Consider the following 72,089-nt stretch of genomic DNA (forward strand, 5'->3'; position numbering starts at 1 on the left):
AGCAGCTAGAGGGTAAAGTGGGTTAGAGAGTTTCTTTTTTTATAAAACATTTTGTGCTGAAAACAGCTGCTGGTAACAGGGGTTAATGAGAGCAGTGAGAGTGAGCACTTCAGTACATTTACAGACTGTGAGTGGAGTTTTAAAGCCTACACATACAGCTAAATGGCTCTCAGTTTGACTGACATAATGTTTAATGCTGCCTAATACCTGTTTTAATGGTGCGTTCTCATCACTTCTCACCACTAAAATTGTATTGTACATTCAAAACAACCACCGAGTGACAAAACTGAATGTCACCAATCTGAAATAAGACCATTATGTTTCAGCAGAGCTCAGTCCAGATTCGCCTGCTTAGCTTAGCTTAGCTTTAGTGTCCTCTGGCATTCCAACGCTCCTCTCTTTATTGTCGATGACTAGGGTTTTAATGATTACATCTGGCGGTGCCACAAATTAATTCCTGCCTCTCTGGCAAAAAGCTGTTCCCCACCTGATTATGCAAAGCAGCCCTACATTTTCTCCCTTTGAAGTGGAGGAAAAGCTGCTGAGAGATTCTCCCCTTGAGGAAACACTTCAATATGGGGAACATCAACAAACCAGGGTTCACACAGAGGTCAGCAACATGGCTAACCTCAATGAATCCTTACTTCATCTCCACATCTCACTTCTGATATGTTGTGGTGGTGTAATGACACTCATGTGTACTTTCATCTGAAGCTACTTTTCAGGCAAAAATAGACATATGAATGCATCCAGTAATGTTTGTGTGTATGGCCACCCAGATTAGTTGGCAGCATGGTTCGTGTAGCTCTCCTATTTCAGCAATCACAGCCTCGACAGCGCCCATAGACTCTTTCAGAACCACCAGTGGGATGTATTTGGGTGGGAAAAAAATTAAATTGTTTACACATAAATGGGGCGAAGCCTGCGAGCTAGTTCAGGCAGTCAACTCGAGCACTTATGCTGCATTCATACATAACGCCCCCTTGCCACTCTACAACCAACCAAACAGAGTCTCCTTAATATGCCGCTCTATTTAACCTGCCAGATCTCTCTCCACGCATTGCTTGCTGCTGCTATTGCTGCAGCTACCTCTACGTCGCTGCTGCTTGCCTGCCCCACCACCACCCCAGCTTCCACCTGTAGGCTCGGGGGGTTAGTTATTTAATCATCACTCATCGTGCTATGTATATCTGTTGAGTGATGATGCCCGAGCCTAGTCGCCAAACTCCACTATGCTGCTTCTAATAAACATGTTAAAGAAACACGTGAGTTGTCTGACTGAACTACCTCTGCAACTGCACATTTTGTCTGTATGTACAAAGAGGTACAAATATGTATATTGTTGTTCATTATTGTCTATAGCAGGGGTGGCCAACCAATCAGAGGTAAAGAGCCAATCATTTTACTGTGTTACTGCAAAGAGCCACATCATACACACATGCTGGGTGTATGTCCCCGACCTCTCTCTCTCCTTCTCTCTTTTGCACTCAGCCTTTCTGTGTGCCCCGACCTCTCTCTCACACATACAAAATGAAAATCTAAAAATGAACAATAATTGACACACACACACACACACACACACACACACACACTCAAAGACACACCCTCCCATAGAGACACACACCCTCTCACATACAGAAACATATACCTCTGCTCAGCCAGATTTCCTATAAATGTCACAGTGCATGGTATTGACAACACATCCTCACTCCCAGATCGGCCTATGTTGACGTTATGTCAAGTCCCCTGTCGGCTTTTTCCAACGCAAGGGGGGGGCCTTAGCGTCCATTTTCAACGCAAGGGGGGGCCCTTAGCGTCCATTTTCAGCTTTCCGGGATGTCCATATGCTTCTATGGACGCTCATGGAAGCACGGCATTCGTTTGTGTCGGCTGCCCTTAAGGCAATGTGAGCGTCCATTCTCATTGGATAACGGAGAATTGTACACCCGGAAGTAAGTATTCCCCTTACTGTCGATTGATTTTACAGTGATATCTGCACTACTCATCGACTAAAAAACACCAGATTATCCTTGTTAATTACACAACATTGATTGGTTTAAATTGTGTGCAATGCTTTTGTATTTTTCCCCTTCGATTCGGAGAAACAAATGTTTTTTCGGAGTAAAGGATGGCAGAAGACACTACACTACCCAGAATCCCCACCTATCGTTTGGACTACACCATGTGCTCTGTTTGACAAACCCCGTGATAGTCCTCAAGCTCTGTGATTGGAGAGTGTGCTCCGAGGGTTACGCCGATTCTCGAACAGCACTCGAAATGGGATGGAATCACGGCAGACTGTCCAAAACTGGATTTGAACGGGTCCACCGCGTCCCCCCCTCCCCCACCCTGTCCCCAGAACTACAAATGCTGGCTATTCTGTTTCGCAACATGTTCTGTATCTATGGCACGTCTCTACTGGGAGTTGTAGTTTTAAAAGACGTTTTCGTATTTCCCATAATAAGAAGTTGCCAGTATTAAACTGTGTACATCCCTGGAGGTTTAGGGGATAGGAAACACTCACATTTAAAACATATAATTAATAAATGGGTGAAAATTGCTTGTGCCCATAATGGGCAGCATTAATATATAAACACACATGCCAGCTAAGGTCAGAAGAGCTTTATTTAACAGCTGGTCTTATGTTTGTGACCCCTGTTGTTAATTGATAACATTACATTACATTAATTGATAAGCCTGAAACATGCACTTGTTAAGGTTCAGAGGCACATTTTGCAAATATGGCAGTCGCCATCGATCAGCTTAAGATAAGATATACTTTATTGATCTCAAGTTGGAACATTTGCGTTACATCAGCATGTGTAACAGTTAAAATGCAGTGGTGTTTATTTGTAAATCATTTAGTATAATCACACAAATTCTGTGTTTTATATTCAACAATTCTGTGTTCTTTATTTATTGATTGTTCAATACCTGACAAGGTCGGAGATGAAATATCTACATACATCTTATAAGAGTATAATACATTATGTATAATATCAGTTAAAATAATTGCTTCAACATAGTTAACATTGCTGGAGGTATGCACAAATATTGATAGATGTCTTGTAATGCACTATTGAGAAACCTGCGACCCAAGTTTTTCATTAAATGTATAACTACACCATAGTTGTGTAGGCCTATATGATATGTCAATAAACCTTAGAAAATCTTGAAATCTTGAAAGGGATGTGCAAAATAGTCATTATATACAGTCTTTAATGAACTATTAGTAGAGAATAACGAGTAATTAATATACTTTATAGGGATCCTATTAATATCTAATAATAAAAATAATGAAATTCAATAACATGCTTTAACCACTAGGTGTCCCTTTATATCAGCTGTGCACCTTTATGGTGTAAATACAGCCTATCTACCAATTGGATCAAATATAAAAGTCAGCCGAATTAGTGTTGATACTGCAAGGAGACGTATTGTGTGAAAAGAAATGTAAGATGTTGTTTAATGGCTGATATATTTAAGATCCACGTCACGTTTTCAGTTCGTCATGTTTGTCTAGAAGTCTTCTCATCAGGGCTCTATAAATACAGAACTACGGCAGATATGTAATATTTAATGCAGCCGAACCGTGTATTACAATGCCGTTATGTGATGACTTCCAAAGAGAAAAGCAAGCACACTCGGAATAAAGTATTATTGTATTTTTTTTTAAATGTTTTCGGTCTGTTTCCGTTATTTGTTAATGACGATGTGCTGTGAGATGTGAGACTGGAATTGCACAGGGGAAAATAACGTAGGCTATCTTTAGATGCGGATTTTGTTAAACTAATATGTTTGCGCTGTGGACCAACACTATACATTGACGGGGAAGGGGGTAGCAATAAAGATAACACCATTAAACAGTTACACAACATAACAGAAATAATATCGATAGCAGCGTCCCTAGCAACCACCTTGGTAACAATGAAAACGTTATGGACGCAATTTCCTGAAGTAATCTTCGTAATAACTAGCGAACTAAAGATCATGTACATCCACTGCACACATAATCTGAAATAACAACTCATATTTCTCGCATCAAATGACATCAAAACGCATTTTAATGGCCAAACTAACTTTAAAATAGGCATTTTCCATCGAGAATAAAACGAAGTTCGGCCATGTTTTTTTTTTCTGCAGGGAGAAATTTGAAGATCACGTGACGTCAAACAGAGCAGATGGTGTAGTCCAAACGATAGCTGGGGATTCTGGGTAGTGTAGTGTCTTCTCCCATCCTTTACTCCGAAAACACATTTGTTTCTCCGAATCGAAGGGGAAAAATACAAAAGCATTGCACACAATTTAAACCAATCAATGTTGTGTAATTAACAAGGATCATCTGGTGTTATTTAGTCGATGAGTAGTGCAGATATCACTGTAAAATCAATCGACAGTAAGGGGAATACTTACTTCCGGGTGTACAATTCTCCGTTATCCAATGAGAATGGACGCTCACATTGCCTTTAAGGGCAGCCGACACAAACGAATGCCGTGCTTCCATGAGCGTCCATAGAAGCATATGGACATCCCGGAAAGCTGAAAATGGACGCTAAGGGCCCCCCCCTTGCGTTGAAAATGGACGCTAAGGCCCCCCCCCCCTTGCGTTGGAAAAAGCCGACAGGGGACTTGACATACCGTCAACATAGGCCGACCTGGGAGTGAGGATGTGTTGGTATTGACAGAAATTGACTTAAACCTCTCCTACCAGTATTAAGACCAGAGGCCAGTTATTGTCAATCATTAATATTGTGTCTCACACACAAACTCTCCGTTAAAAACATTTGAAAAAAGTAGTTATCTTACTATGCATGTTGCTTCTTTGAAACGTGCAGAGGATGTGGAAGGGGCTCAAATGCATGAAAGAGCATCATTTAATAAAAATATGCCTGGCCTTTATTCTGCCTGTATCTCACACGCACATTCATGACCGTCATTTAAAAATAAATGTAAATAAATGACGTGTATTTTAGTTAATTCTCCTCACATGACATCTCAACTTTTACCTAACCCTCTGACTGACAGAAGCTCTGCTGACAGAGATGCACTTTCTCTCTTTTTTATTTTTTTACCGCGAATCACCAAATTCGTGAGTCCTTCTGTGTCAGTTGCCAGCTTTCCGGGAGCAGGCCTTCTCACATACACATATACCACTGCAAATTGTTACCATTTTGATTTGACAACATTATATTGAGTTATTACGGTTTTATCAGAGTTATATTTCTGCCGATCAGAAGCAGATCTCTCCCTTCACTGTCACATCGCGAGTGCAGTAAAGCCCGCCTCCAGTACTTGTGTGTTGTTAACCCTTTGTGAACTGGGATACATATGCGTAAAAAAAAAAACACAATTACAATTCGATATGAATTGAGGAGCCGCATGAGACTGGGCAAAGAGCCGCATGCGGCTCGAGAGCCGCGGGTTGGCCACTCCTGGTCTATAGCTACTTTCAAAACATGTTTTGGCTTCTTGTCTGAGTAATCACACCCTGATGAAAAGCCCAAACTCTGCAATAAAATAGTCTATTTTCAATGAAGCGTGACATGAGAACAGTCCACGCAGGTAATGAGCCGATGTAAGAGATGAAACTGCAGACTCAATCACACTAAAGGGAGGTTTGGTGACAGATGGAAAATTACTTGAAGTGTGTGTTAATTCAGAGTAGGACAATGCAAAGTTAGTAAGACAAACTGAGTAATTTCAGTCTTCCTTATTATTAAACTAATCGCTCAGACAGGAAATGTTTTGCTTCCTGTTGAGTGTCTAATGTCCATGTGTTGACATTTGCAATAGCGTTATGGAATTTAGTATTCAAAAACAAACATAGTCCAATAAACAGATGAGTCACAAGTGTTCAGATAGAAACATTAAAAAGATTCAGTGATGAGTCAATACTAGAGTTCATCAAAATGTAACGACTGCAGCCAGATTCGATGACTTAAAGGTAGGGTAGGTAATTCACTTCAGAAATAATTTTTGTTATATTCCATGGAATGCTCTTAACATCCCGATAGCAATGAATAAATTAAATGCTTTGACAATAAATATATACAAATATTTAATCTGTGGAAGCCGTGGCGCTGTAAAAAGCACGACCAATTATCTGAGCCGGCCCGGCTAAAATAACTGGATGGCCTACCTGCCTGTCAGCCTTCCATCTGTGCACAAACTTATCTCGTGCCCTCATTGGTCATGTGCGCGTTCGTTGGAGGAGGGTCTCTGTAAGGAAGTGGCAGATTTTTTCCAAAATTACCTACCCCACCTTTAAGGCTGGAAACTCTGAATGTGAGTTTCTGTGGTGATCTTTCTCTAACTGCAGTCAAATAGTACTAAGAAAACACAAAAGACACCATAAGCACTTACTCCAAAAATGCACTGAGAATTCATTTTTAATACAATCTTACATTGTAAATGATTGCAGTCTTACAGTATTATAGATTTCATTGTATAATGTGGACGCAGTTATTGATGTAAAGCAATTAACAATATGTTCAGACAATATAATTTAATCGTACATGTGCCAGTGTCAGTGGTTCCCATAAACAATAAATCATAAATAAAAAGGTGTGGGTAGCCAAAAAGAACAAATAGTTTGGCTTTAAGGGGAAGAAGTTGAAAACCAAACGTTGATATATGAAATGTGAAAGGGTACCGTTTGTCAGCGTGTGTGACCTAGTGGAGGGTTTCATGAGGTACTTTGCATTTAAAAACCTAGAGTTAACAAAAGCCAATGTGTATGTTTGGCCATTCGTTCCACTCCTCTTTTTTTGCACAGGGAAACAACCTACTTTATTTCCTTCTTCTAATCCGAGATAAAAACATGGGTCCCCAGGTCCTGCCGGGCTGAGGAACCACTAAAATGCCGAGCCTGCGGGGATTAGAAGAAGAGGAGCCATTCAGTGGCCGCAGGGACGGCTTCTGAGGTGTGTCAAGATCAGGGTGAGCATGACTAAATGTAAAGTATTTTGATAAAGGAACAGCGATCTCCTCCCACAGGTCTTCAGGTTCAGCCTCAGGACAGTCATTCAGCACTGAGTCGACCACAGCATAGTTCTCAGAGCTGGACAGAGTGCAGGTGGAATAGACCACAACTCCCCCCGGACGCACCGCTGTCAGCGCAGACCTGCACAGAGTAGACAAACATTGCACTTCATGAGAAGGGGCTTCAAAAGAGGAACTCTACCGATTTCGCACATCAAAGTCGGTTTGCAGGTCTTAGGGAGTACCACTGCATATGTGAACAAAGTTGTCTAAAGCCTTTTGTGGCTCGAGAGGGAGCTGTGAGAAGTCTGCCTCAAGTGATGAGTGTGAGGACGGCAAGGTGGAAAATGAAAGAAAAAAATGGTTGTGTGGAGTTAGTAAGAATTGAGACGCCTGTAGCTGCTCAGCTCAGCTCAGCTAAAGGCTTGCTGCACGAGGCTACATTAACCACAACTTGCATAACATACAGATTTATGAATAAACTGTTGAATTGCATTGTGGGTAAGGTGGACAACAGGTATTTCAAAGGAATAAGGATGTGTGGAACACAAACATTACCTCCAGTTCTGTACCATTTTATGCTTGGTTATAATTTCACACAATTATACAAAGCTGCAATCAAATTGTCAGAGCCAATAGATTGATAGAAAAATGTAAACTATATTATATTAGTCCTTTATGGGCTCAGAACAGTCTCATAATACACACAAAAGGATTCACACTTGTATTTCCGGATCCACACTTGTGTTTTTCAATGCACACACAAATGTGTTCCGTTTCATATACATGTAAATAAAATCCAAATACAGAAACAAATTTTACATATGTAATTTTGATCCTCACATATTTGTTTTCCGTTTAAAACCGCTGCACCTGCAAACACAAACCGCTTTCTGTGCATGGATCGCTGTGCATTCGTGTGTGGGTTTTTTGAGACTCCCCTGACGCTCACCCGATTCGTACTTGTAATTTTTTATATCTATAGCCAATCAGATGTCTCCTTCATTCTAAGCCAATCACATGAGCGCGCCCCCACGAGGGTAGATTTCTTGCGTTCATGACACTATACGCATTTTGCGCAGTCCGGTCAGCTCGCTAAACAGAGGGCGGAGCATCAGGTGATTATGCAGAGCTGCGTGTCTCCGTCAGACTCAGCAGCTGATCTGATCTGTCTCTCTTGCGTCCGGTTATACTTCACTCGCGTTTATGTCCATATCGATCAGATCCAGATCTCCTGATCGACCTTTATAGAGAGCACCGATCAAACTATTAAGAGTGAATATCGGCCGATAATGACCGGCGGGGCTCCCCCCGTTGACAGTTCACTGTCTAGCACTGGCTTCGTAGTGCACTGATCGATTAGGCTAAGCTAACCTGTAGCTGCTCCCTCCACACTCACAACAACTTCATACAGACATAAATAAAGCAGCTGTATTCGCCATACAGGAAACACACATTTAAAACGGTTTTGCCTGCCGTTCTTGTGTACACAAGCATTCATCAATGGTTCGGAAAGTAGCGCTGTACCTTGATAATATAAAAGATTGTATTTGCGTGCATTTCCTGTTCGGAAAGTGACAATTCTTTCACACACAGTGACGTCACGAGCTACCCACAATGCAATACGCGCCATATATATATATATATATAAATACGCCATTTTCCTGGAGGTGCAAATATCCTGGAAGTGCTAATATAAACAGCTAGCTAGCTAACAGGCAGAGCGCACTAGTTTTTTTTTCTGAATTAACGATCTAAGAAATCGCTGCATGTCTTCGGATTACATCTATGGACTTGAGAGGTGTGCTCTAGGTCGTTACCAGCGTAAACTAGAGCTGTGTGGGTTGTCGGATTGCCCTTACAGACTGCCTGCAGATGTATGGAAAAACGACCCTCGAAAGTGGCCTTCGTCGATTTTGGCTGCATCTACGTCTAATTTCTGGAAACACCAGGTGAATACCCCACTTGTCACAATAATATTATCATGCCATTGCATATATGTGGTATTTTAGAGTTGACTAGATATTGATTAAGGCAATAGACTATGATATTCAGTACAGGAAGCTTAGCAACACCTAGATGGTGTACGGCTAAACCCGCTAAACCCTCGGCCTGCTTGCACCTCGCGTAAAACGGCGGATACCGGAAGTACGGTGTCGCCCTCGGCCCAATACCCGTATGTGTGTGTGAAAAAATGTACTGAGACTGGAGGTGTCCTGACATTAGCGCCTGCAGGCAGACTCCATGGACCTGTCAGCTCCGGACTGCGCAAAATGCGTACATGAAGCGCTACGTCATGAACGCAAGAAATCTACCCTCGTGGGGGCGCGCTCATGTGATTGGCTTAGAATTGAGGAGACATCTGATTGGCTATAGATAGAACAAATTACAAGTACGAATCGGCTGAGCGTCAGGGGAGTCTCAAAAAACCCACACACGAATGCACAGTGATCCGTGCACAGAAAGCGGTTTGTGTTTGCAGGTGCAGCGGTTTTAAACGGAAAACAAATATGTGAGGATCAAAAATACATATGTAAAACTTTTTTCTATATTTGGATTTTATTTACATGTATATGAAACGGAACACATTTGTGTGTGCATTGAAAAACACAAGTGTGGATCCGGAAATACAAGTTTGAATCCTTTTGCGGATCATGAAATACAAGTATGAATCCTTCTGTGTGCATGTGTGTATTATGAGACTGTTCTGAGCCCATAGTCCTTTTGGGTAATCATACGGTGCCACACAGCCATCATTATATAAACAGATAACTGAAATACCCTACTAACAACAGCAACACCACATATTACTAAAGTGCTTTTATCATTTTCATTTTCAGACAAACGGTTAAATCACATGAGTAATGACATGTATGAAGTTAGGAGAGAACAACGAGGTTAACACATTTCAGACATCTCTTATCTTCGGTATTGGACTCACCTCAGCAGTTGAGCCTGGAGAGCAGGCAGCCTGGCTCTGTCCTTCAGTCTCTGTTCCCCCTGCTGGCTGCTGCTGGAATACAACCAGCTCCTGTCATTAGAACATGGAGCATCCACTAAAACCTGCAACACAGAGAGCACGAAATGTGAGTAGTTCGGAGTCTGAGAGTTCAAGAGTTTAAGTGCAGCATGAGACGAAAGGATCAAAGAAGAAAAGTGAAAGGGAAGGAATAAGAACATGTAAATAGTTAGTAAGGGTAAAAGTAGACATAAATACTAGGGGTGTAACGGTTCACAAACATTTCGGTTCGGTGCGTACCTCGGTTTTTAGGTCACGATTCGGTACGTTTTCGGTACAGCAGAAAAAATTATCACAAAAACATAAAATATTTTTTGGGGTTTTTTAATTATTATTAAACTGTGAATAATGTATTCACTCAAATAAATAAATACAAAATATAATAAAATAAACATTAAGGTGCAGCATTTCGATGAACTGAAATAATCTGTATTTGAACTGTACTGTACTAGTACCTAAACAACCAGCTTGACATTAGGACTTGCTTGCTTGTCATTGTATTTTCATGTTTGTTTTAAAGAAAGATGTACTTGTCCACGTTGCTTGCCGAAAGGGCAGATATTCTGGCACTACGGCCCGTCCACACGGCGGCGTGCGTTGAAGCTTCAACGCTTTTGCCCATTCACTTTGTATGGGGTGACGTCACGCTTTGCCAAACTGCATTATGGGAGCATTGCTTCACTTTGCTCGCTTCAAAAGTTGAGCAATGTTCAACTTTTGAAGCTTCAACGCTTCCGCCGTGTGGATGCTGCAACAATGTCTCCTGCTGTGGAGAACACCCTCTCGCTAGGGACAGAGGTAGCAGATACAGCCAGGTAGCGCTTTGCTAACATGGCAACATAAGGATATTTGGCATTTGTTAGCTTTGGCTCGGTCTGAACTTTTTGCGAGTGGTGGAGGCTTAAATGCTAGTGGGAGTTGGGTTTGCACTTCAGTCATTTTTCTTTTGGTACCGGTGATATTCACGTACAGACGTGTACCGAACCGAAGGACCCATACCGAATATTTTCGGTACGAATACGTATACCGTTACACCCCTAATGAATACAAATGCTGGAGGACTGTAAAATAACTCTGCTCTTTTTTCACCAAACACAAACTCTAAACCTAAAACTTGAGAATCTCCCCACAGATCTGTCCTCTCACAAACAGCCTGAATCTGTACAGCCTGTTTGTACTCTAAATCCTTTCAGCCTTTGTTCACACCGTTTCCTACACTACCTTTGAGTCTGTGCTTTTCTGTTTTCAATATTTTGGCCCATTATCAGTCACAATGAGTGCTTTGAAAGCAACCATTTTGTCTGCCTTTTCTTGGCTCCTCTTTTGAATAAATGGTTTTCGTCTCTTCCGCTGGGCTTATTACCTTCAGTTCAAAGGCTTGCTGTTTTCATTCATTTCTAACCATGGCCTTGAAAAAACTCTATTTGATGAACACCGAAGCCAAACGTAGTCACAAGCTGAAATAACCATGACTCCCCCTCACCTTGTCATACTCTCCTGTTTCACTTTGCCCAAAAGAGCATCCGTCCTGTGAGGACACAGTCACTCTGCTGGTTAGTGACGGAGGCAGGAACGACTCGAGGGTTTTGGAAAGCCAGTCCCGTCTGTGGGGGTCCGGTTCATTACAGCAGAGCAGTGCTGGAACACAAAACAGGGCCGCATTAACTGTTACTAGTGTTCAATGCAGTAAATGCTGAAACTGCAGAGACTACATGCAAAGTACATTATAACTTTATATTTAAGAATAAAACTAAACTGATTTCAACATGTTTTTTGTGAAAACACCTCGATGTTATATATATGTCAATAACACAGTAACTCATGATTTATTGTCATTTCAATCGAATTAAAGGTGGGTAGGTAATTTTGGAGAAATCTACGGTGGCCCTGAAGTGCAAGACACCACAGCATTTCAGAAAACACTACAGCATTTCAGAAAACACTACAGCATTTCAGAAAACGCCACAGTATTTCACATTGGACGGAAAGGGTATTCCTTTAGGGAGAACACTTATTGTTTGTGATTGGACAGAGCCAGCCAGAGAAGCACTGCTGTGATTGGTTGTTTTTGCTGCCAGTCAAGAAATGACGCTTCGTGATTGCCAACCATAGACTGTATATATATAACACATCAGCCGTTAGCACACACTCAGAGCTCACAGCTCCTCATATCTGTTCAGAAACTGGACAAAAGTTAAACATGTACAAACCACAGACTGTCTGTGTCATGGTGAATACAGTCGCTGCTTTATTTCTGTCTGTATGACGTTGTTGTGAGTGTGGACGGAGCAGCTACAGGTTAGTTTAGCCTGATGGATCCGATTCCATTCAGAAAACACGCATTTTAAAAGCTTTTCGCCTGCCGTCTTGTCTGCAGACTTGTCAAAGCGTTAATTCATGGTTTTTACTAACCGTTATCGGGATGTTAAGAGCATTCCATGGAATATAATAAAAAGTGTATCTCGAGCCGGTTTCTCAAACTTACCTACCCCACCTTTAAGTATAATTAATCATATTCATTAACTGATAGTACATGAATAAAAGCAATATAGATACCAATATTTAATAAAACAGTTATAACTATGCATAAAATTCAGCAGTGTTTAAATTATATAAGCTTTATTTGTCTTCTACTGCCTTGTGGGTTAAAGTGAACAAAATCAACTATGTTGTACTACTTGCATGTCTGAAAAAGTACTTGTTTTACCTGGGGTGGCACACTGCATTATGGCTAAGGCTTTACCCCCCGGTGCCGAGCAGAGATCCAACACCTTCTCCCCATCTGTGACGTTCAGAGCCAGCACTGGCAGCAGGGAGGCAGCATTCAGGAGGTAGTACTGCTTCAGCTGGCCAGGCCTGTGAGCCTGAGAGGGGAAGCGCAGTGGGTACGGGTGGATGTAACACTGTAATGTAGAACGGGGTAAACTCAGTGAAGGCTCTGATTTAAGATCTTGAGGGAGCACATGAGAGCTGCTGTCAGGTTGGAGAGGAAAGTCATTAGGAGGGAACTTTGAAATGTAGTCCGGTCGAAACAGAGAGTATTTTCCTGCTTGGTGTTTAGAATTGGAGATTGTTGAGAAGTCCTCACAAAGGAGCGGGGAGACACTGTTCTGAGGCAGCAATGTATAAAAGCCCTGAGACTGGAGGATCTGTGTGATGCCCGTCACAGCGCTGAAGCGGTTCAGCATGACGCAATACTGCCAAGAGTGAGGGTCCAGGAGCACTGCTCTGTAGGAAACAAGCAATCAAGATTAAGGAAGGGTACTAGTGTGGTCCATGTACATGCTGTAATATATTTTAGGAGAACATTTACCTTGCAGGTGGCCACAGGTCTCCGAGTTCCTGACTGTACTGCTGGTCAAAGTTGTCCAGGACTGGCTGACATGAAGGTCTCTCTTTTCTGCGCCTTTTTGTAACCTGTTACAAACACACTGTGGTGAATAAATTAATCCCACAGAGGCATGAAATAAGAAAGCATCTAAGCACTGAGCGCTTAGGTTAGTTTCATCTGGACACTATCTCAGTGAAATGTCCTATATAAATGGGAAAAATAACAGCCGTTGTTTTACACTAGCTACCCCTGGTGGATATTAAAGGGTAAAAGCTGTGAAGCATAAACACTGTACAGTGTTGGGGTGTCAAGTGTAATGTGTGGCAATAGCAAATGATCTACAGAGGTCACGGGTCAGGTCAGGGAGGTGGGGCCCTTAGCATAAGTTTGTTTAGGGCCAAAAGGAGGCCGGCTATAAGATTGCAAATAGACACATTTAAGAAAATAATAACAATAAGCTGCAAATCCTTACAAACACAAGTAATTACAGGACAGAAATCAATACTGTGCTTGATTAACCAGTCCCTATGTTATCTAAATTCTTTAATAATTCAGTGAATTACTTCTCGTACCACTCCATCTAATGGGCAAACAAATAAATTGCCTCCCCCCTTATGAAACACATTTGACCACCAAACTCTCATGAACTACAGGGGTTTTATTAAGGTACAATTCATACCAAAACTTTAGCTGACAGAGTAAAAATGGAGCATGTGTAAAGTAGCCAAGATGTCAAATGTGTTATTTAAACACAGTGGGCTGTGACAGGTGGCGGAAAATCTAAGACACTCAAGAAGACAATATATTTTTCGAGTAATGTTGCCCGAGCTATCCATCCAAAAACATAGCATATTTTCGTGTTTGTTCACCTGGTTTTTGTTTGCTCCTCTTCGCTCTCTGAGCTGTGGATCAGCGTCAGGACCATGGTCAGGACCTGTGTAACAGCTCACAGAGCACACAGCTTTCGGCGCTATCCTCCGAGGTTTCAGGCATATTGTCAGTAAAAAACAATGTCTTGAGAGCATATAATTATACATTCGGTTAATTATTTTAATCTCTAACTGACATGTCGAAATATATTCATTATTTCTTGACTTTCTTTCATAAACTCAAACATCGTGCGTTGCTCAAATCTGTCCTCCCTCAACTCTGACTCTGTCTTTAGTTCCGCTGTGCAGACTACTGATTTTTCTCTTCTCGCTACTTTTGAGAGACTTGTACTTTAATGAGGATTTTTTTGCTACATTGTACTTCTACCACACTACAATTCAGAGCTAAAACGTGTACTTTTACTCCACTACATTTATTTAATATCTTTAGTTACTTTGCACATGTTGATTTATTGTTTAATAATGCGAAATATTATCAACACTTCAGTAAGATGTATGTTACAACAGGGGTAACATTCACAAGCTACCCTGCAGGCAGCATACACGTAATTAAACTTATTAAAATGACTGCACCTTTACCAGCTTTGATAACACTTTAATGCATCAATAATTATGATCAAAACATATGTATTATTCTGAACTGGGGCAATATGCATAATGGGTACCGTTGCTGTTGGTACTTTAAGTATGTTTCGGTGCCAATACTTTTTTCTTTTACTTGAGTAACATATTAAATGCAGGACTTTTACTTGTAACGGAGTATTCCTCCACACTGCACTGGTACCTCTAATTTGACTGAAGTACAAGATCTGAGTGCTTCTCCCACCTCTTGAGTATGATTATAGAGTACTTACATTCATTCACTTTAACAGGTGATCGCTTAAAACACAAGCAATGAAGCTGCTTGTGCTAGAAATGTTTCAAATACATGTGTGCTCCCCCTGCACAGGATGTTCAAAATGTGTAACCGGGAAACCAACGTCTGATTTGAATGTTTCCCATAGGCCTAACGTCTGCTCTTCTCTAGACATGATTTAGGTTTGTCGTGCTGGAAATACTGGATTCAAACAATTGCTAAGTCTCTGGCAAACACTTTTTAATTATTCTGGACATAGCAGACAATACTGGCAACCTGAACCCAGTGCTGGATAACAGGTGACAGCAATTGATTTTATTCTCTGTCAATTTGTAGTAAACGTGTTTTAAGTCTATGGTCACAGTAAGGGCTTGTTAATATTAAGGTTAACTATATTTTTGATAATCATGTTTGTTCTACTTCAGGGTAACAAAGACAAACCAGAGGTGATCCTAAAACTTGACCCATATAGTAGGCTACATTGACCAGGACTGTTGAGGGAAATGCTGCATCACAGCTGCGAAACTTAAGGTTTGAATTATTTTAGAGAGTTTGTGTAACTGTGAGCCTCTCCTTTATATTATATAGAAAAACAGAGTCACTTTGAAAACAAGAACCTTAAAAACATACACACTACCATTTACAAATTCACAAACACAAATTATGAATTAAAAATGTTACTTCAGGTGTTGGTTGAATGTTTAACACAAACATTTTTTATTAAATATACAATATCATGGCAAAACCCATCATTTACAATGATTTTGCTTTGCCAGAGTTTCTTACATCAGTGAGTTCACAACCTTAAGAAGCACCAATGAACAAGAATAGGCAACGCGATAAGCTGACATTATCGTACCGTTCAAGGGCAACTCAAGCTGCTAATTGTTATTAACATTATGATGTATCCCTTTGCAGTAAATGCTTAACTGCTTTACATTGCAAACAGAATAAGGAATGCAACCATCAGACAGAAGAGACCCATAGCTTCAGACAGAGCGAAGCCCAAGATGGCGTAAGAGAACAGCTGCTGCTTCAGAGAGGGGTTCCTGTGGAGAAAAAGAGGCAGCTGTCAGAAGTTGGAGGTAAAAGGTGTTAAAAATACAACTGCCATTCATTCAGCAGACAGCCCAAGGACTTATGTGACAACATAATTATATTATTAACCCCTTGACAATGTTGAAGAATGCTTTTACACATAAAGTGTTTTTTATGACAAATGAGACTTTCGCCTCTTGTCGGAGAAGTTTTAAAATGACAGATTATTTGATTTACCTGGCGTATCCGATAATAAGACTACCGAACACTGTTCCAATTCCAGCTCCAGATCCAGCTACGCCCACAGTGGCAGCTCCTGCTCCAATGAACTTTGCAGCAGTGTCGATGTCACGGCTCACAGTGCTGGTCTGGAACGCCCGCACTGCCATCTGCTGCTGGGAGGCTACGCTGCTCTGAGGGGCCAGGAGGGAGGCAGTCTGATATGCAAAAATAAGTCAGGTTAGTACACAACAAAATAGTACAGGATCACAAATCAGCACTACACATTGTATGCTTATATGTAAAAGATGTGTTCTAAAACGGATCAGTTTTTATAAGATCTCCTAATTTCTACAACCGAATGTTGACCCTGTATCTGTCTTTAATGAACTATGGAATTGATTAAGGTTTCATATCAAATGAAAATGGCGTGAATATTAGTCCAGCTCTAGAGATGCAAGGGAAATGTTGCAAAAATAATTTTAGCTACAGAGGCTAGCCAGCTTAAATTTATTTTTGATGCAGGCGTCTTTACTGCTTTTGCCGATAACAACATTATCCAATGGTCGTACTCAATGGGAAACTAGGCTTGCTACATTAAGTTCTAATCCTATCACCTCACCAGTCTGTTGTTGTACTTGTTGGGAGACATTAAATTATATCTGCATGAGATATAGTTTTGTTGAGTAGCAATGTTTAACAATGTCATTATAAAATACATACTTGTGTCTTAAGTGCCTTTCCTCTGTGAACACTCAAGGTCAATACATCAGTTCTAATGCACAGTACTGATAGCTGCTTACCTCTGCTTTCCTGGCATCTGTGCCTAGCGCTGCAGAGAGTGGTCTGTACAGTGCCCGAGATCCAGCACGGACCTGTTCCAAGAAACAAGAGAGAGACACATGTAGTTGAGAAAATCAAGCTCTGATAATATACTGCACAAAAATGTCATGCTGATACATTTCTGTATAATTATTGTGTTGTGCTAAGAATACATCTAATCTCCTGAGGTCAGAATTAAAAGCATGTGGGCTCATCCCAACAGAGACATTTGGCTAGTAAAAAATGTGGTTGTATGAGGAAGAAGTATTAAAATAATTACTTTAAATTATATATAATACAATATAATAGAACAGCATTACAATGAAAAGTCCTGCATTCAAATATTCACATAAGTACAAATATTCATAATGCAGAGTGGTTGTTGTTAGTGTTTTAGGATCATGATTTTTGATGTATTAATTAATATGTAAGCAGTACTTTAAATGAAAAGGTGGAAATTATTTAACACCTTTCTTTTAGTACTTTAATCTGCAACATTGGTTGGTTGTATTGTAAACTGAGAATCAGAATTGGATAATACAATAACACATTATAAGTAAAAACCTAATAATAAAAAAAAGGAAAAATAACTTGAAATGTAAATTAATGTTTTTCTAAATACTCAAGTTAAATAGTAGTACATCAACATGTACTTGTAAATTACCAAATTGCTTTCCACCCTGCCTAAACAACAGTGATCCATTATATTGTGGCTTCGGATTCATTCTGCTCAGATTTCACTTTAAATATGGCTGCTTCTCAATTAACTGCATCATATGTTTGAATGTAGATGATAGATGTAGATAAGGATGGGGATGCAATGGCTATGCTAAGGCTTGATTATGTTCAAAACAAGGACGTCCTTGCAGGTGTGAGCACTAGCTGACTTTAGCATGGGTCAAAGACGGCTACATGGCTGAGTGCTAGCGTGAGCGACTTGAATGCAGCTGGTTTGCCCTGGCATGAAGGCATGAAGGCATGAACACAGACTTGCAGCTTTTGTTGCAATATGTCATGAAATCACAGTCCATTGAAACAGACTCACTCACCAGAGAGGGCGTGGAGACGAATTTAGCACAGGCATACATTATGATGAGCAGTGGTCAGGTCAAGCTAAGGAGCTGGCGTTGATTCAGGGTCAGAAGTCTGTAGAAAACAATACACAAAACAAAGAAATGCATTGAAGAACAACAATGAACAGTTTGACTTGGTTAACTGTGTAACTAGTTGTCTAAATGAGAAAGTACACAGTGTGCGAAGTTACGTGGAAACATACAAGTAAGGTCAAGATTAGCTGCAAAACCGAGCAATGTCACTGAAAAACAAGCTAGTTGTTAAATCCTAGAAGCTAAGCATTGCTGTTGTTAATATAGCGAAAAGAAACACCGAGTTACAAAGAAGAGACACGAATAAATGTTAAACTCACACAGCTAGTGACTGAGGAGGTTATCTCTTACCGGTCTGTAGTAGAGGTCGAACACACGAGAGACGTGCGCATGCGCAATATCACGTCAAGGGGTTGACATCCGGTTTCCTGACGCTTTTATTTGTTTTGCCATTGAAGATGTTACATTTAGTGCGATCACGACAATTACCAGAAATTAACTTATGTTTATATTTCTTTTTTTATTAAAAATAATCAGTGGGAACTTTTTCAATCGCTTTGATATAATGACTACACTGGACGGAGAAGACACGCCTCTTTCTATTTGATTGAACGCCTTCATCTATTTTATGCGAATATTGTTATCAATCGCCATTATTTTCAATAGCTTCCATGTCATGTAAGACTACAAACCAATGCAGCATTGTAAAACTACACTGGACGAGTATAACATAGTTAATTGGAGTTTAGTGCTTCTACTATCTTATATGAACATCTTTATAAATAATGAAACTATTGGATTATTTTTTCAATTGATTACATATAATGTGACATAATGACTCCAAATCAATGCACAATTGTATCACTTCACTAGACAAAGAGGTTACATGATATGAGAAGTATTGAAAAAATCAAATGCTTTTCTTTTTTCTTTATCTAAGAAGCGACATTGCATGTCCAAACTTGAATACTGAAAAGATTGTCTGAAAGGTTAATTCTACTTAAATAACCAGAGAATTAGGTTGTGCATATTAAATCCATCTTAATTTACTTAATACCCCATACAATATTTTATCTTGTAAGAGGAACAATTAGTCGGCTTCCATTTTGTGTCTTGTTCTTTCATTTTGTATCAAACAAAAGAACATAATACAGATTTAGTAAGTTTGGGAATACTAGACAAAGAGGTCTCAATAAATAGCATAAGTCATATAGATATGAATTGTCTCGATATCCCATTTGTGTTATTCAAATAAGAAAGTAGTTTCACTCATTGCGCAACATCCTTCAGCTATCCATTTTCCCATAATAATATAAATAATGTAGGATCTATGACACATTTGGAAAGGTCTTGCTAGGATTTCTTAGTATGATAACAAAAGGACAATACCCACCATAGTACAGCATGTTTAAATGCCTTTTCGATTGAATTAACCAGGATCTGGTGCACACATACTAATGCTGAATATTTTTGGCACTGGCACTGCTACTTGCAGAGATAATTTGAACATAATTGTATACTTTATTTACGATACTTACATCCATGATATAATTAAATGCAATTATGACTGGAAATTAGAGCTTCCATAACCAAAATGCTTTTCTTGAGGTATGATAAATTAGTCCGGCTATAATGTATATTCACTTAAATTAATGGTAATTCCAATGGCCATTTGTTATGAAATCATTTCCTTTAAAGAATAATTTATAGCAGCTGAAGCAGTCCTATTCTGAATGTGAAGCTATGCAGCTGTTATATGCATAAGCCATCACATTCACATATACAAGCTATATAAACTGTGATAAACAGATTACAAATGCAAACATCAATACAACTAAAACATATCTCAAGGTCAGAACAATTCAGAGAAGTATGAGTAACAATCTGTGGGGTGATTTTATGGAATGGTTTGGAGCAGGAGTTAAAACAAAGCACAAGCATAATTCAGTTTAAAAGGATGTACAGAAACACTTTTTTGGAAAACTATGAGAATGAAGAGAGGTGATTGAAGATGAGAAATTATTGTATATGTATAAATATAAATGTAATAACTTGCATAATGATTTAAAGGACAATCATTGATCAATTAAGGGGTGGGAATTAATAAGCATTTGCTTCCTCCTGCTCCCTTTCGGACACATATGATTTTTTTATTATTGATATGAATGTGGATAAATACTGTATTTTAATAATACGGTATTCTGTTTTTCACATTTGTTATTTGTTATTTTTTTAATCTGTTCAAAATAAAGATTGAAATGAAATATAGCACAACTGTTTATAGTTTGTATTGTTGTTTATCTATTCACATTTCCGACAAAGGGACAAGGGAGAAAAGACATGATGATGTTGGACACACACCAACGCAATGAGTTTAAAAGGTTCAACTGTAATGTGAGAACTGAAGCCACAAGAGGGCACCAACACACCATGCAGAGTATGAGACCTCAACTGGAAAATGACATTCATTGTATGCGAGAAAATATATATAAAAAAGGATGTCAGATGCACGATTAAACATAAATAAAACATGCAATAGCTCAATAGAGAAATCTGATCTGAATGTATTTGAACCCCATTTTGGACATATAGATCTGTTCCTATTGATGTATCAAACAGCCTTGATGTTTTCAATGAAATCGTTTTGCATTATTCAACTAAGGCATGGATCAGTAAAAACATACATTATAGGTATAGGTCAGACCCTTCAGCTGTGAAGAATTCGGAAAGTGCAAGAAATGATGGTTGTGTGTTCAGCCTTTTTATTTTTTTTCAAGCAGCAAGGTGGATGGAAAGATATACTGATTGATAAATGCATGCCAACGTCTGTTTCAGTGTGTAAGTATTCCTTTGTCTGCGCAATGATAAATTCAAGTGTTTTGTTAGTCAAGAGCAGCAATAGACTATGGAAATAACACCAAATATTTCACGTGATATATATACCTTTATAATGTATGCAACTCCTTCGTATAATAACAATATGTCCAATATGTGCTTTGATTGTATTGACCTCAACCTTGCAGCGACCATGGAGCTCTGATAAATTTCCAACAAGACAAGTCATTATAATTTCATAAAAGCGTTCCCCTGGTCTCTGCATCAAGCACTTTTACACAGTAAAATATTGCATCATGTGGATATCCTTTCACTGTCTCTAAATGTATCTCATAAATGAACATTCAATATTTATATCACTCAAGCTTTGAGTGGGCTTCCCCTCTTCAAGGAATCGTTTCTGGCCACCCCCGCAGAGGTAGCTCTCCATTTGGCGCTGCGGAAGGGAGATTCCTCAGCTCTCACCCCTCCTCTGTATGATGGTGCCATTACGCACCACTATAATAAGCGGAGACGTGATCTTCTGGGGCGAATCCCTGCCTACGTCACTCCCAGTCCTATATATAAATATCCTGAGCACCGACTCTGATCAGACTCAAACAAAACCGCTTTTTCGGCTACCACAACTCTTGAAACCAAGGATTATTTGATCGGCTTCGCTGGATTTTATTCCCTGCACCGGGTAAGTGTCTTTAATATGGTGACAAATGTTAAGCTTTAGTCTTATTATGCATTTTTGGGGGGAGTAGTATTGGACATGTGGTCAGGTCAGGTTGAGATTTCAGAAAACAAAGACATATAATTAATTATTTCAGCCTATGTTATGTTATACCATAAAATACAATTACGTTGAAGCATTATTTTTCACGAACTAGACTTTTACACGTGTGTCCGTGAGTTATATTTAAATGTTAATAAACACATGAACAGACATTTACGCATGCCACATCTGTCCACAGATCTTCGGTAAGCAACATGACTTTGAACAAGGGTGACAAATTGCGGAACATGGACAAAAGAAGAGGAAGCATGCCGTTTCCAATGAATGTACCAAACCTACACAGGAGAAGCATGCCAGTGGACGACCGTGATCTGAGCGCCACGATGCCACAGACGGGGCAGACTGACGACCTGTCCAACCTCCTGCGCTGCACGTCCTACTCCCCGAGCGAGCAGCACCGAGGCAGCTACGCGTCGGACTCCTCCGACTCCGTGATCTCCACCGGCAGCGAGACGGAGTCCCAGATCTACAAAGTGGTTCTCCTTGGGGAGCACGGAGTCGGCAAGTCCAGCTTGGCGCGCGTCTTTGGAGGAGTTGAGGATGCTGGTCACGACTGCGATGAAGCAGGTAAATGCTGATGATGCTGAGGATGAGTCATCAACCTCAATACACACATACACACACACACACATTTGTCTATAAATGCACTAATTAGAAGTGGAAATATTAATTTAGTCTCCATAATTCTGAACAATTCACATGCAAATATATTACCAATTTTGCTTTGAGGTCAAAGGTGTATTCAATTATATCCTATTCATCATTTTTAGAAAGAAACAACTCAAGAAATAAACACCATAACAAAAAATACATAAAAGCCCCATGAAGCCCTATCAACTCTGTAAGGGACAGACATAAAGTTAAGCTGGTGCATTAGAAGAAGCAAATTGCAGGCAAGAGTGTACATGAATTGATTATTGCTATTTCCATCTACAGCGAGGCACCAGCCCTGCCCGCAGTAGTGCAGCTGTCAGAAATGCATCTTAGCACAAAGGAATGGAAAATATAAAAGGCCAATAACGGCTTGATCACGAACTATGATCAGCTTTCTGCAGCAATGTGTACACTTTAAAGTGAAATGTGTGTTAAAATCAGTGTGTGCTCTGCTCCTCTGTCAGTGCATGTGTAACACCATTTTTCCTCTTATCTTTCACAGGAAACACGTATGACAGATCTATGGTGGTAGATGATGAAGATGCATCCATTGTGTTGTATGACATCTGGGAACAGGTGAGTTATATATTATTTATGCAATGTATGCTCCACTGAAATTGATTAATGGATATTGCAATATGAAATCAGCCATGTTTGAGGCTAAACTCTGTCTCTGCTTCCTTCCTGAAGGATAACAGTCAGTGGCTGAAGGACCAGTGTATGAGGATGGGAGACGCCTACATCATCGTGTATTCAGTGACAGACAAAGCAAGCTTTGAGAAGGCGTCAGAGCTGCGTATTCAGCTGCGCCGGGCAAGGCAGTCAGAGAACATTCCCATAATCCTCGTGGGCAACAAGAGCGACCTGGTGCGGTCAAGAGAGGTGTCAGTAGATGGTAAGTTAGAATGAATAAATACATTTTGAACCTTAAATGGGTCACAGATTCCTGATTTGTTAAGATCATGTGTTATAGCTCAGGGAAGCTATAGATAAATAAGTTTCTTTACTTGAAAAAATGCAATATTTATCATTTAAAGCTTAAAACTATTTTTTTTAAAAGGCATGCATTCAAATATTACAGCTATCTAAAGCTAAAGTTTTAAAATATGATCACTATAGGATTTATCACGTTCAACCTAAATCTACTTAAGCCTCTATGTTTTTCTAAATGTACATACATTCAAAGCACTAATATTCCTTTCTCCATATTCTTTATCTCAGAGGGGAGCGCCTGTGCAGTGGTATTCGACTGCAAGTTCATCGAGACGTCTGCCTCTCTTCACCACAATGTGCAGGACCTTTTCGAGGGCATCGTCAGACAGATCCGCTTGAGGAAAGACAGCAAGGAGGAGAACGCCAGACGCATGGCCAACTGCAGACGCAGAGAGAGCATCGGCAAGAAGGCCAAGAGGTTTCTGGGCCGCATGGTTGCACGCAAGAACAAGAAGATGGCTTTTAGGCAGAAGTCAAAGTCCTGTCATGACCTCACAGTTCTCTGAGGAACACATGGGACTAACAGACATTTTTCTTTGGCCTCTGAAGACCAGAAGCTGTGTGTGTTTTAACACTAACCCTAAAGGACTAATAGAGCTGTACAGAAATATATTTTTATTTTTAGACACCCACCAAAAGAGGACATAAATAGTAAAAATGACACCATTCAAGTCATATCATGATGATGGTAATAACCTGCATGGAGCTTTGTAAACATTTATTTTCTTTCATATTATTATTTGTGTCTGCCTTAAACATGTTGCTGTCCTAATATGTGTTTGAATGAGAAATGCAAAAGGTTTTTTGTCTTCTAATGAGTTGCAAGGACTGCCTTTCTGGTGGGTTGTTGTGCACCTTTATTGGAGGGGATTGATGTATATAACAGGAATGATGCTGGATGCAATATACATCTCATTTTCCCAAAAGATGCGGTAAAAGATCACAGTACTTGGTCATCTGAGGTCATTTTTACTTGAAACGAGGTACGCAGGTTCGTGCCCCGGCCAAGTGACTGAGGACTAGTCAAAGATATGAAAAAACATCTGGCTTCTTTGTTGTTCCATAAGATTGAATTCATGTTGTGAATGTATAAGTAAAGCAATACGTTATATTTGTCCTGTGAACCATGAAGTGTTTTTGGAAATTCTTTGTTTACCTTGATTTTCTTTTTTAATAAAAGATACAATAAAAAAGATGAAATCTTCTCTGTCATTTGGTCCAAGAACAATGTTTATGCAGAATGCATCAGAAGTCATTCAGGCGATTTACATGCTCATGAATATTCATTTGATGGTCTGTGGAATGGAGCCTCACTGGCCATTGGTTTTACAGGAAGGAAACTAGGTAGTTAAGCATGTTTATCTGAAGGTGTTAACCATTAATCCACCAAAGGAGTACAAGTACGCAGTTTTTCCACCTAATTTAAACTCCTCTCACACTTCTCAGAAGGAACACACACATCACTTGGAGAAGGTAAGGCACAAAAGCTTTTGTTTAAAATAGGATAATAATGTAATACATGTTGCTGGTTAACTCATGTTTTGCCACTGTAATCTGTGTCATCTTGTTGTTGTTGTTGTTGTTGTTGTTGAGCTACAGTTTATATAGAGTGTGTTTTACTACTTTAGAGGCTTGAATTTAAATAATTTGATTATAAAGGGCATTACTGTTACACTGCACCATAGCCTGTTATTTGGTATTGCTAGAAAAGCTGCTTATTTGGAGCTTTCCAATAAGATGATATCATTTTTACATCCAACTTGATTTTAAGCTTTTCTCCAATCAAACATGGCTTTATTGGTCTTCTGTACGCTGTGAAAGTGGGGGCTCAGATGATGCTTTAAACGACTTTATACGTGGTTATGTATTTAAATGCAGGCTGTTACACAAGTAAAAACTGTGTGTATGAAAGATAACCATGGTTGTGAATCAGTAACAAGACAGAAATTGTGTTGATTGTTGGGCTGAGGCCATGTGGTACGAAACACTGAAAATGCTACATCTACAGGACTCATGGCTGACAGAGAAACTACGACAATGCTCATCATTGCTCTCATAGTAAGATATCATTTTATTTTTATCATGAAATTAATGTTCACTTTAATACCTTGTTCTCTCACTAAATTAAGTTACTGTTTGAGCAAGTTTACTAAGACACACAAAATATCTTGTTTTGTAGTTGGTGATCATTTACACATTTGCACCGTGCTCTGGAGCAAATGTTAAAATTGGTGTCCCTGAAAACTACGATGGTATTTTCCCATGGTATCTGGCCAAGGTAAGAAATGTACACTTGCTTAAATTCACCTAAAGGTTTCTCCTTGTGTTCACAGCCTTCTGAAAAGCGAATACATGTGTGATTCTGAACAATGGTGTTTACTACATGAAAATTCAGCCAGTGTGTTTAGTTCTTATGGTAATTTTCATGAGCATACTAATTTGAAATGCAAGTCGACAGCAACTCAAAGCCTAGTTCCTTGATACGATGTTGGATAAAAAACAACTGTTTTTAAGAGTGATCATTGAATATTTAATCAGAGTTAATGCACTGTCAAATGTCCTCAACATTTAATGCATTTCCTTCAGATTAAAGAAGGTTAATAACAAATCTCCTGCCAGTTGTTCAAGCCTGCTCTTCTCATAATGGTGAGAAATATGGGCGAAAAGACCATACTTGATAGGAAGAAAATGAAGGTATATTAAACCAGAATTGCGTCAGTCTCTCAATTCTCTCCTTTCTGCACTTGCTGCAAGGTTTAGGACGTATGAACATGCTTGCCGTCATCACTAGACTATTATTGGAGTGTTCACAATGACCCAGCCTCTGCATTCAATCCAGCTGCAGGCGGGAGGTTTTGTTCAAACATGTCACTCATCATCCCATGGATTGTGCTGCAGCATGAGTATCTGCCACTTTGATTGCTTTTATTGTACGCCATCACATCTTGTGTGAAGCATTGTCATAATTTCTGTTTTTTGTGTCGGACTCAGTGTCATTAACACTTTTTAAATAGCATGTTAATGGCCAGAATGGAAGAGTTGGATAATAACTACTTTGGTTTTTAAATGGAAGGGACATAGTAATTGCTTCTGATTAGTTCAAGGAAAAAGCTCTTTGTGATAGATGGTTCATAAGAGATGACTACAATTATCAGGTTTTCTTTTATTTACTTTGAATAATACATTTTCAAAATTGTAAAGAGGAAGTTGTGGGGAATATTTTTAGCAGTTGATTTACACACAATGAATGTACCTGCACGTTTTTAAAGTAGCAGGATAGTGTATGTGGAATAAACGAGTGGCCGTTTTTTATTATAATGAGGGTCACCCACTGAATGGTGTGGCTCACTAATTAATTTAAGAATTATCATACTGTTATACTCTCTATGCACCGGAGAAATACACTAGTTTGATCAACTGATTGTTGCTTTGAAACAGGAACACAGGCTGATGATTTTCTTAAATGGTGTTCTGTTCTGTTCAGCTTCGTAACCTGCCAGGAAATTACACAGAGCTGACGGTAACGGGGGATGATGAGGGGATATTCGGAGTGGACGCTCAGTTTCTGTACGCTCTAAAACCACTGGACAGAGAGAAACAGCCGTCATACTCTCTGCAGGTAATATTACTATGTGCCATATTGTGATATGAATTTACTATACATGTCTAAGCTAATGAATAGTTACTAATGACGTCATTCAAGATGCTTATAATTGATTTAACAAGTATATTTTTGTAAGGTGTTTGTGCTTATGTTCAATAATGAATCCTTTTTAGATTGTTAGTTTCTCAAGGCTGTATGTTAGCTCTTGAGTGTGTTATTTAAAGACACCTACAGAATGTGTTTGTGTGTATGATGCAGGTGTCCTTCAGAACATCAGAGCACCGTCAGAGCTTCACCGTTGAAGTGTGTGTCATCGATAAGAACGACAATGTGCCCATTTTCATAGGGGAGAGCATGAGAGGCAGTGTGCAGCTCGGGCTTCTCAAAGGTACAAAATCCTTGAGCTGTGTGAAACAACCTTTTTCAGTCTGGCTCACCTTTGTCAGTGCTGTTTCATGGAATACAAAAAACCTTTTAATAAACTGTGAAAAAATACCTGATGTATCGGCATCATACACGTAACCTCTGTATTTATAGAACCAATGACGTGTCTTACTGGATCAGGTACATTTAGATTACAGTAAAAAAGACTCTTCTGCAAACTTTCACAAGGTTTAATAATCACATTGTCAAGTAGAAAACTGTATTTTATATGAAATAATAAATGTTCTATGTTCTTGGAAGAAAAGTACCCTAACCCTCAACATCAAAGTCATTGATAGATCATTCTTTAGACAACAATTAAATCGTAATAGCTACTTAGCTTTAAAAATGTAATTGTTGAAACACATAACAGTATAAAACCAGATCTCAAACCACCATGTGAAAAAGTGGATCGTAAAAAAAAAAAAACTTGTATCATCATGTTTTTTATAGGCAAATCAGGTATTGTATAGCTGTGTCATCTCTTAAATTGGGTCCCAATTTAACTTTACATACAAAACCAAAAAGAAACTACATATGGATTTGTGCTTCCTGAATGGAGGTTTTATCCTTTTCTGTGAATTAAGGGACTTTATATGCTTTGAGTTTGCTGTGGATGTTGATGTCTGTGAAACAGAAGGTAGCATGTTTGACTCTGCACCACTGTGTCTCTCAGGGATTCCGTTCATGCAGGTGGATGCACGGGATCGTGATGACCGCAACACCGCCCACGCTGAGCTGCGCTTCAGCCTCATGGAGCAGACGCCCAGGATTCCCTCCAGCCAAATGTTTTTCATCAGCTCCATCACTGGAGAGGTTTCCCTCACAGAGGAAGGTCAGTCCCAACTTGACTGCAACGAAATATACAGTATATACTGTATAGCAAATAAGTAACAAAACATTTAATTACATATTTACGGAAGAGGATTAGGGCCACATAAAAAAATGTTTTGTGAGGATTTGAAAAAAAAAAAAAAAATTTTGTTCTGAGAAAAAAGTCAGAATTCTGACTTTAATCTCAGAATTCTGACTTTAATCTCAGAATTCTGACTTTTTTCTCAGAACAAAAAAACATTTTTTTTTTGGGAGAAAAAAGTCAGAATTCTGACTTTAATCTCAGAATTCTGACTTTAATCTCAGAATTCTGACTTTTTTCTCAGAACAAAAAAACATTTTTTTTTTGGGAGAAAAAAGTCAGAATTCTGACTTTAATCTCACAATTCTGACTTTTTTCTCAGAACAAAAAAACATTTTTTTTTTGGGAGAAAAAAAATCAGAATTCTGACTTTAATCTCAGAATTCTGACTTTAATCTCAGAATTCTGACTTTTTACTCAGAAATACCGGTAACTGTAGAACCAGCTTCACTGCGATTTACACATTGCAGTAGGCAACAATGGAGGACGTGAGTGCATTTCTGCGCGCCAGAGGGGTCCAAGAGGAAACCATAATAAGTCATTTTACAACCATCTGCAATGTGTAAATCGCAGTGAAGCTGGTTCTACAGTTACCGGTATTTCTGACTTTTTTCTCCCAAATAAAATGTTTTTTTTTTGTTCTGAGAAAAAAGTCAGAATTCTGACTTTAATCTCAGAATTCTGACTTTAATCTCAGAATTCTGAGATTAAAGTCAGAATTCTGACTTTTTTTCTCCCAAAAAAAACATTTTTTTTTTGTTCTGATAAAAAAGTCAGAATTCTGAGATAAAAGTCAGAATTCTGAGATTAAAGTCAGAATTCTGACTTTTTTTTTTTTTCAAATCCTCACAATTTTTTTTTTTATGTGGCCCTAATCCTCTTCCGTACATATTCATTCAAGTTTGGAATGATTGTTGCCTTTTTTCTACCAGAGAGCAATGACAAGTTTACAGCATGTTATTTTTAAAATAACATGCTGTACCACATTCAAAACAAATGTGAATTTCAGCTGATGTATTTGTTACTAGATTTCCTAAAATCTCAAATATTGTTATTTGTATTTGCCTCAGAAATCGAGCATTGAACCCTTTTTTTCAAAAAAGGTAGACCTCAGGTCTTGTTCATTTTAACCTAGTTATGCAGAAATATGATCAAAAGAAGAGAACAACCCAAAACAAGCTTCACTGATAATCTCATAAAAGCCAACCATGAGTAGTTCATCTTTAATCTTGTTCAGATTTCCGTACAGTAAATGAAAAATAATAACACTTTTTTTAGGCAAACAGACATGTTGAATACTGTTATGCTGTGTTCGTTATTCTCGCGTCCAGGAGAGAAGCTTTAAAAGGAGAGTAAATGGAGTCTCTGAGAAGGTTCAAATGGTTACTTTAATTAAAAATATGGCGCGGTAAAGTTACAAACAGGATATTGTTCAGTCCGAAAAACAGCTGTGTTCTGGCTCTCGTGAGCGAAGGAAAGAGAGCCCGAACCCCTCTGGTCTAGCTTTTATATATCCTCTGCTGGCTCCTCCCTGCGGGCCGGCTCTCCACGTTTTAATGTCCGTTGTTACGTTAAACAGAGGATTCAGACATTGTACATTCAATATATACTTAAACACGCCTCTTCTCCTCATATTCTCTTTCATCACTTTTCCTTTAACACATTCTAAACGCTGTAATCAATACTCTAAAAAATACAGAAATTACTTCACGGCTGGTTTGGTTTCCGGTCGTTCCGGATGTTGTCACATGCTACCCACATCTGTAAACAATAACGTATTCAAATAAACTGTACCTTCATTTAATATTCAACAATAATAATATCTCGACGTCTATAGTTGTAGTGTTGAAATCAGTAGGTTTCGGTGTGCAACACTCCGTGTCATATCGCTACTAAATTCACCTCTATAGTAAATGGTATATTAGCCACTTGCTAAATGCTAACCGGAGATGAAGGATTTTCAGAATAAAAGCTTAACAACTGGTTGTGCACAAGAACTTCTGGTTTTTCAGTATAAAACAGCATTTAAACTGACGGTATATTTAAGGTACTTTATGCCATTAAAAACATTGATTTTAATTTCTAACAATACATACATACTGAAATTATCCTCAAAGTGCTGTAATCTGGAGCTATTTATGTAGCTCCCGTTTTGCCCTTTGTTCCGGCTTGGCAGGAGCTGGATGACTTTCACACTTGTCCTTTCCGGCCCACACGGCTGCTGAGTTTTCACAGAGCTCGAGCAGTGAAAAATTGAAAATGATCTCTTTGATTTCCGACTGGTCTTCCAGGCCAGCCGTAAATGATGGTTATGATTACCTTCAAAGTGGGTTGTTTCCGGTAGTTATTTTCCATTTTTGCTGGAAATTGAAAATAAAGTGATGAATAGAGCCCTCATGTTCATTTTAAATATAGAAGGCAATGTGAGTCTCTGTAATATAATGGAAAGGTTTGCATAAACCAATCATAGTGTATCTATATTTTTCTTTTTTGTGACTCTTTAAACTAGTTTTTCCTTTGGTTCCTCATATTATTTACACAAACACAGTATCATGACATTAAACAGGGCACAATATACTGTATACAGCAGATGCCTTTGTAATCAGGTTTATTTAGAAGTGAAAGTAAACATGCAACCATGGTTATTTATCATGCACACAAACATTGAAACATACATACTATACAAACTTCATGTATGCATACCCACGGACATAAAGGGAATTTAAAGAATCTGACTATATAGAGCACTTAATTCATCTGATGTATATTGTTAGTAATGACATCAACGTTTTTATTGGCTCACCAGACAAATTAGCCTTTGATAGAAACCCTACATGCAACATTAACACATAAATAAATACTCACATTGTATCATGTAATCCACTGTGACTGCCAGGAGCCTCTACTCTGGACCCTGAGATGTGCGGCCGTTACAAACTCTTGGTGATGGTGAAGGACATGGCTGGGAAGACGAATGCTTTCTTCACCAACGGGATCGTTACGGTGGAGGTGACGGGAAACACTTGGGCCTCGCCCGACCCGGTACGACTTCAGGAGAACCTCCCGGGCCCCTACCCCATCCCCATCTCACAGGTGAGGCCGCAGAGACATGACCAACATGTGTTCACTCTGAAACACTAATCCACCACTTTGACACGTAAAGTGTTTTACCCATCCACATTCGTCTACATTAAAACCACTTTTACTTATTTGATCTTGTCCACGCTTCATGCAAACAACTTGGTGTGTTAAAGTGCTGACTTTATTGTTTTTGCAGGTCCAAGTGTTGTATCGTATTACCATAAAACATACTTTGTCAATAGCCTGGGCCCAGTAAAGTGGCATCGTATTGCCAGTTGCTGTTTTTAGTGGCTCATTGGTCCTCCTAAGTGACCAAACACTGAATTATTGATGCTGTTCAAATGCCATGGATCCTTTCAGCCTAGCTCCTGACCGAGTCCCTTTAACTCCCATAATTACTCACGCTCCCACCCACCACCACTCTGAGGGGTATTCTACAAACCTAACAGCTTAAAGGCAAAATTCACCCTATAAATAGACTTCACATAATCATAATTAACAGGTCAGTATAAATATGTTAGTATTTAATGTAATCTAGAGACACATTTGACACCTGATAAAAGCCATTCAATGGGCTTATAACAGCCAAAAAAGGTAATGTAAAATATCTTGAAATCTGCTTAAACTAAATGATTGACCATAAACAACAATGAATAAATAAGCAGCTTTTTTAAATCATCAATCAACAATTTAAGTCATTTCCCAACGTTCTGGTTCCAGCCTGTCAGTTGTGACACCTTGCTCCTTTTGCTAAATCATTCACATCACTTTAAAGTTGACATCTTTGCACTTTGAGGTACTAATAAGTTGAAACAAGCCATATTACGGCATCATTACGTTATTACTTTCTTGCGATGTATAGAGCAGATTAATCATTGAGAGTAATTTGCCAGATATTTGATTATGACAATGGTTGTTAATTGCAGCCTTACTTGCCAATGAAGGTTGTTAAGAGTACACGTTTTGATACTGAATAATAGAAAAGCTACAAGAGTAACCATGGTGATTTCACAAAGGCCCATTGTCAGATCAAAAGACGGAAATCCTGTTCTCAAGTAACATTTTGATGTAGTCACTACTGAAAAACACATTCTTAAGCCCACTCACTATTTCATTGTGGAATGACAAACATCTATATTTCAATCAGTGTTCTAATTTCATCTTAAAGGAGATGTTTAATTCATATTCAAGTTTCCACATTACTGCAGCACCATAATATACATTCTGTTTAAAGATTTCCCTCAGGTTTTCCTAACATATGTCAGTCCCTGGTCTTGTCTGACCTTTTGTATTTTTATAAAATAAGCCATATCAGCTACATGTCTATAAATAACCCAAAAGCCCTCAGTGTTTTGTGACACGTGTAGAAAACAAATGGCTCACAGTGGCCGTTACCCTTTGTGAGGACACAAAATAAACTTCATTCATTCACTACAGAGAACTGTGGAAACAAAGAGGATTGTAAGAGCTGAATGTGATGCTAAATTAAAAGCATTGTGTCGGTTTTGAAAGTCGCTTTGGGCAGTACAGTAGGTATATCACATACCTCCCCCTCCTCCTGTTTTCTCCCACCTCCCCCACACTCGCCCTCAGCCTCTCATCTCTCCTGTTTGAACAGCCCCTTCCACCCACTGAAAACGTGTGGATTCACACGTGTGGGCACATTTGATTTGTTTCGTTTTCTGTCATAGTTTTCAAAGAACAGTTTTAATCGACAATATCATATTTCGGTCTCAACGGTTTAATATCTAACAAATATCCTAGCACACAGCTTGGTGACTTCGAATAATCCTTTTTTTTTTATCATTTATATGTCTTCAAATAGCATCTGTCTGTCTTTATGTAAATTAGTTTATGTGAACATATTTAACTGAGCAGGTTCCCTTACTGTATCCACTTACATTTCTAATGAAAAATGTGTTAAGAGAGTGAGAAATACATCCTCGTTTCTTCCATTACTCATACATGAAAACCGTTTAGTTACATCCTGAATAAATCACTAAACTGGATTAGTTAAACAGGGATGTTTACTAGGGGGAAGCCACATCCCGCCCCCGCTGAGTGATCGTCCTGCGGTGCTCAGTAGGAGGTAGGACTAACCGCTGTTGTGACACACACACAGACATAGTCATGTTCAAGGGCCCACTCTATGGACCCCCCCCCCCCCCCCCCCTGATTGTGTCAGATAAATGGAGCAGTCATATTCTGCAACAAATGTTGTCTTTTTCTTGCTGTTTCATCGTCCATGGTGTGGCGACAGATGCTTAAAGAAAATCTGATGCGTAGCTTCATGTTTCTCTGCCATCATCTCTTTCTGTGTGAACTACAGCCATACAATGTTGTTGAGATTGATGTTGCGATCAATTTCACCCATTCTGCAATCAAATCAAATTAGGCTGTAGCTAATTTTAAATATTAAATCCAGACATCTGTTATCTGTACTTTTACGTCACGGGGGCTATTGAGGTTAATTGAAATCTGCTATCTATTTCATATTACTGATTGCCTGCCTAAAACTTTGACTATTTAATCCAATCAGCAGGACTACTTCAACTCAGTAATGTAATCTATTGAGACTTTGGAGTGGAGGAGAGCCTGTGAATGAATGAGTTAAGCACAATTGACAGTTTTCACAGTCAAATCAAATCTGATTTTTTTGTTGCAGAATTGGTTTGAGCCCCACTAGACCTTTGTCATGGCCCCATATCAGTGTTAAAAATGTAAAATATACTTCAATGTGTTGCTTCAGCTAAAATAAGTCATTAAAAGGGATCACATTTTTTCTTTTAATAACACCAAAGTCTAAGGTTCTATGATCAAATGTTAATGTTAACCTTTGATCAACACACGTTTTTATATTGCTCCATATCTGCTGTTGTGTAAAAAATAAAATGCAAATGTATTCGCTATCTTAATTTAAGGTATTAATAAGGTAATAATAGGTCACTGTTTTGTTAACAACTTGTTTATGCTGCCCTCAAGAGGACAACAAAAACAGTGTTTGCTTTTAACCACAGACAACTCTTTCTTTCTGTCTCAATAATGCTTTTGTCCTGACCTCCAGCCAACGTTAACGTTCACTGTTATTATTGGTGATCTTACAAGCGTCAAAATGCCTCTGTTCCCTCCAAGAAATTCAGTATTTATCATGTCAGTATTTCACATCATATTTAGTGATGTTCTCAAGCTAGTAGAGTAAGTCTTACAAAAACCTTTATAATTTTTCAGTCTATGGTATCATATTGCAATTGATATTTAGAATTAAATTATAAACGACATATAAAGGCAGCAAAGCCTTACATTTGAGAGGCTGCAAATGTTTTGATTTAAACTATTATCAAAACAGTTGCAGATTTCAATTTGTTTACATCTACAAAATATTCCAGCTGTGATATTTTAGTATTTCCTGATATTGTGTTTAATGCAGGACATTGCATAATTTGCTGTTCTTCAGCAGCTGATAACTCCTGTTATAGAAGAACACACGCAGACAAGAGGCGCTCTTGACGCAGCTCAACAATCGGGGGAGACAGAACGTGCTCTGCAAACTCAAGCACTGGCGGAGGCAAAACAGATGACTTCATAGATGTTTTGTTCAGATCTTATACAGAGCAGTCACTGATCATTAATCAGTTCTTTAAACATATCTCTTCAAAGTTCTGAGCTCTAGAAACACACCATAACAGCGAGAGGCAGCCAGCTGTGTGAATCGTCTTTATGTATACAGAAGCACAGTGTTTGGGCAGCTATCTCCAAAACAAGGGAGGAGTGTGTGACAGGGAGTTGAGGAGATACACATGCCCTGGGTGTGCATCAGCTGTGCTGGGACCGGGCCCCTCTCCTTCTTGGGTGCTGTCTGATGGCTACCAGGGCCCTTTCAGCCCCGCTGCACAGCCCTCTGTCAGGGGCTGTAAAGCAGAGTGGAAAATCCCCTTCAGCGCGCATAGTTAGTTTTGGCTGTGCTCTCTGTTCCACATCATTGTCAGTGCATTTGGTTGGCTCCTTATCGTGTAAACAAATGTAGCTTAGCTTTGTACTTATACATCATGCAGGCCTGAATAGCTTTTTAGGCTTATATTGCATGACACATTTCCTGTTGCACTCAAATGAAAGACAAACCCATACATTGTCATTGTTAAAACAAAATAGGCAATATAATGTTTCCAGATTTCTATATGTCAAAATGTATTGAGAGAACTTTTAGTTTAGTATGTGTGCGCCTATGTGTTTGTTTATGTAGGTCAAATGGAGTGGAAGTCAGGCAGAGTACAGTCTGGAGGGGGAGTTTCCAGAGATGCTCTTCACCATCAGCAGAGAAGGAGTCATTTATCTCAACGCCCCTCTGGACAGGGAGACACAAGACCAGGTCTGTATGAGTGCAAGCTAAACATCTCCAGCACTAATAATAAATGTCAGTTTATAATGTCAGTGTTTAAAGCGTCAAAACATTATGACTAAATGTGCTACACTGTTTCTTTAAGACAGACAGAAGCAGATCTATTGCTATGTTTGAACTATGTTATGTTGTGTTTGTTTCATTTCAGCTTTGCTTTCATTTGTATGTAAACCTTGCAATATTTTCTTGTCTTCACAAGATCCACTTTAAGTCACAAATTCACACATTATCTGTTTTTTAAGGATTCTGTGATATTCATATGGATCTTGACAGTGAATTTCATAATGCTGTAGTAGAATAACTAAATGTAGTAGTAGAAGTAATGGCCTAAAATACTGTATACAATATATGTTGTTCAGAAAAGATTTAATGTTTTCTCTCAGTTGATTTCATAAAAAGAGGGGCCTGGTACAAATTAGTCTAACAAGCACTGAGCAGAAAAGAGTAGAAATAAATGAAACTACCCAAAACCATACAATCAAAGCTATGTTCCTTCCTCCCTTATTTTGTCATGAAAACAAATATAAAACTGTATATATATAAAACACTTTATTTAATATCTTCTTAACTTTAATTTTCTGCAAATAAAATCATCATTTTTTTCATTTGCTCATGAAAGATTTACATGGCACACTTGACAGTATATTTTGGCCCAAATGCTCAAGTGGCCAATTACCAACCACATCACTGGATGTAAAACGTGTTTAAAAACGTGTTATAAATTTGCATCATAAGTATTCTGTAGTGTTACTTAATAGAAAGGTGCGGAAAACCTCATCTTTTTCATGATTGATCATCTGTAGACATGTTGAAGAGTCACTAAAAGCCAAACTTCTCTTTTCTGAATACAGCTCCATCAGTCTGTATCGTGATGGTGCACTTCTGATGGATTCTTTTCACAGTGTCGGTTTTGTGCTCCCACCTGCCCTAGTTGCAGAATGATGAATGTAGAGATGCACGTTTTTCTCTTTTCAATCCATCTATTTTATTTACCAGCTTTACCCCTTTTGCAGGATCCTAATCGCTCCTGCAGTAGGCCTACAATTGGAAGCATCCTTCATCGTTCTACTGCAGGGCCACTTTATCTTTTTCTCTACCTACTGCAGAGACAAACAATGTGTTTCTCTTTTTGTCCGGTCAGTTCCAGATCAGCATCGTGGTTGAGCGTCCAGATGGCAGAGAGATTGCAAAGCCTGTGGAGTTGAGGGTGATGGTGGGCGACGCCAATGATAACAGACCCACTTTTCCACAGGCACAGTACCACACTGTGGTCAAGGAACTGGCTGCTCGAGGTAATTGACAGCCTATATTATATATATTTTGTATTATATATATTTTAGATATTAAAAAAAAAAAAAAAAAAAAAATACTACAGATAAACTATATTTACTCAAAAACCTCAACCCTAGCAGTTCTCTCATAAAACCTTCGGACAATTAGATGTCAAGTCTGAATGACGTAAAGCCCCTCAAGGGAATGTCCAAAATATTTAAGGGTTGGAGAGCATGTTTTTTTCCCTTTAAATAATTGTTTTCTAAATTGTTGATGAGATCATTTTAAAACAATGCTACAGTATGAGACACTTAAAAAAAATCTTTAATCTATATTGGGAGTAATTATTCATAGCAAGGTAGAGGGAACATTGGGTTGAAGGGACTTTGCTGTGATAAAGATGTGAGAGGGCCAGATAGATTTTATGAGAGCAGTTTGGGATTTTTGCCAGGAAAGGCACCCGGGGGAAAGCACCCTCACTCACCCCGGTGATGCTTTAAAACACTTGATTCTTGGAAATTAATTATCAAGGACAATCTGTTATACCTAACCTGATGTAATTACTGTGTGAGGATTAATTGAGCAAGCTATTGTTTTATCCTTCCTCGCCCTTATTCTCACTCACTGCTCTCTGTGACTGGATTTCTTGGCAGAGGGATATACATTTTTTGTTCTTGGGTTTCAAATAATTCACACTGTATTTTTTCCCAGGGACAGAGATCCTGACAGTGCAGGCAGCCGATAATGACGATCCCAAGACGGATAACGTGCGGATCTTCTACCGTTTAGTCGGACAAATTCCAGAGAGTCCTCGAGCCCTCTTCAGAGTGGACCGTGACTCGGGGGTCATCTCTGTGCAGGCAGACAGTATGGAGGGCACAGCCCCTCAGTACACCCTCACCATCACTGCTGAGGATGCCAAAGGTGACTTTAGATTGATCCAAAAATGCAGCCTTCCTCATGTTGGGATTTTTCGTTTAACAACCCTGCTAAGTCTCACAAAATAGGGAACACGCCCTTTTAAATTTGACTTGCCTTTTACATTTTATTTGCTGGGATTTCCCCTTGGCAGAGGTCTGTGTCTCTGATAACTTCTACTTTTTATTGATTTCTAGGAAAAAAGGCATTCGACTTTCTATTGAAAAATACAATCTATTAAGAAACACATTACGTAATGGACATAAAGTTGGATAGATTACAATATAGATTAAACTTGCATACATAGTATTTTTAAATGCTAAAATGCTAAAATATTCTTTATTTGTTGTTCTAACTTTATTATCTAGTTTGCCCAATACAAATAAAAAAATAAAACCATTTTATTTATTCAACAAAGCAAACAAAAATGGTTGAAAGGTACAATACCCTATTTCTCCTATTTCCTCCTACTGTGCTTGTATTGCGTAGACAAATATAGACATGTGCTCTTAACAGGTGCATTAGTTGTGCTTTGGTTATTCTCTCTCAAAACAAATGAGAAAATCTAATTTGTAGAAGAGAGCTACATTTAATATTTCCGTATGAATTTAGTGCATTCCTTAAAAAGACTTTGCAAGGCCAAGTTTCCAATCACCATCCCTGTTATTCAAGTCGCAATTGCAGACTGCACAGCCAATCACAATTTCATCCAAATGTCAGTCAAAATAAAGAAATAGTTTTCAATAAAACTGCAAACTCAACAATCAAGGTGGGACAAGAGAGAAAAGAAAGCAGTGATAAAGAACCAAATTAAAAAGCCTTTACTGTACCGGAGGGTAACATAATGTATAACTATTTACCAGTGCATGTACATTGTGCTCTGGGGTGACGGATAATGTGGTCTGCATTACTCATGATTGTTGTGATGGAGGCAGGATGGAGGAAGGATGATGTTCTTGCTGTTCCTTCACTATGTTATTTGCATGATGGGCTGACCCTGAGTCACTAACAGAAGCTGTGATGATTTCCCTGGCAGGTCTTAACAGTTCGTGCACTTTGGTGGTGACGGTACAGGATGAGAACAACAACCCACCAGTCTTCTCCCAACATGAGGTACGAGCACATGTTTACACCTGTTTACACACACTAAAGCAACTGTGTTCTCAGGTCATGATGAATAATACTTTTTGATGAAAAGGCAGGCCAAACATCACAGGCCATCGTAAGTGGCTGTTAGACTGCAGACTCTTAATCTGCTCTGCAGGTCACTGATCTAATTTTCCTGGCGGGAAACTAGATATGCTCTCTAATCTTAGGCTTATAGCGATGGCCCCATGTTATTGATGGGAGTTTTATTCAGTTCTTTGTACTCAAAGTGGACTGTGTTCTCGGAGTTTAATCTGGGAAAGCTTTCTTTGGCGAGTACTTTCCACTTTTTTATTTATAGTCTAATAAATTAAATGGATAGACATGGAATGTATGTCCTCACAGCTATTCAAATCACATAAATGTCTGCATCAGCTGTTCTTTTATAAGAGCCCCCTTACTGGATATAATGTACACAAGAGAGTTAAAGTGGCGCTCCTTCTAAAATATATTTATACAAATTCTGCACGCTTTAAAGGTGGCTGTATACAAGTAACTTTTAGTGTTTAAGATGAAATGAGAAAGGGGTTTCCTTTATTTTGTTGCAGCTGCATGGTCTGAAAAAAGAGTTCTAAACAAAGGCGGTTACAAGAAATCCCTTCACTTTTCACCCATGTGCATCATAACAGAAGAGAAAGGAGTTTTCTGAGTTGGGAGTTACGTGGGAGACCCATCATGCTGTGATAATAGGGAACCATCCTCTGGCTGTATTCTCTGTCAGGCCACTGAATAGGCTGCACAGACATTATTAGTTGTGAAGGAACATTTTATTTTGAGCAGGGAAGGAAGTGGCTGTCTTTAAATGTATCAGCGGAAATTGTCTGTAGAGCTTTGGCTTGAATAACCAGGCCAATAACAGGAGAAACATTGAATACAGATGTGGATAAACGATTGTGCCATATCACTTTTATAACATCTGTTGTTATGGTGAACTCTTTATGTCCTTACTCTATCCAATTAGCACTTAAGTATCTTAACCAAACGTTTTTCAAGCGTTGCTGAAAGCTCATTTTCCTGCCATGAGCACTTGATCATATAATGGCCACACACACACACACACACACACACACACACACACACACACACACACACACACACACACACACACACACACACACACACACACACACACACACACACACACACACACACACACACACACACACACACACACACACACACACACACACACACACACACACACACACACACACACACACACACACACACACACACACACACACACACACACACACACACACACACACACACACACAGGAAAATGCTCTTGGGCAGGTCACGCCTGAGAAGAGCAGCTTTTTCCGTGGCGATGGGGAGGCAGCACTGTGGGGGAATGTGGGAGGTGAGTGGTGACAGGGCTGGGGTCAGCGACCCTGTGAATGGGGCAGCTAGATCAGAGGCAAGGCTGCTTCACTAGAGGACATCTGAGAGAGCTGATTGTATGGCTGTCTGAACACACAGAGGTGTGTGAATAAAGGTTAGCTAACACTAAGAGGGCAAGAAGGAGCAAACATACACTCACATGTATACACACAGACTGTCACAACAGCGGGAGAATTGAAAAGTGGACAGTCAGCCAGATGTTCAACTGCAAGAACAGCTGCTATGATATACATATTGAATTAATTTTGATTCATATTTAGTTCAGCTGTTAATGCAGAGCCATTTGAAAATATAGTGTATTGGTCAGCTTTACATGACCCTGCCTCCAGGATATATCTTAGGAATGTTTTTACATTTGAGAGACTTTTGCTAAATATGTGTGTATGTAAAATATAATCTTCTATTCTCTCATTATAAATTATTTGATTAACAAATCATAATCACTAGTGTGCCTAAATTCCAGTATTGGTCAGTCACTTTAAGAATACAGTCATGTTTTAAAGATAGATTATTACAAAAAAAATCAAACTGCGGTATTATAAATTGTGATAATAGCAGAATGCCATTTTTCTTAAGAAAAATGTTCTAATACACAATACAAAAATCACCACAAACTACTTGTTGCACTTTTTGAGGGGGGAAGTTTTACTTGAGCTAAAATATGAGAAGAGAATTTCTAAAAAGGTTACATTTTATTATAATTGATTACTATTGTATACATTTGCACCCTAAGGGCATTTCTAGAGGAGTGTCTCATATGAATGATTGCTGCTGGGTAATGTAATTTTTCCATCTCCTTTCCATCAGTATGGGCCCTTCCACATCCCAGAGGACGCTCTGGTGGGCACCACAGTAACAGCTGTGCTGGCCGGGGATGCAGATGTTCGAGGAGGAGACAGCTGGCAGGTGGACTACCGTTTAGAGTCCGGTAATGAGGAGGAGGTCTTTACATTTGTGACAGACAAGCAGACCAATGAAGTCTCACTGATCCTTTCAAAGGTAAACAACACACATCATGCTGTGACCTTGTAACACCATTTGAGGGCAATATTGATAACTGTCCTCATACAAAGAGTTCTCTAATCTCCAAATTAAACTGATGTGGTTTTTGTCTTTATCTTGTATATATTGTATGTATGAGGGAGTGCACACACATTTCTCCTTTCAGAAACACATTGAAATGTCAAGGACAACGTTTGGCGTGATGGCTTGTGCAGTGATGAAATAGCAGTCATATATAGATCATAGCAGTTTTTTAAGAACAAGGATTTAATATCAAAGTTTGTCCATGTGGCACTTACAGAACGTTTGGATGAAAAATATTCTAATACTTCCGTCTGACATGCCTTAATTAAAAAGAGTCCAGATGACAGTCATATTTTAGCCCAATAATCTCTGCTGGTGGTCTGCTCTCAGTAAGTGGGCCAGGCAGGAGCCAGTCAATTATTTTCAACCTCTCAGTGGGAGAGACAAATGTGATTGAACTGTGAGCGGCAGACGCTCTGCTGAGATAAAACAGGAGATGTCTAAAAGCTAAAAATGGATGATGTATATCTTGAGATTCGAACACAAGGACAGTTGTTTTTAGAGAAATTGATCAATTCTGTCTGTTTGAGTTTGTGTTTAAAGCTATTGTATTGATCTTGTTACATATCATTGTAACTAGCTTTGTGTCGAGGGATACTGTTGTTTAATTAGCTGTCTTTAACAACATATAGCTTAAATTGTTCACTTGTAAAGCTCCAATGGATTAAATTGCACTTGAAAAAAAATCTTTAACTCATTGTGTTACAATGTGAGGTCAGCGCCAGAGGGCAGATCTATTCATTATTTGAAAATAACACTGTTCACAGCCCATGTAAATAATTAGATTGTGTGAGCAGACACTAATAGCAGTTTACCACACAGGCTAGAAGCTGCCGTTTGTCTTAAATATATAATGAACCAAGGGATGGGAGAGGAATCAAATTAAGAGGAGGAGAACAAGAAATACTAGACATTACATTGAAATAACCACCCTTTATATAACAAAAAAAACAAGATCAAATATAGTTTGAAGTTAACTAGAGCTTTTTATTGCAGTTCAGTTAATCGTGGTAATCATGTAACGTTAATTAATTTAAAGTTAACACCAAAACAATCCTTAAAGTAAGTAAGTAAGTAAGTAAAGTGTATTTCTAAAGCGCTTTTCACAGAAAAAGTGCTTGACAAAACAATAAGACATCCATATAGTACAATGATCAATGAACCCACATGTTAAGAAGTCATTAAAGCACCAGAGCATAATTTAAGACACAATAAAAACACAATAAAACAAAACTTACAAATGAAATTTAAAACAAACAAAAATAAAAACATAGTATTAAATAGAATAAGATCAAGCACACCGGTTACCCAAACAGGAATGTCTTTAAAATAGTTTTAAAAGAGTCAACAGACTCAACAACATTGACAACTCGACAACAGAGCAGGCAGAGCATTCCATAATTTAGGAGCCACTGCTGCGAACGCTCGATCACTGCGGGTCTTAAGGTGGGTACGTGGGACAGACAGTACATTTTGCCTGTGAGACCTGAGTGGGCGGGCTGATGTATAAGGGTGAATTAAGTCCGCCACATAAGCAGGAGTCTGACCGTGCAAAGCTCTGTAGGTGAGAGTGAGGATTTTGAACTTACCTATAAACTACAGGGAGCCAGTGAAGGGATCTGAGTATCGGGGTAATGTGGGACCATTTGTTTGACCGGGAGAGAAGTCTTGCAGCTGCATTCTGGACTGACTGCAGACGACCAAGGGCAGACAAGGTGAGAGAGGAGAACAACGCGTTGCAGTAATCAATGCGAGATGAAATAAATGCATGGATAATAATTTCTAGGTCGGGTGTTGAAACTACAGATCTCAGTTTGCTAATATTTCGTAGGTGGAAGAAACATGATCTCGTCAGTTGCTTAACATGGGTATCAAACGTTGCGGATTGGTCAAATATTACCCTTAAGTTGCGTAGTTTGGAGTTGGCAGCAGAGGAATAAGGTCCAAGACTTTTCAGAATCAAGGGCGTAATCATTTCTGGTGCAACAACCAGAACCTCCGTCTTATCAGCATTGAGTTGTAAGAAGTTATCTGCCGTCCAGTCCTTAATGGCGCTAGGACATTCTAAGAGTCTTGATATCCTAAAAGCCTCACTGTTACGGTGTGTGTAGGAAGCAGGACCCAAATGCAGATTAAAGTGACAAAAAACTCCTTTATTTCAAGGCTATACTATTAAATAAAGACTAAACAGAACACTCACCGAGGAACACGCCATATCACAAGACGAACCGACAAAGACAGAAAAACCAGAACTTAAATACACACAAGACTAACCATACAAACAAGACACAGGTGAGGAGGGAGGAGAAAACACAGGGACACCAGGTGAACACAATCGGGTAAATTAGACACACCAGAGAAACTAACGACAGGGAACCACAGACAGATCTAAACAAGACAAAACACAACGCAGACAGAAAACCAAAGACAGATCTAGACAAGACAAAACACAACACAGACAGATCGTGACATTACCCCCCCCTCAAGGGACGGATCCCAGACGTCCCAAAACAGTCCAATAAACGTCCAAAAAACAAAACAAACAAAGTCCAGCAGGGCGGGTGGAGGTGGACCGGAGGAGGGACACAAAACTAGGGCCTCCAGGGTGGGTGGAGGGGGACCGGAGGACGGGTTTGGGCTGACAACCCAGGAGCACAGCAGAGGACCCGGAAGAGATCTCGGACGGACGGCCCGGAGGCAAGGCAGAGACCATGGAGGGGGTCTCGGGCGGACGGCCCGGGGGCAAGGCAGAGTCCATGGAGGGGTTCTCGGGCGGACGGCCCGGGGGCAAGGCAGAGTCTATGGAGGGGCGAAGGCCACAGCGGGCGAACTCAGGGGGCCGAGCATGAGGGCAAAGACAAGACAGCTCCGGAGGCCGGACAGGAAGGCGCTGACGGGACAGCTCCGGAGGCCGGGCAGGAAGGCGCTGACGGGACAGCTCCGGAGGCCAGGCAGGACCCGGTGTCGGCCGGACAGGAACCAGAGCCGGTGGGACAGACTTCGGCAGGATCCCCCACGGTAGAGGACCAGGAGTTGGCAGGACCCCCGGCGAGACAGGTAACGGCGGGACCTCCAACGGAACAAGACATGGGATTGGCAGGACTCTCAGCGGGTCCTCCAACGGAACAGGACATAGGGTTGGCAGGACCCCCGGCAGAAGAGTCGTCGGCGGGACCCCCAACGGGACAGGACACAGGGTTGGCAGGACCCCCGGCAGGAGAGTAGTCGACGGGACCTCCAACGGCACAGGACATAGGGTTGGCAGGACCCCCGGCAGAAGAGTAGACGGCGGGGCCTCCAACGGCACAGGACACAGGGTTGGCAGGACCCCCAACGGAACCACCAACGGACCAGGACATTGGGTAGGGACTCGAGAGGGAACTCGAGAGGAGACTCGAGAGGGAACTCGAGGGGGAAACTGAGAGGTGGCTTGAGAGGGAACTCGAGAGGAGACTCGAGAGGTGGCTTGAGAGGGAACTCGAGAGGAGAATCGAGAGGTGGCTTGAGAGGGAACTCGAGAGGAGACTCCAGAGGTGACTTGAGAGGGGACTGGAGAAGAAACTCGAGAGGGGACTCGAGAGGTGACTCGAGAGGGAACTCGGGAGGTGACTCGAGAGGGAACTCGGGAGGTGACTCGAGAGGGAACTCGGGAGGTGACTCGAGAGGGAACTCGAGAGGAGACTCGAGAGGTGTCTTGAAAGGGGTCTCGAGAGGGGACTTGAGAGGGAACTGGAGAGGAGACTTGAGAGATGACTCGAGAGGGAACTGGAGAGGGGACTGGAGAGGGAACTCGAGAGGGGACTTGAGAGATGACTGGAGAGGGAACTCGAGAGGGGACTCGGGTAGGAACTTGAGAGGAGACTCGAGAGGGGACCTGAGAGGGGACTCGAGAGGGGACTCGACAGGGGACCTGAGAGGGGACCTGAGAGGGGACTTGAGAGGGAACTTGAGAGGGGACTTGTGTCGGTCGGTACGCCGACAGGACACGGGGAGCTGGCGTCGGCTGGAGAGCCAACAGGAGACGAGGTGCTGGAGTCGGCCGGTACGCCGACAGGACACGGGGGGCTGGCGTCGGCCGGAGAACCAGTCCTGGAGCCGAAACTGGAGTTGGGACCATGGCTACTGGGGCCGGTACTGAAGCCGGAACCATGGCTGCTGGGGCCGGAGCCATGGCTGCTGGGGCCAGGACTGGGGATGGGACCATGGCTGTGTGGGCCGGTTCTGTAGCAGGGACCATGGCTGCATGGGCCGGTTCTGGAGCCGGAACCATGGCTGTGGGGACCGGTTCTGGAGCCGGAACCATTGCTGCTGGGCCCGGTACTGGGGCCGGAACCATGGTTGCTGGGACCAGAACCATGGCCGCTGGGGCCAGAACTGGGACCGGAATCATGGCTCTTGGGGCTCGGGCTGCTAGCCTGGACTTGCGACTCCTTCTCTTAGAAGCCGCCTGAAGGCTCCGTGGACCTCCAAAAGCCAGACGAGTTCCAGAAAACGACTCCTGGACAGGAGCAGGAACTGGGGCAGAAGCATGGGTTGACTCCAGACGGAACACACCGAGACGTTTGTAGTCAGCAGGCTGGAAATCACACACCCAGAGGAAGTTCAAAATCCAGCCAGGTAAGAATTTCACCAAGTCTGGTTTCTCCATAGCCAACCGGTGCGCCTCTACCAGAGCGGCCTCCTTCTGCAGAACACTGGACGCTCCCTTCCACCAATCATAGCAGCAAGCCAAATAAAAGGAAACATTTTGTAGTTCCACCTCAAATGGATCATCTGCTGGGTCCATTTCTAGGTCGGTTCGTACTGTTACGGTGTGTGTAGGAAGCAGGACCCAAATGCAGATTAAAGTGACAAAAAACTCCTTTATTTCAAGGCTATACTATTAAATAAAGACTAAACAGAACACTCACCGAGGAACAAGCCATATCACAAGACGAACCGACAAAGACAGACAGAAAAACCAGAACTTAAATACACACAAGACTAATCATACAAACAAGACACAGGTGAGGAAGGAGGAGAAAACACAGGGACACCAGGTGAACACAATCGGGTAAATTAGACACACCAGGGAAACTGACAGGGAACCACAGACAGATCTAAACAAGACAAAACACAACGCAGACAGAAAATCAAAGACAGATCTAGACAAGACACAACGCAGACAGAAAACCAAAGACAGATCTAGACAAGACAAAACACAACACAGACAGATCGTGACACTCACTAGGTTTGAATGAAATGTGGAGCTGGATATCATCCATATCATAAGTGATATGTAATGTTAAAACTATTTATGATCTGTCCTAAGGGTAGCAAATATAGGGAGAATAACAGAGGCCCCAAGACCGAGCCCTGCGGGACACCACAGGACAGTGGAGAGGAGTCTGACACAAAGTCTCCAATCGAGACGGTGAAACTTCTATCAGCAAGATATGATGCAAACCAGTCTAATGCTATGCCAGATATGCCCACCCAGTCATGTAACCTCTTGATCAGGATATGGTGGTCTACAGTGTCAAACGCCGAACTTAGGTCAAGAAGTACTAACACAGAGCAATCGCCCACATCAGAAGCCATCAGGATGTCGTTAGAAACCCTCAGGTGAGCCGTTTCAGTGGAGTGTTTTTTCTGAAAACCTGACTGGAACTTATCGTAAATATTGTGCCTCTCCAGTGCAGCAGTGAGTTGGTTGGCCACGACCTTCTCTAGAACTTTTGAGAGAAAGAGTAGTTTAGATATAGGCCTGTAGTTCACGGGCAAGGCTGGATCTAAGTTAGTTTTCTTTAATATGGGCTGAATAGTGGCATGCTTAAAATGGGAAGAGACACATCCTGTAGACAAGGAAGTATTAATAATAGTTGATACAGCACTGCAAATGGTTGGTAAAACTTTTAAAAATAATAGGTGGGGTAGGTAAGTTTGAGAAACCGGCTCGAGATACACTTTTTGTTATATTCCATGGAATGCTCTTAACATCCCGATAGCAATGAATATCTTAAGTGCTTTGACAAAAATCCATTAAAAAATGTCATCTGTGGAAGCCGTAGTACTGTAAAAAGCACGACCAATAATTTTAGCCGGCCCAGTTAAAATAACTGGATGGCCTACCTGCCTGTCAGCCTTCCATCTGTGCACACACTTATCTTGTGCCCTCATTGGTCATGTGCACGTTCGTGTGTGTTCCCAGCTAGAAATGTTTGGTTCTAAAAACATTCTGAGAATGTTACATTCATTGTTCTAGGAATGTTTTCAGCGGGAAGTTTTCTTTTGGTTCCCAGAACGTTCTTCTGAAAGGTAGGATAACGTTCTCTAAAAACATTCTTAAAATGTTTGGTGATAACATTGTTAGAACATTATGCCCTACTATTTTTAAAACGTTTTCAGCAGAAGCTTTTATTTTGGTTCCCAGAATGTTCTTCTGAAAGGTAGGATAATATCCTAATAACAACGAATGGTAACAAACATTTCTAGCTGGGAACTCACACATGTCACGCAAACATGCAATATCTGCTTACAGTTTATCATGAATTACGTGCATGTTTGTTTTTTTCAAAAGGAAAATATGGTGACATCAGATTTTTTTTTAAACGTCCTTTTTAAACAAATGCAACAAGTTTGTTTTTTAAAGCGCTCTAGAAATAAATCTGACGTTGACCATGATTGTGTTAATATTTGTCATAACAGGAACGTTTTATAAAAAAAGAACAACATCCTGAAAACATTTTCATAATGTTTCTTGGAGAATGTTCTTCATTTGTTCCATTGAGGGAACGTTTTATAAAGAACATCTTTAATGTGTTACCCAACAACGTCCAAAACACATCCTTAGAATGTTGCAGGCAAAACGTTCCACCTTTGTTAACATATCACATTAAAGGAACATTTTATAAAACCCTTTATGTCATCTCAGGCCTCAATAACATCCTGAAAACATCCTCTGAATGTTGCAGTTAAAATGTTATGTCTTAGTTAACCTTAAACCTTATAGGAACATTATTTGAAAAAATAAACATCCTAAAAAGGTTCTTTGAACATCAGATTAAAACGTTTCTTTAAAACCTTATTAGAACCAATAGGTAATGTTAGCCAAAGTTGTGAGAACGTTCCCCGTATTTTCAAATTCTAGCGCACTCGAGCCGGTTTCTCAAACTTACCTACCCCACCTTTAATAGATATTAATTCATTAACTAAAAGTGTCACTCAAAAGTATGAATCTTTTAATCTAAGAAAACAAAATGATTTGAGAATGATGTTTGCAGAAAGAAGTTGTGTAACTTTGATCACTTTATTACAAAGAGATTTGTTATATAATAATAATAATGGATTACATTTTTTATTTTTTTATTTAGAGCACTTTTACAGGTGCTCAAAGCGCTTTACAATTACATATTACACATATTAGACATGTAAATGTCATTACTGTGGACATTACCCACAGGAGCAAATGCGGGTAGAGTGTCTTGCCCAAGGACACAACGGCCTGACACAGTGCTGTGCAGTGCATATGCTTAATTTTAACTCAGACAAATGCTTTAAAACTGTAGAATGGCGTATATAGTTGTGCTGTGATGGAATAAATATGATAGCTGCTTTTATAACGGATGAGCCATAATTTAAACATATTAAATGTTTTTTTATTTTTCAAGAGAACAACCTGGTGACGGTCCAAAATCTTTATTTGAAAGACAAATTTGATTTAAAGGGGGAAAAACATGGAATGTCAATAACATGTCAAATTAATTAGATAATACTTTTGAATACACAATGACTCAATTAGCTGCATGGATGTGGTCCAAGAGGTCATTCATAGTGACAAACACAAAGAGCAGTTATCACCTGACTTTGAGGTTCCCCTCAGCTTAAGGAAGGTTTTTAGGGTCTTTGTATGATTTTCCAGCCCACAATTGCTCACATTTTTGCAGCAGATAGCTTTTCTCATGAAAAAAGCTCAGACACCCACTGTTCAAAGCGTAGCAAGAATCTGTTGAACAAAGCGGCGTATTAAGCAGCTAACAAACCAGATATTCCCCCAGGAGTTGGTGCTGAGCAAAAATATGTAAAAATCTAACTAGTATTCATCAGGTTGAAACAAATATGACTCCAAATGAATAATGTTCCTCTGTATCTGCTGTATGTGAAAATGAGGAACTGTTAATATGCTTACCATATCCATATCAACTTAAAGGGTGATAATATATGTGTTTTGTTTACAGCTGATTTCTGGGGTCCAGGTTTTCAGTTTACAATAAATGAGTGTAATATATAAATAAGAAAATTAGGGACTTTATATTTAGTATGAAGATTGAGTTGAGGTTGCCGTTCACTGATACGGCAATCGTATTTAGCGGGAGAAAAATCCAGAACTAATCCAAAGTAGTATGAGCACGTTAAGACGTTGAGTAATAAAGTCGTTTAGATGACTACAGCCTCGAGAGATTCCATGAACATGCTCTGCTGCACGAAGTAGTTTGATGCGTCACTTCCAGTCAGCGGCACTCGTGCACCCTCCAAGGTCTGCGTCTCTTCTCCCTGGCAACAGAGACGCACTTCTGCCTGAGCAGCGTGATGTCAGGCAACACTGGTTTTATAATGTCTTGTTTATAGGCAAACAGAACACACTTCACACGCTTCACGTTAAAAGTATTAAAGAATAAGAATGCGATCCATCAGCCTTTAATTATCAATTTCCCCTTCTCAAATCTTTGAAATCTAACATTATTCTATCTTTAACCAATGACAAGTATTAAAATCATTGACGGGCTGTAGAACTACATGTTTAATCAGCAGGTCACAGTTACTGTTTTTGCTGTGTTTAAATCAAGATGTATACATTGAATTCCCTGTAATGTCATATATCATTTTTGTTAATCCAATGTTAACCATAAATCTAAGCACAGTAGGACATGATCTCAGTGCAGAATAATGGCAAATGTTTCATTTGTGACACCGTGAATCAATTTGCTCTTCGCTCTGTGATGGTGTCTGGCTCATAACGGAAAAACACAGCAAGAGCTGTTAAATCTAGTTTCCTTTGAGTCTCTATAGGGGACTGGACAATGTCCGTTGTCTGCAAAGAAGATACGCTGGTTCTCTTTAATGTGTGGGCGTTGAATTGAGGGCCTATAACTAGAATTAAATTCTCAGAAAATGTAATACTTTCCTCACATTTATTTCAAATGGTGAAACATTAAGCATATATAATGGGACTACTTTACCCAAAGAATAAGCATAATTTCCTACTTACCGTCAGTAGTATACCAATGTATATGTATGTAATTGGGCGGTGGTGGCGAAGTCTATAGGGACTTGGCTTGGCAACTGGAAGGTCACCATTTCAAGTCCCGGCAAGTGCTACCGAGGTGTCCCTGAGCAAGGCACCGTTCAAAATGGCAGCATACTGCTCCTAACACTAGGATGGGTCAAATGCAGAGAAACAATTTCCCCACGAGGGATTAATAATAGTCCATTTTATCTTATGTAGATAACTTGCTTTTATGGATTGCAGTGCATTGATGTTTCATAACTGATGTCCTGATTCATTGGGAATTACTTTCTTGTGTTTTATAAATGAACACAGGTGTTGGACTTTGAACGTGAGAGTGAGTACATCCTGGTGCTTAGCGCTCAGAACCCAGTGGCTCTGGTCCGAGGCCGATACGGACCTGCATCCACGGCAACTGTCTCCATCTATGTGGATGATGTGAATGAAGGTCCGATTTTGTCTCAGAGCCATTATGAGGTTACTGTCAGAGAGGGGGAAGAGCCAGGACGGGTCATCGCCACCATCCGAGGTTATGACCCCGACTCTCACCCAATCAGGTAAGCCTGAGACAATGAATATTTTATCAATAATTATCTTAATTCTGCTATAGTGTTTTTTTAACATGTGTTTTTACAATGTTGTTCTGTGCAGATATTCTCTTCAAGGGGACACCAAGAAATACTTTTCTATAGGGAAGTATTCTGGTGAACTAAAGACGGTGCAGGCCTTGGACAGAGAGGAGAACAGCACATACACCATGGAGGTCATTGCAGTGGATGGGCGTACGTTTATTTTCATTACTATAAAAACCACACATCCATTTCCAGTTAATTATTGACAAAATGTAATGTTATTATATTTCAAATATATAATTTATATCATTTGATGAGTGGATTATTATACATACAGTATAGTGGCTGTGGTAATTTTCCTTTCTGAATAATATTCAATAATCTTTACGTATTTTCAAATGTCCTGATAATAATTGACAGGAAAATACTAAAAAGACACAACTTCCTACACTAACACAAATACTGTAAGCCTATACAAATCCATTCAGACAACCAGATTCCTATTAAAACAGATGTAAAAGTAGAGATGCATGATAGTGAGATCAAAAGAAAACATTAAGAGTGCAAGAAAACAGAAAAAATAAAGACAATCAGGCAAGGAATGTACAAATACAGAATGTTCTGTATTTGTTTAGGGGCGCATACGTTCAACATCTCTTGTGCTCCTCTTAGGAAACTCTTCCTTGTCTGCGTCCACCCTGGTGACGGTCCAAATCCTGGATGTGAACGATAACAGCCCGGTTCTGGTTGGAGACTATTCCTGGAAGTACCTGTGCACGCCTCGCTGGGAGGACCAAGCTCTGGTGCTGGCCTCACGGGACAGTGATGGGCCGCAGCACGGGGGAAGACTCAACTTCTCCCTGCGCAGTGATGCCACAGTGCGACGTAACTGGAAACTAACGCCGATTAATGGTGAGGTGGACGCAGACTTAGTCAACACAGTCAACCCACGGCAGGCAGTGTTACTCTTTTTATTTAAGCTGAAAAGTGAAGACAAGTAAGGTCACATTGTATGGAGGACCTACTTTAGCTTAGGCAGGCCACCAAGGCTGAGATTAATTGTAGCCAATAATCAAAGTGTAGACATTTATAATACAGGTGTTTCAAGTATCAATATGCCCAAGTACTCTGGTGTGATGCTGTGTGCCAACACACTCTCAGAGCCAGCCAGAGAGCTGCTTAATGGATTCACTGCAGATATCAGACCAAATAAGAATCCTTAAATCCATCACGATTTCTAAATCAAATCATTCCATTCATATGGAAAACTTAATACATTATCGTGTACTTTGAGATGGTTTATGGACCAAGTGAAGTGCTAAGTCCAACTTGCTAAGAAACAGCCTGCTTTTAAATAATGCAAGGAGTTAATTTATTGAATAAGACAGGTTGATGTCATCCAGCCATGTAGTATGACGTTGCTGATAAATGGGTTTTTAAATACACCCTGTGGACAGCAAGTTTTCCTAAGTGTGCTAAATGTTTGAATTGTTATGAATAAAAATAGGAGATAGGACATCCATGAGAAAGATGTGCAAATTGCCCTGTTCCTTTTCTGCATCATTTCCTCTACTACTGCCCACTGTCTGGGAATATCTGTCTGCCTTTGTAAACTGCTAGCGTTAGGCACATTTAATGGAAACTATTTGCTGCATTGACGTCTGTCATTAAGTCATTCAAATAGCTCAACCACTTTCCTCTCAGAATTTTTTTATCTCCCACGTTCCCTCCCCTGTTCCTGTTGGTATTGATTGAGCCCGAGCTGTAATTATATCTTCTGTGTAATTTATTTGGCGTCACCGCTGGGTTCCTGCCAGCTAATGGAGGCTAAAAGAGGAATATCCCAGAATGCTTTGCACCTGGTCTCAGCCAGTGACGGACGTACCCATACATGTGTACTTGTACCGGTCTAATGGGTGCTGGTGCACGTTTTGCGTGACACAACCATAACCTCTCATGAAAAGAAAACGTGTGTGTGTGTGTGTGTGTGTGTGTGTGTGTGTGTGTGTGTGTGTGTGTGTGTGTGTGTGTGTGTGTGTGTGTGTGTGTGTGTGTGTGTGCGAGTTTGTGTGTGTGTGTGTGTGTGTGTGTGTGTATGTCTTCAGTCTTTCAGAGCCTCAAATGTACCATGTTTAAATAATTGGCAGTTATTTTCAATACAGTCATTCAGTTAACGAGGCAGCTCACTCTTATTCCACTTACATTCGCTCTTAATGGCTGTTCATAGAAGTGAGGGGAGAAAAAAGTGACACATCCGCTCTTAATGTAATGCATTTAATACCATTGTAATGTCAAATATACTTTTTTGGCATTACAATTATCCAAAATATCGCTTGGTAGGTAGTCACAGAACCAACCTTTGGAAATGTCACAGTAGAGGTGAAACAGTGCAGATAGAAGATAATGTACCAGCATGCACACGTCCTGTTTCCCTGAGAGACAAATGGAACATGAAGGGGACTGATGGTGAGGTGCAAGCATGAAGTTTAGGACCCCCAGATAAGAGTTCAAACAGAATGATAAAGCAGTTCTCTTTACTGGACAGGCTTTTACGTCATGCAGCCAGACGTGTGTTTTTGACTGATTTACAGAGATAAGATACAGAGTCATACGCTCCAGACCTCTCCATGCACTACTCCATTAATCCCTCCGATGCAGCGTTATGCATGTTTGTGCTTGATTTCTACTTTGCTAGAATACATTGTAAAGAAGTTGTTTTGCAGTTGACACCTACAGTATATGATGTAACACGTGTAGTGCACAGGAATGATGCCTTCTTTTTTTTCTTATGAGAAAACATTATGAAAGCAATATTGTTACACTGTGCAAGTGTTTACCAAGTACTATGTAGCATACACTTGTTTATTTTTCTAACAACCACGGTTTTTAATTTTGGCTTGTTGCTGCGGTTGTGCCTTACCTTGTTGTGATTTAAAGGTCCCCTATTATACTGTATTATAGGTCTCAGATATATACAAACATGTCTTGAAATACCAAACAGATCGTGCATTGTAGCATCCCATAAACCCCTCTGTTTCAGCCCTGTTTCAAAAGTGCTGATGCTCTAGGAGGAGATTCAGGTGATACGGTGGGCGGGGGTTACCTTGGTTGGTGATTGGCTAATGGTTACACAAGCCAAAAAATCATGATGACATCATAAAGTGGCCAAAATCTGATCAGCTCATTTTCAGATAGGTGACCAATAGGTGTCAATAGGTGACACATTGTTCATGTCATGTATGTGTTTTGTCTTTCAGATACTCACACCAACCTGTCCCTGAACATCCCGTACCTCGCCCCTGAGGTCTACACTGTGCCCTTCACCATCTCTGACAGCAGCTCTCCTCCCAGGAGCACCTTCATAAACCTGCCAGGTATTACCTGCTCTCCTGCTGATGAGCTAAAGTGAACACACGAAGGCTATGGAACAAAAGCGTAGGAACAATCGATAATGATCAACCCCTGTGTGTGGCAGCATGTCCCAGCACTGTTCTTGTTTAATAATGATGCAATGGAGCTTCACACCGGGCGTGTGATTACACAGCTCTCTTAAGACTCTGTCGAACAGCTGCTAACATCTTATATGCATAACCTAAAATAACGCGCAGGTTCATATGTACAGGTTAGAAAAAGCGGACATTATCTATATAAAATCTGTTTTCATATATATTATAACAAGTATAGTTGTACAGATAAACATTTAACTCCTTCCACTCGTCAACTTCAGAGTTTATATTAAATATATTTCTAAATGAATCTTCCAGTCATTATAAGCAGAGAAATGTTTTTGTTTGTTATTGGAGTTAAGTTCAGTACAGTAATAAAAACGGGCTATGAGTCGTATTTCCTGTTTACTCAAAACTACTCTGTTGTTTCACCCTTTCCCTCTCCTGTTAGTGACAGTGTGTCCCTGCAACGTCAGAGGGAACTGTAAAATGGCTGCCAAGCAGTTGCAGGGCATGCCAACTATCCAGTCTGCAGTGGGGATTCTGCTTGGCACTTTTGCAGTCATTGGTAAGTATACTATAGCTTAAACAACTTTGCATTAGCTCCATGAGAAGCTTTATAAAAGTGTTTTTTAATTGTTTCTGCAGGGCCTGTGTACTGCATTGCATTCAATGTTTCAAGGCTTTTGTGATACTGTGCCTATTCAATATTATTCAGACAAATAAGCATAAACATAATAATGTGGCTGAAAATCTTTTTTATTCCAGGAACTATTCTCGTTGTTGTGTTTGTGAGACTCTCCTACCAAAACCCAAAAGAACCGAGCAAAACGAACCAGGAGAGAGTTCCCCTGAAGACTTCTATCTGATTAGGATGAAACTGATGAAATTGTGCTTCCTGCTCACTGCCTTCGCCAAAGGGATCAATGTAACAATGTTGCTTTTAGGGCACTGAGTTCATTATCTGAATGTCTAAAAGTGAATGTATATTTCAGTTATTAGATCAAACGTCAGATGTTCTGAGCAGAAGTACAAGACATTTTAAATTAGCCTAGATGTGTAATTTGCAGTATGAAATGGTCCGGCCCGAGCATGGGACAAGATGTTGACTTGTGTTTTAGGTTTGTCTTTTGTATTGTTATAGAACTGTTTATTTGTTTAAAAATGATGCCTTTTTACTAGCACAGAGCAGTGGGGCCATGGGTTGTTATAACAATTTAGAGATTTCAGAATTAAGTCATAATATTAAAAGTAAAAAGCTACTTTATTTCAACGTTATTCTTAAAATGTTTTTTTGTCTAACCTTGGCCCAAATCCTCTCTTCATTCACACTGCATGTTTCTGTTGTTCATTCATGTTATACACATCTGGTGATGGAAGTATGATACTATAACTTAGATCTCTAATTATGATAATGACGTTGTTACGTAAAGAAACTTTTACATTTAATGAAATGCCTGTAAATACTGGGTTTTGATTTAATCTAATTCAACATGTACTTTAAGAACTAAACATGTAGCAAGTACCATAGCTGCATCATTTCATAATTCAAAATCTTCCCATCTTATTTTTGTTCTATTAATTGAATCCACGTATAACGGTATCTGTGGCCTCTCAAACCTGTAGATTCACTCATTCACATGTTTTCTTTCTTTTGTACCTGCTTGCTTTCACCTTACAACACACTTATAATCTAATGAGAAAGCCTGAAATAGCCCTGTGTTTGTAATTGTATTTGCGCAGTGTTCCAATCTCTGTGATTAAGGCTATATATATGCTGACCCAGAAGACCTCACAGGCAAGCAAAGCTTTATTCAGACAAAGGTGATGCTATAAATATCTCAACAATTGAAGGTCCGCTGAATCACATTCACCTACTGTAGCAGTGTCCAACAGAGTAATCACCTCTCATTCAAGACAAAGCCTGAATAGATGCTAAATACTCATCAATTAGGCTGCTGCAACAAAGGTTTAGTTAATATAGAATTACTTTTCATGTTTGACTGTGAGGAGAAAAAAGGAGCAAGAAATGATCCTCTCACAGACACCATATTTGGAACGTACTGTATAGACCAGAGGCAAAAAACATCCAACACAATTCTAGGTCTGAATTTATAGATGCAGATTGTTTTTGTCAACAAATGATCATTGACATTTTTTTTGTATTAATCTGACCTTTTTTTTTACAATATGTATAGTGTGGTATAAAGTCAAACAAGCAGAATAAAGACACAGGTATTTTTTTCATAGAAGTGGCTGAAGACCAAACCAGATCTTAAAGATGAGTAAATAGCTAAATGATAATGTTTATGGATGTTACTATTTGCTAACAAATTAACTACGATATAGGATGATTATGCAACAGTTCGGGTTTTGGCGGTTTTGTTAAGTCCGACAATTAATTATGGTAGCTTTATTTGCAATATGACCCTTTATTCTCTAACATGAAACCAAAACTAACTCTGACATTTTGACATCCTTTAATCACCCCTAAAAACCAATCTCAGCAGACATTTCAGCTCTTCATAGTTGAAATACTAAAGGTGATACTAATAACATTCATGATGGCTCTGTTCTCTTCAAGTGTCCCAGACAAAGTGTGACATTGAGCCGGCATAAATAGAACAAGGACCCTAAACTTAGATGGCTAACACGATCGACAGCCATAATCATTTTGATATACACAAGTGCTTTGACAAGCTGTATTCCATGAAAAATACCTATTAACCCTGATTAAATATCTAAAGAAATTGTATTATTATTATGACATTCACTTTCACATATTTGTTTCTATGTACTGCACACATTACACTAGTCCATCAGTAATGGACTAGTCAAAATGTACTGTTCTCTCAGTACAGTACGAAACAAATATTCAGGCAAGAATTCCAGATTGGAAATGATGATGACGTACACAGATGCAGGCCCTCATCTGTCTTAAGGCTGGAAGCTGTATCTTTTTTTATTTATATCTCAGCACAGTTGTTGAGATACATTCTATTCTATTCTACTGATCAAGCAGGCATAAAACCGAGGGCAACATACGGCATCATTGGAGCAGCAATTAGATGTCAAATCTAAAAATAACCACATGTTCACACTGAATATCACAACTACATGTGTGCAATGGGGGTTGCTTTCTGGATATTTTTGATATGCAGTGACTCACCAAATATACAGACAATGTTGCCGATAGCCTACGCACCCACTGCCCATTTATATTAGGCTATTTATATCTCCAGCTAGCCATTCCAATCAAAGCAACATCGCTCCAAGTAAAATAAAAGTACACTGAGAAGGACCCTGAGAGACATGATAGAGCAGGAAGAAAGGGATAAGCTTGCGACACAGGGTCAAGCGTTACATTTGGGATGTAATGAGCCTCCAACTTTAGCCTTGATGTGTTCCAACAGATCCTCCGAGGACAGAGATATTTCAGCTGAACGACTCGGGGTTCAAGGCCACAAAGAGAAATGGGGGCGACATTGCCAATCACTTGAAGTAGCTTGGGAAATGAGAGATAATTCACCACATAAGGACGGACACTCAGGGACAGTAACAGTGGAGCAGTGGACACTTTTCCCCAAGCGTCCGGACGGTTTTCCATTGCTTGGTTACCGGAACAGAGGAGTGTTTTTCCTAACCCTCCCTCTGTTATGAGTTTCTCCACAGCTTCGGCTATTTTAAGCTTGTTTTAAGATCATGTAGTTTCACTTTGGCTTCAAACTTAACAGTTTTCCCAGATTTAGCTGTCAGAGGGTTGCTCTGTATCAGTAAGTCTTCCATTATTATAACATGAAAACTTGACACGGGCCATTTTTCCACCGTAATCTTACAATAGCTATAGCAATAGTAATTATTTTATATGAACATGGATCACATTAATACTTGTATGTGTAAGGGATTGCTCAAGCCAATACATAATACATCTCTCTGCAGTTCCTGAAGTTTGAGGAGGTAACGATGGAGAAACTAAAACCTATATGAACAGAATATTCACACTTATGGCCCAGACTAACATGGACTCCAAATTATTGTTAATTGTTATTATTAGGTAGCTTTATAAGGTGATGATATGTTAGTCTCATATGTCCAGCCTAATTTTCAAGCAGGTTGTATTCACTGTCATGTCGAAAGTTGAAGAGGAGATCGAGAACTACTCATGTGCCAGGCCAGCGTTAGGTTATCCTAGCTTAGCATAAACATTCTTCAAAGATAAGAAACTTGACCTATCATACAATAACCTCTAAAGCTTGCTTTGTTATTTCGTTTTTGGATAATCATTTGTTTGATGTTTTAGTTTTTTAAGGGTTTATGTGCTGGACTATGTTTTGACCAGGAGCAGTAGCTTAAGCATCTGCCTGCACTTTATAGTCATGACAGTGGTATTGATATTTGCATCAAACCTTTGTAAATAATTGTGGGTACCACTTTACAATAAGAGTACCCTTATAAAGGGTTTACGAATAGTTTGTAATTCATTTATTAATTAGGTTGTGAACACTTTATAAATCATGAATAAGCTTTTATAAGACATGAGATAAAGAGGGCAACTGTGACCGGTTGCTTGCCAAATAGTGAGCCCACAGTTATCATATTGGCTACTTACTTCTTCTTCTTCATCAGCCAGCATCCTTGGTATCTGTTGCTCACTGAGTTGATTCTGGCTAAGTAGCCAATATAAAGGCCCTGACACACCAGGCCGATTTCGGCTGTTTTCGTAAGTCGGGAGACGAAGCGTGTCCTGTCGCCCAAACTCAATTTGGTGTGTCCCGCACCGTCGACCGTGACACGCCTTATTTGGACTGCCTGTCCCGATGCATGGCCGATTCAACATGTTGAATCGGCCATGCATAGGGTCTGGCAGTCGGACCAAACAATCACTCTGATTGGCTGTTCAGCTAGCGAATCAGTGCATGAGAAGCGAAACGGAAGTGAGGGACGTAAACAAACGATTTAAGAAGGCACACACAGACTGATATTCATTTTCATCTCATCATGGCGATCTGGAATGACGCAAACGAAGACTTGCTCATCACCTTGATGCAAACCCGACGCGAAAGTACTTACCCCCGTCAGGCAAACTAGACCGAAGAAGTATGATCGTATTGGTCTTATTGTTAGCGGGAGACATCCATCTGAATCCGGGCCCGGTGCAGACAAGAAGCCAGTCCTGCAGGCTCGAGGAGCTAGCATCACAATTAGCATCAGAACTAGCATCTCTTCCGCTGCAGCAACAACTACGCGACGACAACAGAGACCGTGGAGACAGCGGAGACCGAGGAATAAACGGAGACTTCGAGATTCCCCCGGGGACGCCTCGGCAGACAGACACGCATGAGGCAGTGACGAGAGGAATAGAACCGAGATCCGAGGGAACAAATATCCGCCATGTTGTTAACCAACTACAAAAACCTAGGGGTACGCAAAGATGATTTCAGTCTAGCAAGGGTAACAACAGCAGAGGTACTCATTAAACTGAGCGCCCTCCAACCTAACAAGGCCACTGGCCACGACAATATCCCCTCCAAATTCCTCAGAGACACAGCAACCGCCATCTCACCAGTCATAGCTCACATAATTAACCTCTCCATAAAACAGGGAAAAGTACCCAAAGACTTCAAAATTGCAAGAGTAACCCCCCTGCACAAAAAGGGCAGCAAATTGGACCCAGGCAACTACCGCCCTGTTTCTATACTTACCTCCATCTCGAAAGTCATGGAAAAAAATAGTATATGAACAGGTCGAAAAGTACCTCGCGGAAAAGAAACTAATCTATGAATTTCAATCTGGCTTTAGAACATCCCACTCCACTGACACATGCCTTCTTTATTTGAGCGACCACATCAAACAAGAGGTGGACGAGGGCAAGTACTGCGGCATGGTGATGCTGGACCTACAAAAGGCTTTCGACACTGTCAATCACCCCATTCTGATTGACAAGCTAAAAGCAATTGGTTTTGATAAACTATCGGTGAGCTGGATGCAATCCTACCTGGAGGGGAGAGAACAGATGGTGGAGGTAAACGGTACTCTGTCCCCCCCCCCCTCCCAGTGAGCTGTGGTGTTCCACAAGGAAGCATATTAGGTCCGTTACTGTTCCTAATTTATGTAAATGACATGTCATCAGCATGTGACTGCAACTTGTTCCTGTTCGCGGACGACTCAGCCCTGCTGGTCTCTGACAGGAACAGGTTGCAGGTTGAAAAAACCCTCAGCTCCGAGCTCGACAGAATCTGCACCTGGCTCGCCGATAATACATTATCATTACACCTGGGTAAAACAGAGTCCATTCTCTTCGGTTCGAAACATAATCTCAGCAAATCCGACGACTTCTCAGTTGCAGTGGGCGACATTATTGTCACAAGTAAGAAGGAAATTACATACCTAGGATCTATTCTTGAGGCAAACTTCTCCTGTGACAAAATGGCATCCAATGTAATAAAAAAAGTCAATCAAAGAACTAGATTCCTATACCGGATCTCCTCTCTGGTAAACAAAAACACCCTGAAAACTCTGGCAGAAGCACTCATTCAAGGGTACTATGACTATGCTTGCACGTCATGGTACCATAGCACCTCCAAGGCGCTAAAAATAAAACTTCAAACATCGCAAAATAAACTGGTCAGACTACTGCTTGACCTTTCATCTAGAACCCACCTCACCTCTGCCCACTTTGACAACCTAGGATGGCTTAGAGTAGACGACAGAGTACAGCTACTTGCAATGGGCCTGGTCTACAAGATCCACTACACCTCTATGGTACCCATGTACATGTCAAAATTCTTCCCAAAGGTCAAGGAATACCATGATCATAACACCAGAGGGAGCTCCACAAATCATGTGAAACCCAGATTTGGCACAAAAAAGGGTGAATACACGTTTCGCAATTATGCCACATCAAGGTGGAACGCTCTTCCCACAACTGTAAAGGAAAGTAAAACTATACTTACCTTCAAAACCTCTCTTAAAGAGCACCTTCGGGGGAGAGCATTGCAAAACTGGCCCCGGTAATGGTACAAATCTCAACCTGTCGTTCAATGGACAGCTTCCCCCCCCATCTATGTATATACTCGCATTTTAGACTCTGTTACTAACTGTATATCTGTAGACTTGGTATGTCTTAAATGTCCGGTTAGGATGTATTAGAACGAAATCTAAAAAGAAAATTGTAAATAAGCAATCTGTATGTAAAAAACCACCTGTATGTAAATTGTAAATAAGCCATCTGTATGTCAAATATGTCTTATATGTCTTAAATGATATGATGAATTGGAAATGGGGGACCCTGATGTAAACAAGACGAAAGTCTTTCTCTGGTCTGCATCCCCTTAACAATTGTATGTTTTGAGCTGTACTGTACTGTACCCAATATACAAGCTGTTAATAAACTTTTCAATCAATCAGAGGCCAGCTCTGTACGACATCACAGAGAAAAGGTACTCGAACCGAGTAGTGAAAACCGGACTCTGGCGAGAGATTGAAACGCAACTTGGTTTCTCGGGTAAGATCTTTTTCATCAATTGAGCTCTTTAGCAGATACTGTTGGCTTTTTATTGTTTGCCAGCGTACAGTGACGTTAACGTGAAATGTAATTTGTTATTTCAACCTTGTGTTTTGTTGTTATCTTGTTGCTAGCTGTGCAGTTTGGCACTGCATATAGATATGAATTGGACATGCTAACTAGCCACAATGCTTACATCGTTTATTTGTGTGCTTCAGAGAAAGAGCTGAGGAAGAAGTGGGATTCTCTGCGAACCCAGTACACCCGGTACAGGAGACTTGCCCCTTCGGGTAGTTGTGGAGCACCAAAGACGGGCAGACAGCAGTGGATCATAACCAGGCTGCAGTTTGCACACGCTATTTGTTGTTGTTTATATCACGCAGTCTGTTCTTCTTCTCTGTCTTCCGGTTGTTGCCTATTTTTAATGACGAATACACACTACCGCCGCCTGCTGGTAAGGAGAGTTATTGCCACTCACGCACTGAAGTCTTTGCGGTGTGTTCCCGTGCGACACATGGCCAAGACGCAGGAGAACACCGCGACGCAACAGCCGACGTCGGCGTCGGCGAGTCCTCTGGTCACTGCTTGGTGTGTCAGGGCCTTAAGGCTTAGTCATCTTGCCAAATAGTGAGCCTGTGCTGATGTATGAAAACTATGTTAGAATTGGTTTATAAATGGTTCTTAATGATAAATAAAGCATTTATAACCTAATTCATAACCTAATTATAAACCCTTTATGAATCCTTTATAAGGGTAGTCTTATTGTAAAGTGGTACCTCATTTTGTTACACCACCAGATACATACAAAATATGATTTTATGATTGTTTGTCCCAGTTTTGTTTTGATGTGTGCCACCTTGAAAGGACATTATTGCCACAATGTACCTACTACTTAAAAGTCATAATTAAATTCCTAAAACCAGCCCAGTGTAGTAATGCTCCAACAACTCAACCCCCATTAGTTTTATTTCCTATGTTCATCAAGCAGAGGTTAAATAACAAATGAAAAAGAATGCCTCCATCTCTCCTCCACTACTAAAGACTGCCCTAATGTGATGCATAATTAATCAGCCGGAGCATCCCATCTCTAGTGGGTTTCAGAGAGTTGAGGCGCAAAATCAAATGTGTGATTGTAACGATAGGGATCTACTCAGAGATTGAGAAAGACATCTCTGTGAGAGACCAGTCCATGGTTTGTCATTTGAGTGATTTGTCATATACATAACAGAGGTGTGCAGATTAGGTACAGATTGATATACAGTGCTCATTTGCATTTTGATTGCAATGTCTTTTACTACACTTCATCAAGAGGAAATCACCTATCATCTAATTTAGTAGGACTGATTACAGTCGGAACAGACATGCTTTTATTTGAATGTCTGTGGAATAAAAACTCCCACCAGGGAAAATAGAGGAACACATAGCACGTCAGCTTCCTGCTAAAGGTTAAAATCATGAATATTCTCCTCAGATTTTTTGCAATAAATGACCCGTAGAGTGTGGGAATAAACTCTCCCTTAGTTGTGTTACCATCTTGTTCAGTAAATTATGTTTGACTAATATAAACTGCCGGCAATTACTGGCAGTTGAGAAGGGTCAGCGGCTGTTAGGGTTTTCCATTTACGCGATAAATTGATTCACTGACAGGAATGGTGCTGCATGACAGTGACAGCAGTCAGTGGAGCGTTACGTTGCATCATGATGTGCTCCAGCTGTTCACTTTTACTGTAACATCACTTTAACAGTTGATTAGGCAGAAACTTTGAGATCCACTCAGATTTGTTCGTTATTGCAAAGGGAATCATCAAAGAAATACTGAAATGAACAGTTTGTACAATCCAGCTTCTCTTCAGCTTCAACACTGCGTTGAGTGCAGATGACCTCTGATGGAAGGAGGCTGCAAGGCTTCACATAACACCTTCACCAGCAGCATGAGAAGCAGTTAATCCTTCATGGTCCAGCTCCTCTACAGCATTGGCAGAATGTCAATAAGTATTTATGCTCAAATACCATTCAATATTTGAAGAACTTGTACTTTTCATTTCAATTGTCCACAACAATTCAGAGGAATATATGTGACCTTTTAAATAAGTGAAGGCATTACATTTATTTGACAGTTTATAGTTAATAGTTACAGATTAAGACTTTTCATCCTAAACATAAAATACAATTGATAGAATATGATGAATTGTTATAGAAACTACCCATGAGTATATCCAAAAGATACATTTCAGAAAACAATAAAGTAATCACTAATAATAATCAAAATATAGAATGTTTTTAAGCCAAGGAAGGATTTTCTCATGCAATGGAACATTTGCATATTAAAGTTTTTCTATAGCTTACTTGTTACTTTACTTATATACATCATTCTTAAAACAAAATAACATTCCCACCTCATTTACATTTTTATTTTATGTTAAACTCTTGCCAAATCAAACAGTGTCACTTGGCACAAACAGCATTTCCACCATGGAATAAGAGAGATGTTTCCATGCAACTTGTTTGCGCTAACACATGATAATTGAAATGTTTAGAGACAAAGCTCCAAAGGGGACAGGTTCATAGTTCTGTTCTTCTATTTTTCTATTATTTGTTCAATAGTGTAATTTGATATCCCAGAGAGGAAAACAGTTTAAACGCCCGTCACATAAAATGGACATTTGACAGAGTATGTGCGTCACTCCTGCTATTTATGGCATTTCAGAGACTATAATCACTCTTACATTTCAGGCTATCAAGACAGGAAGCTGGAAATCAACAATTTGATTCAAGAAGCAGCTGGAACATATACACAGGAAAGCAAACCTGACTCTGGTGCTCTGTGAAAAAGCTGCCCCTCGTCCTCTAATGTGTGCGGTTTCAAAAATGTTCATCAGTACATTTAATTCAGATTGAAGTGTTGTTCTTTGATAGCCTTATTACATTTTTATTTATTGTTCTGTTACGGTTGAGTGAAAGAAGCAGGACCCAAATGCAGATAACTCTGATTAGCCTTTATTTCAAGGATAATGAAAATAACTTGGACAAAACAGAACACTCACAAAACTAGGGCCATCAGGGTGGGTGGAGGGGGTCTGGAGGACGGGTTTTGGGCTGACAGCCCAGGAGCACAGCGGAGGGCCCGGAAGGGATCTCGGGCGGAGGGCCCGGAAGGGATCTCGGGCGGACGGCCCGGGGGCAAGGCAGAAGCCGAGAAGGGAGACTCGGGAGGACGGCCCGGGGGCAAGGCAGAGTCCAAGGTGGGGGTCTCAGGCGGACGGCCCGGGGGCAAGGCAGAGACCATGGAGGGGCGAAGACCACAGCGGGCGAACTCAGGAGGCCGACCATGAGGGCGAAGTCAGCGGCAGGAAGAGTCAGGGGGCCGGGCTCGAGGGCGAAGACCGCGGTACTCAGGGGGCCGGGCTCGAAGGCGAAGACCGCGGCTCTCAGGGGCCGGGCTCAAGGGCGAAGCAGGCGGCGACGGAACAACTCCGGAGGACGGGCAGGAAGGCGCTGACGGGACAGCTCCAGAGGCCGGGCAGGAAACGGAGCCGGTGGGACAGGCTTCGGCAGGATCCCCCACGGAAGCGGACCAGGAGTTGGCAGGACCCCCAGCGAGACAGGTGGCGGCGGGACCTCCAACGGAACAGGACAAGGGGTTGGCAGGACCCCCGGCAGAAGAGTTGTCAGCGGGACCCCCAGAGGCACAGGACACAGGGTTGGCAGGACCCCCGGCAGAAGAGTAGTCCGCGGGACCTCCAATGGCGCAGGACATAGGGTTGGCAGGACCCCCGGCAGGAGAGCAGTCGGCGGGACCTCCAACGGGACAGGACATTGAGTTGGCAGGACCCCCGGCAGGAGAGCAGTCGGCGGGATCCCCAACGGGACAGGACATGGAGTTGGCAGGACCCCCAGCGGAACCTCCAACGGCACTTGAGTAGGGACTTGAGTGGGGACTCGAGAGAGGGCTTGAGAGGTAACTCGAGCGGTGACTGGAGAGGGGACTCGAGAGGGGACCTGAGAGGGAACTCGAGAGGAGGCTTGAGAAGGAACTTGAGAGGGAACTCGAGAGGAGACCTGAGAGGGAACTTGTGAGGGGACTCGAGAAGAGACTCGAGAGGGGACCTGAGAGGAAACTTGAGAGGACTTTTGTCGGTCGGTACACCGACAGGACACGGGGAGCTGGGGTCGGCCGAACCACAGACATGACACGGGGAGCTGGCGTCGGCCGGAGAGCCAACAGGAGACGAGGAGCTGTAGTCGGCCGGTACGCCGACAGGACACGGGGAGCTAGCGTTGGCCGGAGAGCCAATACTGGAGCCGAAACCATGGCTGCTGGGGCTGGAACCATGGCTGCTGGGGCCAGAACTGGGGCTGGAACCATGGCTGTGTGGGCCGGTTCTGGAGCCGGAACCATGGCTGCTGGGGCTGGAACCATGGCTGCTGGGGCCGGTGCTGGAGCCAGAAACATGGCTGCAGGGGCCGGTGCTGGAGCCGGAAACATGGCTGCAGGGGCTCGGGCTGGTAGCCTGGACCTGGGTCTCCTTCTCTTGGGAGCCTTTTGGAGGCTCCGTGGACCTCCAAAAGCCAGACGAGACCCATCAAAAGCGTTCTCGAAAGAAGCTATGTTGGGAACTGTGGCAGGCAGGGGGTTAGCATGCCTGGGGCTAGCAGGCCGGGAAACGCATGTCTGGAGGAAGTCCATAATCCAGCCAGGTAAGAACTTCACTAACCCTGGTTTCTCTGTTGCCCTCTGGTACACCTCTGCCAGGGCAGCACTCTTTTGCTCCGCACTGGTTGCTCCTCTCCATTCACCATAGCTGCAAGCCAGCAAGTAGGTAAATTAATATAACTCCACTTCAAATGGATCATCTGCTGGGTCCATATGGGGTTGGTTCGTACTGTTACGGTTGAGTGAAGGAAGCAGGACCCAAATGCAGATACATCTGATTAACCTTTATTTCAAGGATAATGAAAATAACTTGGATAAAACAGAACACTCACCGGTGAACTCAGTCACCAACAAAAGACGAACTGACGAAACTGAACACAGGAAGAGACAAGACTAAATACAGGGAGGGGTAATCACAGGACGAGAAACAGCCGGGCAGGGGAGGAGAAACACAAGGGCCACAGGTGAACACAATCAGACAATTAGACACACCAGGGAAACTAACGACAGGGAGGCAAAACACAGGGAGAGGGACCAGACAATACACAAGGAGGAAAACAAGACAGGGAGAACCGAACAGCAAAATAAACCCAAACATACAAAACTACAAACGTGACATAACATGAGAATCGTGACATTTTCAACTCAGGAGAAACTGGATGTTTAGTTTCAGTTCAGTTTATATGACTTATTTTTTTGGGCATATATTTATATTTAGATTATGATTTAATTTAGTCAAAATCTGAACTTTGATGCATCCTCCCCTACATGTGAAATTAGAAATATTACATTTATGTTATATTAATTGACTTTATTCATGAAATCACCCGCTCTATAACTAATTTCATCTCAGGAAATTAACATAACATTGCATTATATTCATATTATCAGCAACATGTAGATGAACTGTGTCATGTTCTATTTCATGTGAATATGCTTAAAGGATAACAACGTTATCTTAGATTATTTTGATACAAATCCAAGGGAAAAAAACAAAAACTTCCGAGGTGAGCGACCTTGTGACATCTGCGGGTATCAACCTCTTGTTCTTACTAAACATGGACATTTTTATACAGGCTCAGCTTTTTTCCTAAGCAGCTAGGCACTGTAGTTTTAGTGAAACATGCACTATTTTCAGATACGGATGTTATGCTGTCGTGACTCTTGAGTATTGACAGCAGCAAGACTGTTTGAGGAATTGACCCAAATTAACCTCCAATGACGAGTGTTAATATTAATGAAGAAGCAATTGCGTGACTAACATATTGGGGCAACACATTTGGATATGTATGGCACAGAGTAATAAAGCTGTATCTTTGTCACACAGATAATACTTGTTAATAGGATCAATTCATTGTTCGTTTGGTGTTATATGGTGTTCATTGACAACAACAACAACAACAACAACAACAACAACAACAACAAAAAGAAGAAATAACCAGGCTTTTCCTTGCATTCATTACAACTCAATACATGACACTACAGGCAACAGATAAAATACATTATGTATGATTATTGCTTTAATATATTCCACACAGCACTTATAGAGTGATGAGGCATTGGGCAGAGTGTGCTTTACATCTGGAGAGGACTCAGAGGTTCATATCAGGAATAGGGACAAAGGGTGCTCAGTGATACATTATCCAGAAGGTGTTTATGAAGGCATCATGAAAAACTCTTGTGCGACACCAGATACGCTGTGCAGGTTATTCCTCTATATTATGGCACATGTCAAATAATAGTTGATCAATCTGACATGAAAAAATAAACAAATGAGATGAAAATTAGCTTCCTTATCAGCATCTCCTTTATTTATTTTATTCCCCACAATATAATAACCCAGCAACTCGTTGCTATGGCAACAAATAAAAGGTTTTTGTGCGTCTTGTCATTCGGGCAAAATTACACTTATAGTATTATATTGTCTTGTTGATGAACATTCAATCTTTAATTTTAAAAAAAAATAATCCAGTCAGAAGCAGCCTTCTAGCCGAACACATGATCTACAGATCAGATTTTTTTCTTTCTAAACTGACGTAAAATTGTTGATTTTACAATTGTATATATTCTGACCACATTGAGTGGTTTGTCTTAAAATGTTAGTTCATTTCTGACAAAATGAAAGTTGTTAACAAAACAATTCCACCTCAAGATTAATTCAGTACAATTTATTCTCAATCCTTTACTCTACAGGAGGCAATTGTCATTGTGATATCGAAAAATATGTTTAAGGTGAAAGAAACTACAAATTAGCAGCGATACAATTACATGAACATTTTCCCATCATTCCTCTCAGACTCACTCATCCCACACACTTCATGTACTGGAGCTGACACATCTCCATCTTGGCACAAGCATTAGCATGATTGTGCTCCTCAGACTCCGATACAATGCAAGGTCAATAAGGGACTATAAATAGGAACCTGGACCACCTTTCCATCGCATGGGTTAGGATAATCATTTCATGAAGACACTGAAAGAGCAACAGGCACTCGTACATCAAGACATGGCAATCCACACATTTGGAAGCTCTCAGGCTTTTAGTGTAACAATGCTATGGTCTTGAGAGGAGAGTAACAAGCCCACGCACACAGACACAGACACACATACACACAGTCCACCTACACCATTTCTGCTCATCAGTCATGAACTGAGGCTTAAGTGGGATGAGACCTTGATGTCCTTGTGTGGGCAAACTTTGCTCTGAAATATTGGAAGGAGAGAGGAAAAGGAGAGGTCGTGAGGAGTAATAACACACCCAGTTTTTCTAAGATTTTTCTCTAATGTGAAGTGTACCAGGTTTACTGATCCCTGACTCCCAAAAGGGACTTTTTGCAGTTTTAAGCTTTGCTGCTTGATCGGTCACTGTGTATGTTCCCAGGATCTCTTAATGACGTGTCTCTGCGAAGATTTTAAGCTTGAGTTCTTCAGACGTTTATTCTCCTTTGACCCCACATTTCAGGAAAGCAACATGAAAAATAGTAAAATAAGTAATTACAGTATATTCCTTTGCATGTTCACATTTCAACACTACATCCCACAGATGCCATGCATAATCATTTGCGTACATATACATAAGGCCTATACTCAATACCAAACAAATTCCACATCCATCATCCACCCAATTCAAAACAAAAAGGAGGCTAGAAAAACTTACATTTCACAACCATGACACAATACTTCAAGTAATTTTCTTCCTAAATGCTTCTGTCCTCCATCTTTGTCTGTATTGATCCTGGATTCATCCAATCATATATTGTTTTGTTGTATAAAAAAACAACCTTTCTGCTAATGCCGTCTGTTTTTTTGAGGTGCTGAATTCCCATGACAATCTGTGTGCTGAGTAATAAAAGTTTGTGTGACTGAAGCTCTTAATTCAAAAAGCCGGAGAGTTGCTTGTAATGCAATGCTTAAAAAATATCAGCAAAACACCGCCTGTATGTAACAATAGTTCTCGTCATGTGACAGAATTATAATCATCATTTCACAATAGTGGACATGCTTATCTGTCATCAGACGAGAGCTCCATAAACACTAAGTGGATGGAAAGAATCTGAGGGCAGGAATCATCAAGCCGTTAGCTCGGCAGCTGTCAGGCGTTTGTTTCTGTAAGGGATGCAGGCTGGCCCGCACTGCAGGCCCTCTGATTACCGTTTTCACTCAATGCTGCTTTACAACATTGGGCCGAGGGCCGGGCACACATGTGACCTATTGAACGGTGACTGGAAAGCTTTGCAAGTGGCCCTGTCAACACCAGGACATAAATAAAGCTAAAGATAGGGTGATGTGGCTTCAGCCCAGGTTTTTGGTCAGCCAAAGGCTTTTTATAGAAACACTCTGATTTATAAAAGGCTAACAGGGACTATTTGTGCCGCAGTGGGCTTGTTGGGGGATTGTGATCTTGGAAACTTGTGATGCTTCTGGGTGCATGACTGACCCCTCTGACTCGAATGTGTCAGCAGTGGTTGGTTGTGGGAGCTGTGGCAGATAGCAGATGAGGGATGGATCTAAGGCTTGTGATGTTTTGGAGACAATCCAGGGGGGAAAGACAGAAAGATGATCACATGGGTCTAACCCAGCCAGACCCATTAAGTTATCAGATCTCTTTTTAATTAGTCTGTCTGGGGATGGAATTTAAATAAAGCTTTGGACGAGGTCACTTTAACTGCTTCACTAGAATTGTATTTAATTGAATACTCTGAAAGCAAGAACAAAGAAGATCTTGTATACCTGAGTTAAATTATCATTGACATCTATTATATTGTATTACGTAGATCAAATATGCTTAGAATGCCTACATTCACCAATATGTCTCAGCCCATGTGCAGTTTTTCCAAAATGTCCTTTTCAATTTGCCTAATCCTTTGATTTATTATATCAGCAAATTGACAACGTTTCAGTCTCAGCTATATGTGTTTAAACCTGATTTAGAAATGTAAGCTTTCTCAATCACTGCTAAATCTGCTATCTGCTAAATGTTATCCAAACATCAGTGTGTTAGCATTATCTCTGTGAGCATGTCAACATACAACCATTAGCATTTAGCTAAGTCCAGCGTCACAGAGCTGTTAGCATGGCTGCATAGTCTGTCTTGTTAGTTCTTAAACACCACAGTATGTCACACTTAAAAAACCTGATGTCAAATGATCAACAGTCATCCAAAATAAATGGTAGGTTGTTTTTAATTATGTTTAAACAGTGTGTCATCTTGATGGTTTACCATTGAAAAAATATGCAACTGTGCCAAAAATCATGCCTTTAAAATCGATCATGTCAATACCCAAAAGATGGTTTGGTCTATTAGTAATTCACTCCTAGGGAATTGTGTTTATTACAATACATGTGACCATTACTCTCATCCAACTTTGACTGAAATA

At 40.5% G+C, this 72,089-nt stretch overlaps 4 protein-coding genes across 7 annotated transcripts; 2 read left to right on the top strand and 2 right to left on the bottom strand.

The window, feature by feature from the left end:
- Nucleotides 1–6,371: 6,371 nt before the first annotated feature.
- Nucleotides 6,372–14,469, bottom strand: nsun3 (NOP2/Sun RNA methyltransferase 3). Its single transcript, XM_034218561.1, has 6 exons — nt 14,201–14,469; nt 13,314–13,417; nt 12,708–13,228; nt 11,484–11,638; nt 9,923–10,044; nt 6,372–7,123 (listed from the first exon to the last, which is right to left on the bottom strand). Exons 1-6 carry the CDS (start codon nt 14,366–14,368, stop codon nt 6,790–6,792), a joined length of 1,404 nt encoding a protein of 467 aa, XP_034074452.1. The 5' UTR covers nt 14,369–14,469; the 3' UTR covers nt 6,372–6,789.
- A 1,295-nt stretch (nt 14,470–15,764) lies between these two features.
- On the bottom strand, nt 15,765–18,669 carry LOC117546448 (ATP synthase F(0) complex subunit C3, mitochondrial-like). Of its 3 annotated transcripts, none has more exons than XM_034216697.1 (5): nt 18,614–18,669; nt 18,206–18,302; nt 17,138–17,209; nt 16,353–16,552; nt 15,765–16,126 (listed from the first exon to the last, which is right to left on the bottom strand). In XM_034216697.1, the coding sequence occupies exons 2-5, from the start codon at nt 18,242–18,244 to the stop codon at nt 16,012–16,014; spliced, it is 426 nt and encodes a 141-aa protein (XP_034072588.1). In that variant the 5' UTR covers nt 18,245–18,302; nt 18,614–18,669; the 3' UTR covers nt 15,765–16,011. The 3 variants fall into 3 exon arrangements, with proteins under 3 accessions (XP_034072588.1, XP_034072580.1, XP_034072595.1); XM_034216689.1 differs by having other exon boundaries at nt 18,583–18,640; XM_034216704.1 differs by lacking the exon at nt 18,614–18,669 and adding an exon at nt 18,433–18,556.
- Nucleotides 18,670–21,622: 2,953 nt separating this feature from the next.
- On the top strand, nt 21,623–24,729 carry rrad (Ras-related associated with diabetes). Of its 2 annotated transcripts, none has more exons than XM_034218428.1 (5): nt 21,623–21,779; nt 22,057–22,445; nt 23,035–23,108; nt 23,223–23,427; nt 23,754–24,729. In XM_034218428.1, the coding sequence occupies exons 2-5, from the start codon at nt 22,073–22,075 to the stop codon at nt 24,029–24,031; spliced, it is 930 nt and encodes a 309-aa protein (XP_034074319.1). In that variant the 5' UTR covers nt 21,623–21,779; nt 22,057–22,072; the 3' UTR covers nt 24,032–24,729. The 2 variants fall into 2 exon arrangements, with proteins under 2 accessions (XP_034074319.1, XP_034074321.1); XM_034218430.1 differs by having other exon boundaries at nt 21,625–21,779; nt 22,162–22,445; nt 23,754–24,031.
- A 165-nt stretch (nt 24,730–24,894) lies between these two features.
- On the top strand, nt 24,895–56,463 carry cdh16 (cadherin 16, KSP-cadherin). Its single transcript, XM_034218664.1, has 18 exons — nt 24,895–24,998; nt 25,534–25,583; nt 25,705–25,803; nt 27,010–27,144; nt 27,388–27,517; nt 28,229–28,387; nt 31,365–31,561; nt 35,790–35,915; nt 37,087–37,237; nt 37,929–38,141; nt 39,172–39,248; nt 41,493–41,684; nt 51,352–51,593; nt 51,688–51,818; nt 52,281–52,520; nt 54,866–54,982; nt 55,506–55,622; nt 55,823–56,463. The coding sequence occupies exons 2-18, from the start codon at nt 25,539–25,541 to the stop codon at nt 55,921–55,923; spliced, it is 2,472 nt and encodes an 823-aa protein (XP_034074555.1). The 5' UTR covers nt 24,895–24,998; nt 25,534–25,538; the 3' UTR covers nt 55,924–56,463.
- The last annotated feature ends 15,626 nt before the right edge of the window (nt 56,464–72,089 follow it).

Source organism: Gymnodraco acuticeps, unplaced genomic scaffold (genome assembly GCF_902827175.1).
Source record: "Gymnodraco acuticeps unplaced genomic scaffold, fGymAcu1.1, whole genome shotgun sequence".
NCBI lineage: Eukaryota > Metazoa > Chordata > Actinopteri > Perciformes > Bathydraconidae > Gymnodraco > Gymnodraco acuticeps.

What these genes read in the sequence shown, in the direction of transcription:
- nsun3 (XM_034218561.1), bottom strand. Translation starts at nt 14,368, where the DNA reads ATGTATAATTATATGCTCTCAAGACATTGTTTTTTACTGACAATATGC. An exon ending in GAGGAGCAAACAAAAACCAG is followed by an intron (nt 13,418 to 14,200) that starts GTGAACAAACAC and finishes TGTTTGTAACAG; the next exon opens with GTTACAAAAAGGCGCAGAAA. An exon ending in AATGCAGTGTGCCACCCCAG is followed by an intron (nt 11,639 to 12,707) that starts GTAAAACAAGTA and finishes TTTGTGTTCCAG; the next exon opens with CACTGCTCTGCTGTAATGAA.
- LOC117546448 (XM_034216697.1), bottom strand. Translation starts at nt 18,244, where the DNA reads ATGTATGCCTGTGCTAAATTCGTCTCCACGCCCTCTCTG. An exon ending in TCGTCTCCACGCCCTCTCTG is followed by an intron (nt 17,210 to 18,205) that starts GTGAGTGAGTCT and finishes TTCTTGGAACAG; the next exon opens with GTCCGTGCTGGATCTCGGGC. An exon ending in CAGATGCCAGGAAAGCAGAG is followed by an intron (nt 16,553 to 17,137) that starts GTAAGCAGCTAT and finishes TTTGCATATCAG; the next exon opens with ACTGCCTCCCTCCTGGCCCC.
- rrad (XM_034218428.1), top strand. Translation starts at nt 22,073, where the DNA reads ATGACTTTGAACAAGGGTGACAAATTGCGGAACATGGACAAAAGAAGA. An exon ending in TCACGACTGCGATGAAGCAG is followed by an intron (nt 22,446 to 23,034) that starts GTAAATGCTGAT and finishes TATCTTTCACAG; the next exon opens with GAAACACGTATGACAGATCT. An exon ending in AAGAGAGGTGTCAGTAGATG is followed by an intron (nt 23,428 to 23,753) that starts GTAAGTTAGAAT and finishes TCTTTATCTCAG; the next exon opens with AGGGGAGCGCCTGTGCAGTG.
- cdh16 (XM_034218664.1), top strand. Translation starts at nt 25,539, where the DNA reads ATGGCTGACAGAGAAACTACGACAATGCTCATCATTGCTCTCATA. An exon ending in GCAGCTCGGGCTTCTCAAAG is followed by an intron (nt 27,518 to 28,228) that starts GTACAAAATCCT and finishes TGTGTCTCTCAG; the next exon opens with GGATTCCGTTCATGCAGGTG. An exon ending in GGTTTCCCTCACAGAGGAAG is followed by an intron (nt 28,388 to 31,364) that starts GTCAGTCCCAAC and finishes TGTGACTGCCAG; the next exon opens with GAGCCTCTACTCTGGACCCT.